Below are 60937 nucleotides of genomic sequence, written 5' to 3' on the forward strand. Positions count from 1 at the left end.
ACTGGACTCCAGAGGAAAACCAGATCTTTCCACATCATCCCTGGATCTTCAGAGGAAAACTGCACCCTTCTACAAGACCACTGCTTCAGCTGAACCACATCTGCCACTGCAGGAGGACTGTAGCCACCATTTAATTGGACTGCTACCAACACCCTGACTGACAGGGTGTCAGGTTGTATTCTGAGTCTGTCAGGGTTGGGATTGTTCTTTGTAATACTGTATTTCTATTTTAATTTTCCTAGTAAAGAACTGTTATTCCTAATTCCCATATCTTTGCCTGAGAGCCCGTTAATTGCAAAATTATAATAATAATTTGGAGGAAGGGGATTTACATTCTCCATTTCAAAGAGAAGCTTCTGCCTTTATTGGCAGACAGCTGTCCTTCAAACTAGGACACTAAGTAACGTTAAGTTCTAGTTAAATTAGTTTTAAGTTCTTTTAAAATATGCTGTTTGAATTATAAGATGCAATTCTTTTGATATAGAGATGAGTAATGTGAAGTTTGCATGGAACTGACTTATTTTAAAATCTGTTCATTTAATCTGCAAGATAGTTATTTTATTGTAGGCATAAGAGAGAACCAATTAGTTAAGCTATTTAGTGCTTATTTTTGCTTTTTTTTTGCTTTAATGTCATATATGCATAAATGTCTAAGAAAATATTACCTCAATTTCTTAAGACAGTTACTACTGATATATTAATAATCCTGATTATATTGTTAGTTTTATGATGTGAATTCACTTTTTTATAACAACCATTATGCATAAGATAATATTAATTTACGTATCTGTTATTTGTCTATGGTACCATTGACTGTTTAACTGAAGATAAATGACAAAGCCAGCTGCATCACAAACTTTAATATATCCTTGTATAGCTATCTACAAGACGTATCATTTTAAGAAATCTTCCTAACTACTATTACTGAGAGGTTTTTAGAATATATTAGGGAGAAATGAAGCGCGGAAAATAAACTTCACAACCTGTAAAGTTGTGGAGTAGGTACGTATTTTATTCAGCGCTGGACGCAGGGGGAGAGCATCCTCCCAAATCCTGCGTACCGTACATGCTTCTAACCTTCTATTTATCTAGGAAGTCCATGCATATTCTAAATCGCCTATACATATTGATTATCTGCCCCGCCTGTTCCCCCGCTTCATATGGAGATTAGTTGCATATTCATTGCGGCTGCGTAGTTAATTGAGTCGGTGGTCTTCAAATGAGTCTGTGGGCGGAAAATGATGAAGTAACAGTCTTCCTCACTAGTTGAACTTTTCACCTTGTCTTTCCACGCATGCGCTTTTAGCCTCTTGGTTGTGATATTTTGCAGACTTTGCACTTTTACAAAAAGGGGCCCCTTTCCTTATACATCAGGGGTCTTCTTATCGTGCATTCCTTTTCCTTATAAGCACACAGTAACTGAAAACATATGTTCTACTCCTCATTCTATTTAACCCTTAAATCCCCTGTTTCAGTCCCCCCTTTTCTAGAAAATTAGTAAATTCTTTTACTTAATACAAGATTTCTTTTTCTACATCCTTACGATATGTATCTCTTAATGCCTTCCCATGTACTCTCGACAATGAAGTTAGTATTGCCATCCGTTGTAGCATCTTCCAATTCCAAATAAGTAGTACAAAAGACAGCAGTAAGCTTAGGCTAACTAAAACCAATAACACAATTACTGGATGACATAATGTATTTAAAATTCCAGTTGCAGTTGGGGACCACCCGAAAAGGGCATCCCACCAATTGTAGCTTGCATCCTTCTTAACCCTTTCTAAGACTCTATTTATTTCTTGGATATCATGGTGAACAGTGACTAAAGTCTTTTGCCCACTCTCTTTGATTTCTTCCAAAATTTTTGCTAAGTCATGATGTTTTACCAATTGCTTTACCAATGTGAGGTTCATTCCAATGGGTGTAGGTGACAGTTTGTGGTATGTCGTGTAGTTAGACCTTATCAGCTGGTGGGATGTAACTGGTGACGAATATGAAAAATCACATCCCATAATTTTAACGAAATTACAAATACAGACGTTAGAGTTATTCTTAACAGGCAGGGTTACATTCTCGTTGTCTATGTTTACAAAAACACAAGTGGTTCTTAAACATACACATCCTTGACCAGTATATATAAGTATAGTCTTTTGATCAGCATCTGGATGAATTTCAAAGTGGCATACACCCTGCTCGGTGTCAAGGCATACGTCTTGAGCATCAATTGTATTGCTTTCACAGATAAACCCTTGTTGTTCTCGAGTAACACAAGATTCTACATTCACAGTTTGCCATTTCCCATTTACTGACCGGGCCCACGCCCTATGCTCTGAGGGGTACAACACCGTCCCCTCATGATTGAGTCCCAATGCAATGATGGGGTGAATAGCATAAACTGTAGCATTACGTATGGTAAGCACGAAGGTAGTGGCCATATTAGTAACAGGATCATAGGTGAAATTTACTAGAGTCCACCAGGATTGGAATTTTCTTTCAAAATCATTAGCGTTGTCCCAAACAACTTTTCGGACCTCAATTGGAAAAGTGCCTTCATTCCCTTCTCTTATAGCCAAGGCAGCTGCGGATTGAATCCATAACTGTGCTTGTACACAACTGAAAGCTAAAGACACATTATCTTGAACCGTGCTAAGTGCGTCTATTATTAACTTATGGTCCTGGTCCTCAGCCTTTTCCCAGTTCGGTAACACCTTTGAAACCTGCCACTGGCTATTTCCTAATGCCAATAAGGATGATTGTAGAGATTGCCTCAGTTTTGTCAAATCATCTGTTGCAGTTGTTAACTTATTTGCTAGTATTTCAGAGTCAATTCCATTCAATATTCCTAACCCTGTTCCAAACATTCCCGTTAGATCTCTTCGCATCCTATTCCTAAGGTATACTTGCTTCTGTAACCATGTTGTCCACCCTTCTAGGGATGGTTTTAGGAAGGGGGAACAGGCTGGTTGAATCTCTGAAATATTGGTTTGTATTAGCAATTCAACACGCTTGAGAGACCATTCTGGATTGAATAATAATTGCTGTTGTCCTGTATTTCTCACTATATATGGGCCTACCTCATAAATCATAAGTTTAAGTTCAAGTGGTGTACTCTGAGTCTGAACCTGAACAGGTTCAGTTATGGTATTTATTCTAAATTTAAATGAGAGCCCAAGATCTCTATAAGCCCAAAGGCATACCACCTCAACAGTCCTATCTAATGTAAAATTATACCAACAATGTGGCCCACTGTGTTGTTTACAAATCTCATTATGTCCGCCTGCAGGGGGAGATGAGACACTGATTTGAGTTGGTTTCTCATGGTTAGTTCCATTAATCATTCGACATCCTACTCTGATGGTCTCTCCCACAGTCCCTTGAAGTGACCACAACCCTTGTTTCTGCCACTCGTGCTTTTCATATACCTGGTTTTCATGCATGACTACAGTTGACAGGTTCAAATTTTGTACCTTCCCCATATATCCGGTAGACTGGACAAAAGCCTGGGACCAAGGCCATTCAACATCACTCTGGCTAAAGGTACTTTCCAATTCTTGGAATATAATTATATTTACAAACAAAACAATTAAATTTCTACATCCTGAATCACCAAACACCCTTAACTGTAATATGCTCATTTTGTTCGTGTAAACTTGAGCTTTAGTCTGTTATCACCAGATATTACTTTTCAAGGAGCTTCTGGAGCTTTCTTCACCCGAGAATGGTGGATCCAAGCGCTCTGTTCCTTGATCTTAATTGTAGTGAAGGTAGTAAGTAGCACCTGGAATGGTCCTTCCCACTGTGGTTCAAGGGTTTTTTCTGTAAAAGACTTAACATATACATAATCTCCAGGCTGTATATTATGCACTGGTCCATCCAGACCTCTGCCCCGAGTTCCAGCCACATGTTTTTCAATTTTTCTGAGCTGTTTGCTCAAAGCCACCATATAGGTGGCCAATGTCTCCTCTCCGACTTGGGTAGAATTTCCCTTTTGCACTCCATATGGCCTCCCGTAAAGCATTTCAAAGGGACTTAACTTTTCTTTAGTCCTTGGCTTAGTTCGAATTCGCATCAATGCCAATGGGAGTGATTGGGGCCAGGGCAAATTAACTTCTTGTCCTAACCTCACAATTTGCTGTTTAATTAAATGATTCATTTTTTTCTACTTGGCCACTTGACTGAGGATGATAAGGGGTGTGAAGTTCCCAATCTATGTACAAGTGGCGACTAATTTGTTGCACTATTTTTGAAATAAAGTGTGGTCCTCTGTCTGAGGATATAGTGGCTGGAACTCCAAAGCGTGGTATTATTTCTTGTAACAGCACTCTAGTTACCTCCCGGGCTTTGGCAGTTCTAGTTGGGAAGGCTTCTGGCCACCCTGAAAAGGTATCTGTCATCACCAATAAGTATCTATACCCCCCTTTTCTTGGAAGTTCTGAAAAATCAATTTGCCACTGCTGCCCAGGCCCCTGGCCTCTTCCAATTTGACCAAGTTTTGGTTTAGGGGTATTCTTAGGATTAGTCTGGAGGCAAAGGTCACACTGCCGAGTAACCTGGGTAACAATAGCATATAAATTTCTGGCAGTAATCTTTTCAATTAGATGGGTATATAGAGCATCTGCTCCCCAGTGTGTTTTCTGATGTTCCTTTTTAACTAGGGACCATAGTATGTGGGAGGGGACAACCAGCCTCCCTTCTGTAGTGACAGCCCATCCTTCCTCATTATATGTTCCTTTCTGATCCTCAATTAATTCCTTATCCTTTTTATCATATATCGGCTTACCTTCAAGGGATATCTGTCCATCTGGAATTAAGGTTGCCTCAATTATTATCTCACCCTTTGCTGCCTCTTTTGCCTCTCTGTCCGCCAGCTCATTTCCTTCTTCCAATTCTGAGCTCACCTTCTGGTGTGCTCTAATGTGCATAATTGCTACCTTCTCAGGCATCTGGACTGCTTCCAATAATCGCATTATTTCTTGTGCATGTTTTATGTTCTTTCCTTGTGAATTTAACAGTCCTCTCTCTTTCCAGATAGCTCCATGTGCGTGGACAACCCCAAATGCATATCTTGAGTCTGTATATATATTTATTCTTTTCCCTTTTGCCATTTCCAAGGCACGAATCAGGGCAACTATCTCAGCCTTCTGTGCAGAGGTATCTACTGGCAAAGGTCCAGATTCCAGTACCTCTTTACTGGTGGTAACTGCATACCCAGCATATCGCTTCCCACTGATGACGTAGCTGCTTCCATCAGTAAACCAGGTTTCTGCATCGTCAAAAGGGGTGTCTTTCAAGTCTGGTCGGCTGGAGTAGGTGGCTTCGATAGTCTCCAGACAATCGTGATGTACTGGTTCTCCTTGATTTCCACTGAGAAAAGAAGCTGGGTTGACAATATTAGTCACCACTATTTCCACATCATCTTGTTCCACCATAATAGCTTGGTATTTCAAGAACCTTTGTGGGGAAAGCCAGTGCCCCCCTTTTACCTCTAATACTGCAGATACTGTGTGAGATACTAATACAGTCATTTTCTGGCCCAGGGTGAATTTGCGTGCCTCTTGAATATTCATCACAACAGCTGCCACCGCTCTGAGGCACCCTGGCCATCCTTTGGCCGTTGCATCCAGCTGTTTAGAGAAGTAAGCAACTGCCCTTCGGTATGGCCCTAGGTTCTGTGCTAGTATTCCCAGGGCAATCCCCTGTTTCTCATGGGAGAACAAAAAGGATGGTTTACTTACATCAGGAAGTCCTAGGGCTGGGGCTGACATAAGAGCATCCTTTAATCGACGAAAGGCTTGGGTGGCTTCTTTAGTCCACTTGAGATCTCTGCTGCCATTTGCCATAAGCATGTACAAAGGTTTAACAAGCAACCCATAGTTGTAGATCCACAACCTACACCACCCTGTCATCCCTAAAAAGGTTCGCAGTTCCTTTATTGTCTGGGGTTGTGGAGTTTGGCATATTGTTTCTTTACGATTTTGCCCCAAGGTCCGTTGTCCAGCACTAACTTCGTACCCCAGGTAGATAACCTTCTGCTTCACCACCTGAGCCTTTTTCTTTGATACTCTATACCCCTGGAGTCCCAAAAAGTTTAAGAGACTCACCGTCCAGGCCACACATGCTTCTTCCGTCTTAGTGGCTATTAAAAGATCATCTACGTACTGCAGCAGCCTTCCTTCTTCTGGGGGGGGCCTCCCAAGCCTCTAAGTCCTTGGCAAGCTGCTCTCCAAACAAAGTAGGAGAATTTTTAAACCCTTGGGGAAGTACTGTCCATGTGAGTTGAGTTCTCCGTCCAGTTTTAGGATTTTCCCATTCAAATGCAAAAATTTTCTGACTGGCTTCATGGAGAGGGAGGCAAAAGAAGGCATCTTTTAGGTCTAAAACAGTAAACCAAGTAAACTCTGGTGTTAAGCATGTTAATAAAGTATATGGGTTTGCCACTACTGGATAAAGATCTTCAGTTATCTTATTAACAGCTCGCAAATCTTGCACCACCCTGTATGACCCATCAGGTTTCCGAACGGGTAAAATAGGAGTATTAAAATCAGATTGGCATTCTTTTAGTAATCCTAGTTGTAAAAAGTTCTCAATCACTGGCCTAATTCCTTCCCTGTCTTCTTTTCTCAAAGGATACTGCTTGATCCTAACTGGTTGTTTCCCTTCTTTAAGTTTAATTATTATAGGAGGTGCGTTTTTCGCTCTCCCTGGCACATTGGAAGCCCATACTCCGGGGAACACCTGACTAATTATTTCTTCTCTAATTTCTTCTTCAATTTCAATGATTGTCAATATTAAACTCAATACTTCTATATATTGTTCATCATTTACCTCCAAAGTAATCTCCCCATTCTTAAATACAATGGTCGCTTGTAATTGTTCCAATAAGTCTCTTCCCAGGAGCGCCTTTGGGGAATTTGGCATGTATAAAAACTTATGAGTGCCCCATTGTTTCCCAAATTTATATTTTAGAGGTCTACAAAAATAAGCCTTTTCAGACTGGCCAGTGGCTCCTTGTACCGTAACATAATCTTTTCCCACAGGCACCAGGGCCTTATTCAATACTGAATATGTTGCTCCTGTATCAATTACAAACTCTACTTCCTTTCCCTCCTCCCCCAGCTCCACTGTTATAACCAGGGGATCTGCTGGGGGTCGATCTCCCGGTCCCCTTCAGTTTCCTTTTGCATATGCAATCACGTCTTTTTCCTTGTCTCTCCTCCGTTTAGGGCATTCATTCTTCCAATGCCCAAACTCTTTACAAAACGCACATTGATCTTTACCCAACCGAGGTGGGCCCCCTTGTCCCCCTCGTCGACCTTGCCCACGACTTTGTCCTCCTCTCTCTTCTCTCACCACTGCCACCAATTTCCTCACATTCTGCTTATATCCCTCTTCTCTAATGCTAAATACTCTCCACGCCTCATCTAGTAAATTCTCTAGATTTCTTGCCTCGGGCCCTCTTATTTTTGAATCTTACGCCTAATATCCCCCGTAGATTGACCCAAAAATAAATTCACTAGTTGTTGAATCCCCACCTCTGCTTCAGGGTCCAGAGATGTATTGCGGCGCATTGCATCCCTTAATCGATCCAAAAATTCAGATGGTGTTTCAGAGGGACCTTGTTTAACAGCATATAGTGCTGACCAATTTATAGTTTTAGGTATTGCCCGTTCCATCCCTTTTGCTATCCATTCTTGGTAGCTTTCTAACTTCTGCATTTCTGCTGTCCTGTTTGGATCCCACTGTGGATTCTGGACGGGAAAATAGTCCTTTGTATCCAATTGCTGGGCTTTATAATAATCCTCTGCTAGATCTCCTGCTGTTTTCAGGATTAATTGCTTTTCTGTTTCAGTTAATGCATCCAGCAATAATTGCATATCAGACCAATCTGGATTATGTTGTTTTATAATATACCGCAAACGCTTTGCTGTAGTTATTGGGTCACTACGGTAGTTTTTAGCAACTTTTTCCCATGCTTCTATATCAATAGTAGAAAAGGGTATTTTTACTAGAACCCTCCCTCCTTCTGGTCCCACAGCTTCTCTCAAAGGGAATTGTAGCACCTTATTTCTCGTCCTAGAAGACACAGGGCTTCTGGGAGGAGAATGGGCTAGACCAGGTAGTTCTTCTGAATCATCCTCTCCCTCTCTCCGAGCTCGAGGAGGAGATTTGAATAGGTCACTCATACCCTGTTCCTGCATATCCAAATTGTGCATTTTGTCTAATCTGGTACACCGCTCACCTATATCACATGCTGAACAACACCTTTCACGTTTCCCTTTATTTGCTTTCCTTTCCTTCTCAAGGGCTAGAACTAAAGGGTCAGAGGGTGCCTTAATCCCACAGTCTCTCTGCCATTCAGGGTGGTTTCGGAGAGAGAAGAACATGTCACAATAGGAAACCTCACTCCATTTGCCCTCTCTTCTTAAAAACAACATTAGTTGCAACAGAGTATCATAATCTAAAGTCCCGGTAGGTGGCCACCTTAGTCCGTGGTCTAGTCTGTACAGTGGCCACCACTGGCTACAATATTTAATTAGGGTGGATTTATTTTCAGTGCCGCCAGTTCCTGCAACTTCTTTCCAATGTGTTATAATACACCCTAAAGGGCTGGCTTTAGGGACTTCTGTGCTCTGTGTAGATCCCATTCTTCTCTTTTCGTCCCCTGCCCACTTTACACCTAAGCTACACCTTACTGAACTTTAAAATTTCTTTCCAATCCCCTTCCCACACACAATACCAACTGCTAGATCAGTCAATTTGTTTCCTCTCTCTATCTGGCAGTCTATTAGGTTCACAAACTCCCAAGGATCACGCCCAAACCATTGAAAAGCGGACCCCCTTTTTCACTCTTCTCAGTACGCAAATGAAGCACACAATGCACCAACACGGCACGCTCACTCTTGTACAAACACAGCACACTTATTATTCATACTTTCTACCAACAATCATTATATTCTCAGCACAGCTACAGTCCCGCTCGCATCACGCCGCACATTGCACAACAATTCTGCCTTTCTGAAAAGAATACCCCACACTTACTCCCCTCCTGGGTACGTCTCACTCAGTCACTCACCTCACTCGCAATGTCCGGACTCCAACACACACACCACCTGGGAACAGGAATCCACTCGACCCGCGTTCTAGGGTCGCTCCGCGGCTGCTCTATCAGTCAGCAAATTCCTTCACCGGCCCCCCTCCTCCCTTCTCGACCTGGAGGTTAAGGGAATGGAGTGGCCCTACCGGTGTCCCTCTGCCGGTAACTCCACCGGCCCGCTGCTTGCAAGCCTGACCTCCACAGGGACTTTGTTGTACGCAGGACGTCTCCTGCGATTTATCAACAGCCCTCCAATCACGCGTGCATATGTCTTACAAACCCCCCAGAATTAATACGTACCGTTTCATCCGCCAGCCAGTGGTCCTTTCTGTCGCTGCAGTAAGCGAGCCGGGGTCGGCGTCTCCTCCAGGAAATCCCGGGGCGTGCCGTGGAGTCGTCCAGCCCTCAGCTCGATCCCGCAGGCAGACAGGAAGGTCCCATCTGGGGTGCCAAATGAAGCGCGGAAAATAAACTTCACAACCTGTAAAGTTGTGGAGTAGGTACGTATTTTATTCAGCGCTGGACGCAGGGGGAGAGCATCCTCCCAAATCCTGCGTACCGTACATGCTTCTAACCTTCTATTTATCTAGGAAGTCCATGCATATTCTAAATCGCCTATACATATTGATTATCTGCCCCGCCTGTTTCCCGCTTCATATGGAGATTAGTTGCATATTCATTGCGGCTGCGTAGTTAATTGAGTCGGTGGTCTTCAAATGAGTCTGTGGGCGGAAAATGATGAAGTAACAGTCTTCCTCACTAGTTGAACTTTTCACCTTGTCTTTCCACGCATGCGCTTTTAGCCTCTTGGTCGTGATATTTTGCAGACTTTGCACTTTTACAAAGAGGGGCCCCTTTCCTTATACATCAGGGGTCTTCTTATCGTGCATTCCTTTTCCTTATAAGCACACAGTAACTGAAAACATATGTTCTACTCCTCATTCTATTTAACCCTTAAATCCCCTGTTTCAGAATCTTCCAGTTAAGGCCTGGACCCTGGCCAAGTCCTAGCCTTACCTGGTCAGGAGGTATGCCAACAACCAAGGTGTTTTCTGCTCCAAAATTATACTCAAGTCATAAGTAATTTTGACTTGCTGAATTTGTACCTATAATAGCTGGAACTCTTTTTGGATTGAACTTGGAGTCTTACCCGGGAATGGTTCTCCAAGCCCTCACTCTAGAATGAGGCTTGCCAGTTGAAATAGAGGAATTAAGAATTAAGAATCAAGCAACAAGAAATGCTTTGACTAAAAGGGGGAGTGACAAAACTGTATTGTTTGCTATAATTTACAGTGCTGTGCTGGTTTCACATGGGGGGGGGGGGGGGGGGGGGGGGGGGAAGGGCAGGGAGCCACCTGAGGGAAGGGCACAGGGCCCGGAAACAGGAGGGCTGTCCCCTCTCTGGGAGTTTCCCCTGTGGGCTGCGGAGACTAATCAGAGGGCTGATTTAGTGGTTGACATCCCAAGTAACCAATGAAAAAGTTATTTTGTTTTCATAAATCACATTGGTGAAGTGAGACCGCCCTCTTTTGGCTTCTGGCTCCACAGAGGTGGGGTGGGCTCGGGCTGTGGCCCCGGCCTTGGGTTGGTTTGGCTCTGGCTCAGCTCTGGCTTGGCTCGGCTCCGGCTCCGGCTCCAGCTCGGCTCAGTCTTGGCTTAGCCCTGGCTCGGCCCTCGCTTGGCTCGTCTCGGCCCCGCTCTGCTCAGCTCTGGGCTTGGCTTGGCTCAACCCAGCCCGGCCCCTCAAGGGATAGGGGAGCCACCGAAGCCCTCTCCCTTCCCCCCTGTTCTGAGAGGAGAGGCCCCCAGCTGACCATGCGGCAGAAAGAAATCCAGCCTTTTCCACATGGTTCCTTGTGGCCACGTTTTCCCCAGCATGGTTTGGCCCAGCTCCTTCACATTCTGGATGCAAGTTTAACCCTTTTAATGCCTGGATGAGACTTTAGATCTCCTGAGCTCCCAGGAATGAAAAGAATAAAGTAAGGAGTCTACTGAAGTCAGTGAAATGAAAGCTAAGTTTTCCAGATGGGAAGAGATTGAAGAGATGCCACTGATAAGTAGCTGAAAACCTTTTTTTTTGGGGGGGGGGGGGGGCTATAAGGGGGCTGTGACTACACTAAAATTCCTTTAAACTGGAAAATATACTTGGGGAGGTTAAAGTGCTTGAAAAGAGGACCTTTTGCCTCGAGGAAATGGGGCTCTCTGTTTTGGAACTGGAAATATGGACAGAGACATTTAATAGAAAAAGAAATGAAGAGAATTTTGTCTTTCACCAGCCTGCCTTTAAAAGTAGTACCCCAAGTGTGCAGCATAACCCATAACACAGCTCTGGAGGGACTGTGGGAATGGAAGGAAATTCATGGTTTGCAAATCTGGGCGGATGTAGATTGTGAAGGTGAAGACACCCCCCTAAGCCTAAACCAAAAAAAAAAGGATCTTTTCTCTCTAGAGTGAACTGAAATGATTATTTAAGTAGATAACTGACTGAAGTGTTCTCTGTATGTTGCTGTTAAGAAATGTGCAAGATGAGAGAAGGGGGAGGAGGGAATAATCTGGAAATCTTATTCTGAATTCCTTTTTTTTCGTGTTATTAATAAATTTCTTCTTATACCCTTTTAAGCCTGTCTTGTTTTTGCTCCTAAATCCTATCTCTAAAAGAAATTAAATATATTAAAATTGGCAAACCCAAGTCAAACCCTTGACAAGTGCTTATAAGAACAGGAGGAGAGCAAGGCTACAAGGTGGGGTCAAGGGCTATCCTGCGCAAATAGGATGCAAGGACAAAGACACTACAGGATAAGGGGGTCCTCAGACCCCTGAGACGGGGAAAACTGATATCAAAGTTCAGAAAATGACCAAAGGACTAAAGAGAGAGCATGCACAAGGAGGCAAAGTGAAAAGTTCAACTGAGAGGAAGACTATTTACTTCATCCCAAAGACTCCCTGATGACCTTTTAGGAACAACCTAAAAGGAGCAATGCGCAATCACAAATAGGTGTGAAACTAATTTCCATATGAAGCAGGGAGTGGCAATGTGTCCCAGTCTGGGGTTCCTCCTCTGCCCCGAGATCACCCCAGAGGGACACGAAGGTGGTTCAAAACCTGGTTTTCCCCGAAGCCGCCGAAGAGAGACTGCCGGAGACAGTTTTCTCTTTTTCCAAGGACAGTTTATTGTTTCTTATCTCTGGGACATTTTGCCTGGCCAGCAGTGGTCTGCTCAGCCTGGCATCCATGGTGGAATCTGCCTGGTCAAGGCAGGGCTTATCTTATATAGTTAGTACTACGTATTACATGTTTACAAAATTTTACCAATACAATACAATTTTATTAAATGGTCCAGCCCTGACCCCAACCAATCTAAGAGGCCAACGTGTCACCCAACATGGATGACATGGAGAAGAAGGAGGAAAAGGTGTCCACCCCCCAAATTCTCCATCTTGGCCACGTGTCCCTTATCATAAACATCCAAGAAAACCTATTTATCTACGTTCTAACATTCTAATTTACACTCTACTCATCATTATGTTCTGTGTCTCTTCTCTCAATGTGGGCAGATTCTCCCAAGGAGCCAAATCCAGCCCCTGCAGCTCCTGGGCAGCACTCAGGGGTCTCTGAGGGGTCTGCCAGGGGGGTTTTTGCACCCCCAAAGGAGCCAGGGAAAAACCCTGGACTCCCACATCTCCCCCCTCTGTTTGCACCAAAAAGACCTCCTTCACGGTTTTGTCCAGAGCCCTTTTCACAGCTTTGTTCAAGGTGTGCCGAGTGCATGGGATGATGCATGGCAAAGCAATGAGAATAGTAACAAGCTCCACTAATATATAAAACCTACTTTCAAAATTTCTTTTTACAAAGGTAAAAGATCAAAAAGGTCAAACAGACCATCCAGGCACAATAACTGTGCTAGAACTCGGAAGGATGGTTTGTTTGAGACTACAATATAATTGCTATATACATTCTAATTCGGAGTAACATCCATTGTTTGGTTCTTTTTCACCCCTAAAACATCACATACAATTCCAAAATCCATTGTTGAACCAAAAATTTCTAATTCTTTTGGTTTGAAAACAGCCACAGGGAGAAATTGAACCCACACATGCCATCCATTCACAGGAGTTGTCACAATTCACATCACCCATGAAGGGATGCCCTCTGGAATGGACCATTCTTTCACTGTCAATCCCACCAGACATGTTGAAAATGGCTTTTTTTTGCCTGGAATGCCTCAAACAAATTGTTTCCAACCCCACTGTCCATGCTAAATTTTCCCAAACACTCTCCCTTGGCTGCATCACTGGTAAATCCTCTATTTCACCTAATGCAGTTGACAAAAAATAAGATACAACAGCATATAAACAATCATTTTTCACTGTCAGTCCTTAAGTCTTTTAAATCTTGTTTGAAGAGAAGTTCACATCCTTTTTCCTTGATGTCTGCCAACACTCCCCTTGGAATCTTGGCGGCTTGTTGTACTGGATCATTGTGAGGAGGGTCTCCTGCTAATTCTGCCACGGTGAGGTTAGCATGAGCACCACCTTGATATTTCTTTCACAGCTCCTCCAAAGCTCTTCTCCATCTGCGCTCCCATATAAGTCCTTGTGTGTCAGTAAGTATCAATGACACAAGAGATTTCATGTCACATGAAGTCAAGTCATATTCATTGAGAATACCTTTTAAAAATGGTTTAAAATATGAAGATCCCAGTCCATAATCTCTAATTGCCTTAATAAAATTTTTAACTAAATCATGATTTAATTCTTGCCATCTTTGGTTTTGTCCTTGTGGGTCATAATTCACTGGCATGGCTATTTCACCAGTCCCAATTGCAGGACATTTTCTGCTTCTTGTCAAGTCCATTCGAATATTTGTCCAATCAACTAAAGTATCTTGAGCTGCTGTTGCAGGTCTGTGTGTCTCTATAGGAATTTGTCTGCTCAAAGGTGTTACTTGTTGAGATTGAGGCCAAGCTGTTGCCTCATCCATTTTTTGATTCATTGGTATTGTAGAAATCTGTGGTCCTTGCCGCATTGTTCATTGAAAAGTCCTTGCCCATTATTGTCATCAACCTTGTTCTTCCCTTTATTATCACTTGTACTGTCATTTCTGAATCTGTAAGAATTGTCCTTGGAGATCTGTAAGATAGGAAAACCCATTCTATAATTAAAAGAGGGTCTTTTTGTATTCGTCCCACTGAAATTGGAGGCATACAGAACTTCCTCCAATGCCTTTGATTTGGTCCAAAGGTACAATCAAGTTCCATTCTTGAGGTCAGAAAATATATGAAATCACTGTCACATCCGGTGTTCACCATCCCTGTGATGGTTGTTTTCCTGTTATGGTATATCAAGTCCCAAGTAATAGTTGGCTGTTCACGGGTTATGTACTTCAACCATAACGTGTGTACTTCGACATGGTCATTGTAGTGTGGATGCCCTTCGCCCATCGCCAGCATTGCTTGATGCTCCAATGGATGCAATGGCAGAGCTATCGCTTTTGCCAGTTGAGTATTTTGTGAAATTGTCAATGGGGGTCAAAGAGCCCTTGCTAAAATTGTCATCTCTTCGAAGCAGTCTGCTGAAACAACAGTAGGATACATTGTCAGTCCAAAATTGCTGCACCGGTCTCTGCCTATTATCAAAAAATCTTGTCTCTTTCGGCACGGTGCTTTCAGTCCTGTACGTATAGATGCAGATTCTTCATTCAAAAAAAACAAGCCACTTTTGAAGCTGACAGGATGTACTGCGTTCCTGGGCAGCAAATCCCTGTCACAGGGGATGTCCCCTAACACCCTGCTGAGGGAGTCAGATTGACGCTCCCCGACAACTGTATTGTCTGTGCTGGTGTTGTTGCTGTTCCTTGTTGCACTGCCATCATTTCTGTCGTAGCACAAGATGGTCCTGCACTTTGTGTTTTTTGGCAGTGGCAATGGTTTTCTGTCCACATCCGTCAGAGAATAACATTCACTTGCCAGATGTCTTCCTCTGCGACATCTAGGGTAAAGTTCTGGTGGCTTGGAAGTCTTTGTGGATTGAGGACAATTTTTCCCAAAATGTCCAAAACCTCACAGTCGTAGCATTGTCCTTTAGATGGATTCTTTTTCTTCTTGAAATTTGCAAGAACCTTTTCATGTTGTTCTTGAAGAACTTCCGTCATTTGCTCCTTGACAACTGAAGCTATATGTTGTGGTATTTCAATCTTGCTGCAGGCTTCAACCATCTCCGTCCTCTCTCTGTGGAGACACAAACAGAACCCTTCCCCCAAATGCTTACTTTGTAAGCTTTTCAACTTTCTCTGTCTCTATATTTTTGATCAAAACTGGAAAATTTTCCCTTGTACTATTATTTCAAGTATTATCTAACAAAGAAAACAAACCCAAAGTTTACAATCTTCTGCAAGTAAACATAATACAATAATTAACAATACTTTAAATAACAGGCATACATTTACAAGATTAGATAATTACCAATTTAAAAAAAAAAAAACCAAACTGTGTCATCACCTCAGGGTCTGCAGACAGCTGACAAACCTTGATTCAATGAGGAATTAGATGGTCATCTCTGGAAAAGGAACACCAAATTCACTTCAAAGTCAGCTTCAGCTGTTATATTGATAAGTCAAATTGTCAATCCAAACGATTGGAATATTATTTTGATGCAGAAAACACCTGGGTTTACACAATTTCTCTTTCAGTAAGAATAAAGGCTTGGCCAGAGCCTAAACTCTAATTGGAAGAGAACTCCCTGACATCTTCTTATTAAAGAAATAAACCCACAACTCTAAACAACAAAGTTACAATTAAACATTTCAAAAAGAAATCAAACTCCTCTAGCAACTCATTTTCTCTAAAATTCATCTTTAGAGTAAGATACTTTAAACATGGCAAGACACTGCAGTGCTTCTATGATAACAACTCAGGAAAACCATAACATTAAATTTTTTTTTCTGAGAATGAAGCTCAAATAATTTTCTGGAATTCTGCAAAATATTCAAAACCATAAGATATCAAAGTGTCAGGTCACAAAAGACCTGCCAAAATAAAAGAGAGAATTAATAAAAGGAAAATAAAGAAACATTAAGTTCACAACTTAGCTGATTATCTTCATACATTTGATTCAAGGACATATCTGGAGGCTTTCCAAAACTTACTTAAAGTATTGAAAGATTTCAAATTAAACAATGAAACAGAAAACAAAATCATTCTGTAATATAGAATTCATACAATCTTATTACAGTGTTTTTAAAATTAAATACAGAAACTAAATTTAAATTTTAAAATCCAACTCAAAATCTATTGATTTATATTGACAATATTGCAAATACTTATAAACTGGCTTCTCTAAAACAATTAACTATAGGAAAATTAAAACTCAATGTTGACATTTAAATAAATGTCCACTCATACCTGACCAATAACAAATCACTAAATATAGGTGATATATATTCAAATAAAATACAAAATACCTTATTATACCTTCAATTATTAAAATACCTAATACTATTAAAATACCTTTACCATTCTTAAAGTTTCAGCTATTTTTTTTTTCTTTTACAACAATGCAAAACAAACACCTTTAGTTTAACATACAAGAACTGAAAATAAAACTGACTCTCTTGTCCTGTTCCCTTGTTCTGTTTGTTCTCCACAGTATAGATAAAAAGCAGCTCTTGGCCTCTCTCCATCCCCCATTCCCCTCCCGTCTGCAGCACTGGGTCTGTGCAGGCACAGGGGGAGCAGCGGGGGTGCTGCTGGAGCCTCTGGAGCAGGGTGGCTGTGCCTCCCCCCCCTCTCTCGGTGAGCCTGGGCTGTGACCTCACGCTGCTGTGCCTGGGTTTGCTCTGTCCGGCTCTGTCCGGGCAGCTGCCTGCAATTGCTTCAAAGTTGTTAATTTTTTCATCTTTGAATTAAAAAGCATAAATTTCTCTCCCCATTAGAATCTGCCAGTTCTAATGTGGACAACTCAGGTTTCCCTGAAACAGGGCATTCATCTCCTCCCCCAGCATTTCTGACAGCTGGAGACAGGTCTCTCTGTGTCTTTTCACAATTCTCGCTTTCCTGCGTCCCGGTCACTGCCGCAGGTTGCCCCTCCCTGGACATCCCTTGCAGCTAAATGCACCGAATCCGCGCTTTTTTCCTGTTTTTGTCCTGGTCAGTGTGAAGGCTGCCGCTCCCTTCCCCCTTTGGGCTGAGAGCCGCCCGCATGGTCCTGTCCTTCTGCGTCCCAGTCCCCGCAGGTTGCCTCTCCCTGGACATCCCTGCGGCACCGAGCCCGCATTTTTTCGTGGTCCCGTCCCCCTCCCCTCTGTCCCCCACGGCCCGGGGAGTCGCCTGCAGCGCCCTCCCGCCTTCTGGGGTCAGGGTTTCTGAAGGGGTGAAATAGCAAAAATGTATGTCCTGCAACTCACTTGGAAATATTTCTAACTTAATTTTTTCCCTGGCCTTGCTGCTGGCAAGGCCCTTGCTGAACCACCTGCTGCTGGCAAGGCAGTCATAAACTTCCCTCCCCCAGCCCATAGCTAGGTGAGAATCCTTCCCCAGTCTCTGAGGAACTTTAATTGTTTTCTCCGCCTGCTGATAGCAAGGCAGCCGTAAACCTCCCACCCCCTGCTCATGGCTAGGTGGGAATCCTATGATGTGTCTGATTCTGAACCATCTTACCCAAAAGCAATCCGTCCAAAATCGATTCGGAGGTTCCTGAAACCGACCAGCAGTGCACAGGAGCGAGGCTTCCCGGGACACCTCCTCTCCGACTCGCGTCTGGAACTCGGCTTTTCTTGGCAGAGGGCCATAAATCTCCTCCAAAGTCTTTTTCAACAGCGTGCCTCTTCTGAAGTTCTGTCTTTTGGGGGTCTGTACCTGCCTTTGCAGGCTACAAGGATCCACCAGGGTCCGTGCCAAATGTCTCTGCCTGGGGGGGTTTCCTCCATCTCTGTGCGTCTTCTTGAGCTTGCCCTTCTGGGGGTCCGCACCCACCTTTGTGGGCTGTGGTGCATCCAGAGACGTCAGATGTCACTGCCCAGCCAGGGGGATGCCAGATGTCAATGCCCACCCAGGGACGCCAGGTGTCCCAGTCTGGGGTTCCTCCTCTGCCCCGAGATCACCCCAGAGGGACACGAAGGTGGTTCAAAACCTGGTTTTTCCCCCGAAGCCGCCGAAGAGAGACTGCTGGAGACAGTTTTCTCTTTTTCCAAGGACAGTTTATTGTTTCTTATCTCTGGGACATTTTGCCTGGCCAGCAGCGGTCTGCTCAGCCTGGCATCCATGGTGGAATCTGCCTGGTCAAGGCAGGGCTTATCTTATATAGTTAGTACTACGTATTACATGTTTACAAAATTTTACCAATACAATACAATTTTATTAAATGGTCCAGCCCTGACCCCAACCAATCTAAGAGGCCAACGTGTCACCCAACATGGATGACATGGAGAAGAAGGAGGAAAAGGTGTCCACCCCCCAAATTCTCCATCTTGGCCACGTGTCCCTTATCATAAACATCCAAGAAAACCTATTTATCTACGTTCTAACATTCTAATTTACACTCTACTCATCATTATGTTCTGTGTCTCTTCTCTCAATGTGGGCAGATTCTCCCAAGGAGCCAAATCCAGCCCCTGCAGCTCCTGGGCAGCACTCAGGGGTCTCTGAGGGGTCTGCCAGGGGGGTTTTTGCACCCCCAAAGGAGCCAGGGAAAAACCCTGGACTCCCACAGCAATGAATATGCATTAGGTGAATTGTGTATTCCTAGTTTGTAGAGAATAAAAGGAGAGGTGAAGGTTGCCAAAGGTGTACATGTTTTTGGAGGAGCTATCTCCCATGCACCTCAGCGCTGAATAAATACATACCTACTCTTATAACTTATTTTTGTGGGTTATAGAGTGTTTTTCTGCGTTTCAAGTTACTGCAGACTCTGGGTGATGGTACAGTATTTAGGGAATTGATAATGCATTTTTTTAAATCACCATTCTATCTTTCATGTATTACTAATCACCTGTATTATCTAATTTATTTTGCTTGGTGTGAGTTTATTGTTTTGCCACATTTTTTTGCTTTTTATGTTGCCTTCATGTTCAATAACGAGAGACACACATGTTATTAAAAACAAAAGAAGGGGGAATATGGCCCCTCAAGAATGTTTAAGTATTGCAATATTTGTACCAAAATTTTTGAAATTAAATCAAATCAAATTTAATCCCTGGCAGAGCAATACTGCCTTGAAGATTTACATGCACAGAGACAATTTCTAAAAGTTTCTACATAGAGGCTTTTAATTGAGTGTACAGTAATGAGGCCTAGCTGATTTACTAACCTAGGAAGAAGGTATGCATGTGTTTTATCACCAACAGGTCCAAAGTAGTTGCCTGCTTGTCTGAGCAAACATTGATTGCCTTCAAAAGGAATGAGGCCAAGAAAAAAAGAAAAGTTAATTAACTACCATCCAGCCCTGACATTGATCTCAGTTATAAATTACTCACCAAAATCAGGTAGGTCAATCAATAAGGCAATTTATTCGTTTGTTGATAAGGAACAGGCAGTGCAGCGCTGGGGATGTGGGGAGTCTGCACTCCACTAACACGTCCGTCTCACCTTTGGTCACTGCCTCTTTTATAGGCAGTTTCTTGGTGGGCTGTGACATGCTCAGTGTGCTGGGGTACAAGTCTCAGCAAGCCCAAACATGTTAGCTAGCACTCAAGCAGCAGTGGCTACAAGCCCCACCAGGTCTGAACAAGGCTTGAACGTGTTATTAGGTTACACTCCTAGCAAGCAACAGCAGGGACAAGCCTGCTCATGTCCAAACAAGCTCGCATTTTCCTTATACATAAAAGTAGATGCAGTTCATTATTAAAGTGACAAAATAATAAAAATACATAAAAACAAAGAAATCAACAATTTACAACAAATTGATTTAAACAAATATAATGAAATTATTAGAGTTTTCCTGTGTCTCATGTCTATGCTTTACTTTGGATTCAGTATTTTTGTTTATATTGATCCCTTGGTGTATTTTCATAATGACATGAATTACTATGTAACATTTCACACCTCTGAAGATTTGTGATTTCACCCTCTGTGGATGCCTGTGAGAAGAACCTCATCAGCACCTGTTTGACCTCTAACAGACTTATGGACTTAGTAGATGGATAAGAAATTTAGCTAAAATAGGCTTCTATGTATTAGGCATTATATTATGTATTGTAATAATTATTCCTTGTATTCTACAGTGTGTGAAAAAGTTAATAGACAAGTCACTTAAGACTATATTTTTAGTTGAAAGAAATGAGAGAGATGTGGGAGCTGAGACAGAGAGTACTGTGGATTTTATTAGCATAAGCAGTTTGATAACCAAGATGTCTTGGCAAGAAAAACAGAGCTTTGAAGACTGGATTAAGACTGGCAACAGGAAAGAAGATTGAACCAAGTAGAAATGTTGCAAAATGTATGTTTGTTTGTGTGATGTTTAACCCAATCAATGTAGTAAAAATTTACTAGCCTTCTGAAAATGGTATATAAGCATGTGTAGCTCACAGTAAATTCAGATTCTGATCACCAGTCAGTAGTCCCCATCTCTCTCACAAGTTTTCTCTCTCAAGCTTTCGGAGGGTGCAGCCTCCTTTTATCCTAACTCCCGGCCATATGTTGTCCTTTTCCTTTCTCCATTGGCTGAGGTACTAGGAAGGTACAGCCTTCTTGAACTGCCTACCACATATCCCCCCTTGAACCTGTCATTTTACCCCAAAGTTCAGAATTTCAGGCTTGTGCAGACCCACTTGTCTATTTCAGGAGCCAAGTTGTCTGGGCTCTGTAACAAACCTGCAGCTTGAAGTTGGTAGAGACATTAAGACCTATCTCAAAGCTGTTAACACCCATACCCTCACCCATGGAATTGTTTGTAAAGATATTAGCACACATCTTCCCTATCAATCTCCCCTCTTCTTATTTCTCAATTTATCTTTACAAACTCTAGTTATTATTAACTCTTTTTTAAACTGCTTGGCATGGTATAAAGATTAACATTTGAAACACCCCCTCCCAACTTTTTCATGTCTGGCTCCTGCACCAAGTGTGGCAAGTAAATACAGAGAAACAACTTAGCATAAAGTAGACAATGACAGTTCATATTAGGCCATTAATCACTAGAGGTCCTTGTAGATGATCTGTGGCTACTGAGAGCCGAAGTTTTCCATCCTTTTCCTCCTGCTGAGAAGCCCAAATCTCTGGGGTTTTAGAGACATTGACTTGAGTATGATGGGTCCACTTGTGTTCAGCTGTCCTGACTGCTGTATCTGCGGGCCTGGCTGGATGTTATGAACAGCAAAATCCAAAGGCAGCGTCTGTGCTAACTGGGCTTTCTGTCAGAGATTTCACAAGACAGTATCCTGGCTACACACTGGTTTAAATATACATCTTCACCTCCCTACCACATTGAAAATCAACAGGGTAAGAATCCCTCTGCAACAAACCTGCTGCCCAAAGTTAGTAGAGACATTAAGATCCATTTCAAAGACGTTTGCACCCATACCTTCATCCATAAATTTGTAAAGACACATCTTCCCTATCACCACCAAACAAGATCCATGCTACACCTGTGCCCGAGTATCTTGAGGTGAACTCACCCACAGGCCAGCAGGACAGATTGTTGGGATCCAGGCAGTAGTGAGATGGTGGATCAAATGAGTTAGCTAAGTCCCAGTTAGGTTGCCAAACTGTCACAAACATTTCATAGCAGTCCCATGTCAAGTGAGAAGACAGGATAGGACACAAAGTATAGAATTGTAAGAGTAATTCTTTATTCCCGTGCATAAGGTATCCCATTCAAATCAGGGCACAACAAATGTGGTTTTACATGATTCTTATACCTTTCAAACATCCAGGTACAACATGATTTGGCCAATCATTACTTAACACACACACACAAACCTAGTTTTTGTTATCACCATCCATCTGCTGCTTTCTTGATCTAGGCATCCCTGGAGTTGATCTTGCTAGTTACTTGTCTATGATGCCAGATAATTTGAGGGTTTCACAGAGGTGTTTGGAGGGGCTAGGATACTGGCATTATCTCAGTAGTCCAGGGATATCCTTTCTTGTTTGTGGATGGTGTTAAGATTTTGAGAAACAAAAGCTTCTTATCTTCAATATGGGGGCTTTCCTTCTTGTAGTGAGCTGGGGCCCTTTAGTTATGCTGACTTAACAATTTTTACACAATGTAAAATATATATCTCTTTAAAAGCTAATACAATTTCATACTATAAAGACTAATTGGTACAATTTTTAGGGAATACAATTTTCCTAACAAATCTCTCCTGTTGCTCTTGACATTGCTTGCAAATCTCAACACCGATTGAGCTTTAACTTTCCTGATACCATCCCTATATGCCTGGGCAATGTTTCTTAGTTCCTCCTCTGTAGCCTGTCTCTACTTTCATCTTCTGCATGCTGCTTTTATGTGTTGGAGGCTCATTATTAGTGCCCTATACTTTTGCAGAGCTTGCTGCCCTTCAGCACAATATAATTACATTTACCTGAAAGTTTCATCTCTGATAGAAGTTTTTGGGTCTCAGGAGCCATCCCTCTGACAAACAAGGAAAGAGATCAGCTCTAGAAGACATGTCAGACAAAAAGGTTTTTTTTCTAATGATTTCAGTGGCATTCTTCCTGTAAAACCACATCTTCTAATTCTAGCTGGATTTTTTTTTCAATTAAATGGTTTAAAGAGGTCCAGAAATATATGCCCAAATATATTATATTGTAGCCTCAGAAAATCAATAGAATATGGTAGAAAGTGCATTTAAGCAAAGTTGAATTATCTAGACCATTTATCTAAAGCAGCTTTGAATCTTACGCATCTTCTATTCCTAAAATACATGCAATTATGTAAGCATGGTATGTTTGTCTTCCATTTCCTAGAAATACTGCCTTACAAATATTTTAATTACCTGTAATGTATTATGACAAATTAATCACTTTCCTATACCTACTGACAATGGTTTGAAACTATAAGCTACCCTGTGCTCCTCCAACAGTGAAGAACAAGTCTGAAATAACAAGCTTTACTCTTTCCTTTGATTTCTTTTTCCTCCTTACATACTCTCCAGGCTTGCAAACCCTTCTAACTCCCTCTCTCCACAGTGATGTAACCTTTCTATCACTCTTACCTGCCTAGGTTAATGTTACATCCTCTGAACACGTAATTTTATCAACATCTAATAGACACAAATTCTGATCTAAAGTTTGGACATGCAAAAATATAAGACTTCTTAATTGTGAGGTTCAGTGACCCACAAATTTGAAAATCTGAATTCAGGTCAAGCTTTGGATTCCAAGTTTACCCTATGTTTATAGGTGCTCACAACCAATAAAGTCTGTGAGAAAAACAACAAACCTTCAGGTAGACCATAGAACAAAGAGATTTTATCCCATATACAACAAAACCCTTTCTTTCTCAATTGCATGGAAAATATGTTTTAATATATCTTTATATACTATAGAGATTTCTTTGCTTTTAGCAAATACTGTTTATAAACATTCAAATTTTTAGAATTTTAAATCGATAAAAATCACAAGAAATAGAAATTCTTTATACTATAATCACACCCCAAAAAAATCCACCATTAAGCACAGAATTATCCCATTTCTTTTAAAACTGAGTTATCACTGCAGACAATTCATTATCAGATAACCTATTAAAAAGAAAAGTAGGCAACTAGTGCCTAATAGTTATTTAGGTAAAAAAGTGTAAGTAGCCAATAGCCAATGAATCAAAAAGTTAGATAAGATAGGAGTACAAGGTTAAAAAAACTAATGGCTGCTTGTGATGGATACACCTGCTATGAGTGAATGAACAGTACTTTGGCTCAGGCATCATCAACAAGGCCTGACTGAAATCATCCTTGATGTGTAGACCTTGAAAATTCTGCTAGGCCATATCTTCTCAGGAACTAAGGAGTCTGTCAGGAGCTAACAACAGTAACCTGAACTGGAACTAGACAAAACTAAAACTGCTACAACTGCACTCCTGCACATACACCAAAGGGGGGTTTGACTACAAGTTAATCACTTTATGTTATAAATATCTGTAGCCCCCTTAAACCCATTGAGCTCTCCTATATGACAACAGGCTACACAGCAGTGATCGCCCCCTTGAGCAGAGGGATGCCTCTTAAGATTACTCCTTGCAGGTGAAACCCCTTATCCAGCATCTGATATCTATAATGAGGTAAGCAACATCTCGAATTAGGCCTAAAAGTATATTTTATGCTAGCAACATTTATATATCTAGCTAGAGCTTACTTATTAAAAGTGTAGTAAGTAGTGTAGTGTTTGCTATCAAAATCACTGTCTAAATTGTTAAATCATTTAAATATTTGTCAAATCATTCTCAAATTACCATTCAATTATTGCTTAATCATAATTTGTCATTTACTTTTCATTCAGTCATCAATAACTATCATTTAATCATCATTTAATGATTAATAGAACCCCTTTAGTTAGCCCCACAACGATGACTTGTTTTAATAATTCACTTGTGACACCACTGCACAGCAAGTTTAAATGGAAATGTTAACTAGGGGTGGAGGCGTCTGTTATTAAGGCTAGTGGATGGGGAAAGGCTTTGTTTCCTCTGCGCGCAGCTCCATGCAAGCCAGTTGTCACTGCTCTGGACACCGCTCCTTCCGTTTCCCCACCCCCTGGAGAGGTGACGGCATTCTCTGATAGCGCGCGGAGACTCTGTCCATTCCTGTATAGTCCCTAGTCTCGAGGAGGGGGAGGTTGGTTGACTCCGCAGGCAAAGGAGATGGTACTGGGAACCGCCTCACGTGTGTTTCGTGGTCTCTTTCCCCTGGTGTACGACCGCGCTGGCGTGTAGGCCTCAGCAACCGCCAGAAGGAGGCGGAGCTGACGCGAGCGGACCAGCTGGTTCAGATCCCTCCTTCTTCCTCAATTCCTTCTATTTTTTGCATCTTCTTTTCGTCTTTCTCCTGTGCGTTGCGCGTCTCACTCCGTGCTGCTGGACAGAAGGGAAGTGGTGGTGACATCGCCATCTTCGTACCCCCACACCATCTTGCCCTTCGCTCTCCCAGAAACAATCGGAAGCTATCTGCAGCGCCTCCGACATCGGCTGTGGGGTTTCTCGCTCCGCCCCCTTACTGTAGCAGGTACGCGGGTGCTGAAGGGTACCTGCGGGAGGATGCGAACTCGATTTCTGAGAGCTGTTAGCGCAGTGGCGTTGTGCGCAGAGGAGCGCCCCGGGGGGTGCTTGGACCTCCCCAGGGCGCTTTTGCCGCCTTCCGCGAGGCGAGGGCTGGCAGGGCGTCTATCGTTTTCCCCGGCGGACTCTCACTCTGACGCGACGGGTACTGCGGCGGGAGGCCGTGGGCCAGGATGGCACACACACTACTACTCCCTCCTTAGTTGGGGCAGACAGGGAGCGAGACAATGAGGCTTCCTCAGTCCTCGCTGGGAGAGGAGCTGGTTTTTTTTGTTTTTCTCCTTAAACCGGTAGCCTCTATGTCTTTTGTGTTTGGTGTCGGGAGGGGGTGGGGCGAGGCGAGGCGGGTGTGTGGAGGCGATGGCCACTAAAACATACCACGCTTTGAGCATTTGGCGGTGCCGCCCTTTTTGTCTGGATTATGGAGCTGCATTTAATTGTCATTGGGAAATGCCTGGGTTTGATTCGTGTTCTTCCCATATACTTTGTCTTTTTTCTTCAGCTAGATCACTGTTAGAGAGGTGTATACCTGAAATATCCTTACTGGAGTTTTTTCTTTTGAGTTTGGTTTTTTTTATGGTCCATTTTCTAGCTGAGCATATTCAGGCAAATAAGTATTTATTTAACCAGTCAATTTAGGTTTTATTATTGATTTAAAGTTAGTTAGTATTTGTATTCCCTTTATTATATTAAGTAATTAAGTTCATCCAGTAACTAAAGGGGCCTAAAATAAATTAGCAGAGGGATTTTTTACAAGGGCATGTAGTGATAAGAAAAGAGGGAATGGCTTTTAACTAAAAGAGGGAGATTAGATATTAGGAAGAAATTCTTTGCTATAAGGGTGGTGTGACACAGGAACAGGTTGCCTGGAGAAGTTGTGGAGTCCCAATCCCTGGAAGTGTTCAAGGCCAGGCTGGATGGGGCCCTGAGCAACCTGATCTAATGAAAGATTCCCTGCCTGTGGCAGGGAGTTGGAACTAGATGATTTTTAAGGTCCTTTATAACCCAAACCATTCTAGGAGTCTGTGAAGTATTAGGGTAACTTGAAATGCTTTTATTATGTATTTCACATAGTTCATAAATTGTAGTTTCTTGGAAGTGCACTTGCTGTGCACAAAAGCTTAATTATATTTGCCACTCAAATAATCTAAATATCTGCTGTTATTAAAGTTGACTATGCCTCAGTTTAGTTGTAATTTGGAATTAAAAGATGTCTTAGTTAAGAGACTATTAACTTTAATAATAACAAAGTATTTATGTTCCACTTTTAGTTTGGCTGGGTAAATTTGCCAGTACCTGTAAAGATCAGTGGTGTAAATTACTGTTTGAGTTAACACACTGAATAAAATGCTTCCTTTTTTATTGGGAGTTCAGGGTTAAACAGGGACATCTGTTAAGACTCTTTTTGGAGGTAAGAGAGATCATTATATTTTTTGTAAAGGTTTGGTTGCAACCAGTCAACCAAAAGACTGGCAAATGTAAGGTCGTGAGATTGTAATATGTTAGGTCTCTGATCATAGCCAGTTTTTTGTTCTTGCTGTGAAATAGAAATGAAAATGTCTGAGATGATTGTCTCATGATGCTGCATTTTCTTGATTAAAGTATCTGCACTCTCTTTTCCTCTAGAAAAGAAGCTGTAGTCATGTTAATTGAATTTCATGTTTTCCTCTTATAGTGGGTGTATGCTTGGCTGCTTCAGTTCTGTGGGTTGTAGGGGTTGGCAGCTTTCAGAGATATAAATAGAAGCTGATTTCAGAGGCCCCTGTTGACAAGGTTTTGTGTCTGAGCCTTTAGATTAGTCTGTCACTGCAGCCTTGTGACAGGCAGAAGCTAATGTGCTCAACTATGTGACTTAAGTGTTATGATCCAATTATTAAAATTTTTAGAGGTGCCTCTGCCCAAATTAAGGTGAAAACAAGAATTTAATAGTATGGATTTTATTTAATAGTAAATGCGAGAGAGAGAGAGAGAGAAATATAAAAAGAGGTAGGGGAGAGAGAAAGAGAGTGACAGATTAAGTAGAAAACCTCAGCACTCTGGATCCTGATGGTGTCCTGTTGATCCTCTTCTTGTCTTCTCAGTGATTAGGGTCCAGCAAAACAGAGTTCAACGGATTAATATACATTTGGCCCAAGTATGAATGACTAGGTGCCTCCCCTGGGGAGGGCAAGTTTGACACTCTTGCAACAGACTGGATCTGTTGCATCACTTTGCATCATGTGCAGTCGTCTGTTGTAAGGCCTCAGGAATGAATCTGGGGGGCACTTCAGGGGAATTTGATGGTTTATGACACCTTCTTAGCTGCCTGTCACGTGAATGTCCCGTGTGTATGTGGCCTTCCCAGGGTGGGAGGGGTTTACAACTGAGCCAGTTTGTGTAAAGGAGGATGGATGTTAACACCCTCTGACTGAAGGTTACACCACACACCCAAAAAACTCTCCTCCTCTGGTGGTTGGGGGGGAGTGTGTGCAAACCTGGCCTCAGCAGATGAGCCTGTGGGCTATGGCCTCACCTACCCCAAACACAGCCAGAGCTGATTTTTCAGAACAGCTGCTGGGTTTGGCTTTCTTTTGAATACATTCTTCTCTCTCAGCCTTGTTTACTTCTCCCTAGACCTGAGATAATTGGACAGTAGTGTCACCTTTATCTTATCTCAGGTTCTGTTAGGTGGCCTAATTCACAGTCCAAGGTTCCAGTCAGGAGGCATATTCAGAGAGGGTTGGGCTTTGGTGGTCACAGCTTTTTCATACAGTTTTGCCATAATGGGCAAAAAGTCTTTCATAAAAATATTTAAGCCATTAACCATAACATTTCAGTCTCTCACAGCAAGTTTCTGAGAAAAGTTCAGGAAAGCAGATGCATAATGGTATTCACTTGTTTTTCAGGGTAAGATAACTGAATTTGTAAGGCCTTAGGTACTTACTGATCTTAGAAAAGTTAGTAAGGAAGAATTGCAGAAGTCTGCAATCTGTCTTTTCTGAAAACTTTATTTTTGCTGTTGGCTCAAAATATTAAATTGCATGTTTTAGTGTTCTGATTATTAGATTAAACTCTGGAAAGTGTATTATAACCTAGTCAGGGTATACCTAGAGCTTTAAGAGTGAAAAAGTAAAATTTCTTAAGCATTGGATAACAACTTGATATTTTTTTTTAATAAGCAGCATATATTTCAGGTGGTGAAGGGCTGTGCTAAAAAAGAGCTATAAAAACTCATTTTTTATATGTTAATATCATCATTAATACCTAAAGCTAAATTTACTAAGTGCTGAAAGATTCTAATTTGAGAGTGGAGCAAGTCAAATAAGATTGATGATGATAGTGTGTGTTAGCACTTTTGATAGTGCTTTGAGTGTATCTGCGTATAAGGCCAGAAGTACAGTTTTTATTTGTGTTATAATAACATAGAGCTACAATAAAGATGAGAATATTTTTTTTAAGGTTTTAGATTTTCTGTTGTGTCCACTCATTTGGTGTATGGCTGTAAAACTGCAAATTCTTAAGTGGTATGTCAGAACAGGTACAATTTTGCTTTGTAGTACTGAAACAAAGGTATAAATTGTTAAAATCCCGTGACTACCAGCAGGCAGATTGATTTTACTCTTTTCTCCTGCTGTTGATTTACTTTGATCCCAGAAGTTTAGATTAACTAGACAAATACTGCTGTCAATCGCAGCTGCAGTTGTCATACTGTTGAGATATATGGTTACAGCTTGTAGTATGGCTTTTTAAAGTTATAAAAAGTATTTCTTTATACACTAGAGTTAATTAATGTTTGGTATGCTTGAGTTTTCATGAGCATCAGCAGACAAATATCCTGTTTTGTGGCTGCCCTTAAAGAGGAAAGCAGTAGTCTGGAGTTTTCACTAAAATGTTTAGGTGCTATAGGCAGTACTTTCACTAAATCTAAATTTTTGGAGGACAAGTGTGTCCTCAATTTGTAGTAGATTGCTTGATTATATTCTTAGTTCCCAATGGCAATAAAACTAGGATTTGGTTCCTATATCAGTTTTTCTATTAGCCTTGTTTTGCAGAGGTCAACTGCCAGTGAAGTATTTTTATTCCTAACTTTTCTGTTGATGGCAGAGATAAGGGTTAGAATTATCTTCCTTTGAAAGATGCAGAAGTCTGCCTATATTTTAGACAAAATATTTAACTGACTCTTTGGAAATGCATATAGTGTGCAAATGAATGTATTCAACAATCAAAAATAGTTTTATTTTTCTTGGAAGAGCAAAATTTGCTTTAAGCATATTTCAGTAATGCTTTTGGATCATCTGTTTTGAGGGCCTACTGTATGCATGTTGTTGCTAGTTAATATTCAGTATTGGGCTTTGTATGCAATTTAAGCAAAGTTAAAGGTCTTGTTATAGAAAAGTCCCTTAAAGATATAAAATACAGTTTTAAAATGGCCGTTGCCCATCTTTCATTGATTTTGTTCTGTTTAACAAATGTGTTGTGAAAGTACAAACTGCTAACAATGTTATTAGCATCAGAATAATACAAGATCACCATTACTGAAAAAGTGGAGCAGTTATTCTGGAGTCTAAAAAAAATAAACTGTGCTAATTACCAAAACTGTTTAGTAGACCCAAACTTGGTCTTGCTTGTTTTACTCATCTAGCTCTGGTTTGTTTGGGTTTTTTTCTACCCTGTAAGTGCTCAGAGGTTAATAAATTTTTGTTGGCCAATTAATTAAAGTTGATCATAACTTGCACACATAGTTTGGTTTCTGATAAGTATATTGCTTCTCTGTATTACTGTGTGTTGGGTTTTTGTGGAGGGTTTTGGGGGCCACAGGGTGACATCTGTGAGAAGCTGACAGAAGCTTCTGCTATGTCAGATAGTCAGTGCCAGCTGGGTTTAAGATGGACCTGCTGCTGGCCAATCAGAAATGATGATGGCACCTCTGTGATAACATATTTAAGGAGGGGAAAACTGCTGCACAACAGCAGCTGGAAGAGAGGAGTGAGAATGTGTGAGAGAAACAACTCTGCAGGCTTCAAGATCAGTGGAGGAGGTGTTTCAGGTGATGGAGAGGGGGCTGTGACCCTGAGGGAAGCCCATGCTGGAGCAGATTTGCTGGTAGGACTTGTGACCCTGTGAAGGACCCATGCTGGAGCAGTCTGTTCCGGAAGGACTGCACCTCATGGAAAGAAAAAGTGGAAGGGACCCACACTGAAGCAGTTTGTGAAGAACTGCAGCATGTGGGAAGGACCACATCAGAGACATTCATAGAAGACTGTTCCCTGTGGGAGGGACCCCACATTGGAGCAGGGGAAGAATGTGAGGAGGAAGGAACAGCAGAGACATGTAATGAACTGACTGCTACCCCCATTCCTTGTGATGCTGGGGGATGGAGAGATGAGGGAATAGAAAAATTGTGAGTAAAGTTTAGCCCAGGAAGAAGGGAGGGGTGGGGGGAAGGTGTTTTAAGATTTGATTTTTTTTTCTCATTATCCCACTCAGATTTAATTGATAATAAATTAGTTTTTCCCAAGTTGAATCTCTTTTGTTTGGGATGGTAACTGATGAATGATCTCCCCTCTCCTTATATCAACTCATGAGCCTTTCACTGTCTTTTTCTCAGCTTGTCCAGTTAAGGAGGGGGAGTGATAGGGCAGCTTGGTGCACACCTGGCATTCAGCCAAGGTCAACCCACTAAACTATAATAATGTTTTTTACCTCTCTTAGATGTTCCTGACAATGTTACTTATCAATACAATTGAAGTATTGAATTATATATTAACATCCATATAGCCATCTTTAAAAATGCTGATATCACTTTTTGTGGGCAAGGTAAGCAGACCTACTTTAATTCTATAACCCTGTAATCGATTTTGGTGAAATGCCAGTTCTTAATGCAGTTGTTGGTTTTATTTACAGCATTGAAATGGCTCAGGAGACAAACCAGACCCCAGGGCCCATGCTGTGTAGTACAGGATGTGGATTTTATGGAAATCCTAGAACAAATGGCATGTGTTCTGTTTGCTACAAAGAACATCTTCAGCGACAGCAGAATAGTGGTAGAATCAGCCCAATGGGTAAAGGTTTGAGATGTGGTTTTTTTGTGTGTGTCTTGAAAACATAATGTATAGGTGATGAGATGTATTCAGGAGATCTTCTGATAGCTGCATATTAAAACTATTAATATCAAAGGGGATAATACTTTAAATCACAATAAAAATGCTTTTTTGTGTAATGTATTCTGGCCCACTTGGTATTGAACCTTAAGTTGGATTTTTACTCTGCTACAGTTGAGTTCTTATACAATCCTTGTGTTTTGGCAATTAACAATATAGTCTATATTAAGAAGATGCAATAGAATGAGGAATGATTGGAAATGGTTCATAACTGTATTAAAACCTGCTTGACTAACTTGTATTCTATATTTTGCTTATAATTAACTTCTCATATTTCTGTTATATAGGGACAGCTAGTGGTTCAAACAGTCCTACCTCAGACTCTCCATCTGTACAGAGAGCAGATGCTATCTTAAACAACTGTGAAGGTACTGCTAGTAGGACATCTGGAAAATCAAGGTAAGATGACAGAATCATTTAAGTTGGAAAAGACTTCAGAGATCATCGAGTCCAACCATTAACCTAACACTGCCCAGTCCACCACTAAACCATGTCCTTAAGTGCTACATCCACACGGCTTTTAAATACCTCCAGGGATGGGGACTCAACCACTTCCCTGGGCAGCCTCTTCCAATGCTTGATCACCCTTTCAGTGAAGAAATTTTTTCTAATTTCCAATCTAAACCTCCCCTGGCACAACTTGAGGCCATTTCCTCTTGTCCTATCCCTTGTTACTTGAGAGAAGAGACTGATTCTCACCTCGCTACATCCCCTTTTCAGGTAGTTGTAGAGAGCAATAAGATCTCACTTAGTCTCCTTTTCTCCAGGCCAAACACCCCCAGCCCCCTCAGCCACTCCTCATAAGACTTGATTTCTACACAAGGTATTATTTTGAGGTTTGAATGAACTGTGAGTATATAACTACTTAAAGTAACATTGCCCTATTACAGAGAGTTTCTGCAGAGGAAAAAGTGACAGTGCACTTTACAGTGCTTTATGAATCTATAAATTAGGACTAATTCGTGTTTTTGGTGTTAGACTACTACATTTACAAGGACATTTCTAGTTTATCTGGGGAAACATTTGCTACAGTTTGCCTAGTTTCTTCTAGGGAAGAGAGACAGAAGTACAGGTCAGGAACCTGTATCAATAATAACTAATCGGGTAGTCTGATGGATTTTGACAGTTTAAGCTCTTATGTACTCTAAACTAATGTAATCACCCATTTCACTGTATGTAAACAGAAATGTGCCTGTTGCTGCTTTGCCTGTAATGCAGCAAATGACAGAAATGAGCATTTCAAGAGAGGAGAAAGTATCACCAAAAACAGACATCGAGCCAGGTATGTTTTTAGAGTAACACTGGATACAGCTGTTAATTATGAATGCTTCTTGAGTATTAATACTCTCAGAATCAAGAAGACTTACTAGTGCCAGAACATAGTTTTCAGATGTGTTCAATTTTAGTACATAACTTTTGACATTTGAGCAACATTTTGGCTAACAAACCTTCATTTTTAAAAATAGGACACTTAAATTGTATCTGGGTGCAAGATGTTCAATTTTGTAGTCAGTGTTGATTTCTTTATAAAGCCTAGCAGTACAGTTTCTGCTGACTTGTGGCAATCAAAATGGTTTGTTGCATTTGAAGAACAGGGTTCTTAATTCTATTCTACAGAAGGATGAGAATGGAGCAGAAGGGAATACTTGATTTAAAATACTAACAAAGACTGCTAAAGGGCCTTGGACTAAGTGAGTAATCAGTAGATATAACTGAAATGCTGTTGTGTGGATATAGAGTACTTACGGCATTAATTGCTTAGTAAAAATGTTCAATTTTAAAAAGCAAGTGAATTAATGTTTATTATATAGCAGTTTATTCAAATGGATATCTTAATGTACTTGTTTGATATCTTGTATATTGATACTTGTTAATTTTAATAGTTCTGAAAGTCTTAAAACATTGAAAGCTGATTTTTAATAGGAAAATGTGTTTGCTACAACTGAAGATAAAATTACTTTTGTGTTGAAAATTCCAGAATGTACCACTCAGCACTATATAAATGCATCTTTGTTTAGGACTGCTGTTACAGCTGCTAGTTGATTGCTTGGGTTTTGTACAGAGGTTTTTACTATTTTAGTTAAGTTAAAATTGTGACATGAAATAAATTACAGTTGCTTTTACTATATTCTTTTTTGGTTATGTACAGATGGAGGAGATTTTTACACGTTTCAGCTTCTTCTAACTTGTGTTATCTGAAGAGACTTACTGTATGTAACACAGAGATTTATACTTTGTTACAATATTTATAAACCCATATTGACTTGTTATGTATTAGTACCTGAAAAGTGATAGGCAGGAAAGAAAAATATAAATTGGTAGCAGTGGTCAAGCAATATATTAATTTTGTCTTATTAAAACTGCCAATAGGGATTTGTCATTTTGCTAACTATAAAGGTCAGTCTTCTATTTGTGCTGACTCAATATTCATTTTCTTATAACAAGGCAACTAAGTGGTAGTGTCACACTGCACTCTGATTAGGAGGAAGAAAAAAGAAATTCCTAAAAGCAACTCTAGATAATAATCTTGCATCTTGAAAGTCGGAGTTGAAACCAGTCAAAGCTCTGTTAAAACTTGCATAGAGACCATTGGGAAAATTACTATGGAGTTCAAAAGTTTGGAAAACAAACTTCTATAACAAAATTGTCTTCCTTAGTACATATCCTTAAATTCATGAAACAGTCTTCAGCTGATCTAAAAGTTAAAGTTCATCAAGTTGGGAGCGGATTTTAGCACAGAATAATGCCTTTATCTGCTGGTTTTAGATTACAAAGGGTTTACCACATATTTAAGATACAGCAAGTATTTGCTGTATTTACTAGTACATTGATCCTGTGTCTTGCAGTGAAAAAAAGCTAGTCTCAACTTATTATAAATCCGTATTGTGTTTGGGTTAGTTTCTTTTTTTTTCATTTCTCTTTTTCTACAGCATCCATTATGTGTTGGTCTGTCTTGAGGAGGAGCTGAAACAATAGTAGATAATTAATGTCACCTCATAAAACAGCTAATATTTTCTATGAGATGTAATTCTCTAAGATAATGCCTGTCATGATGTTGCTAATGAAAATAGTTTTATCTGTAGTCTCACCTTGGCAACTGAGTTTCATAACTGTCTATTAGATGGTAGGTCTGGAACAACGTAGCCTTCAAGCAAAATAGGTTTGGGTTGTTTTTTTTTCTTAAGCATTATGAAGATGTATTCTCCAAGTCAAAGTTCTAAATAGTTATGTCTGCACAATTGTCTTTAAGTCTGTGGGCTAAAAGAATACTCTCTTGCTGTTTGGATTTTAAGCATCTGATTCCAGAGGGTTCTGAAGTTGAAAAAAATTAATCTTAACAGGCTTGTAATTTCTTTTGTTTTTCTCAGGTTGAGGTTGTAATCTGGATTCTCATTCAGAACAAATCAGGTCTGAAGGCAATGAATCATATCTTAGCATTTGAAGAAAGAAAGCCATAAGAGATATAACTGGCCTAGTTGGTTATAATTTAGATGTCTAACATACTATATTTTAACTTGTGATGTCTTAGTTTAACTTTGTTGCTTGTTGTAGTTTTGTAATTGAATTGTGGCATGTGTTCAGTTGCTTATCTGATGAACTGTGTAGAAGTCAATGAAATATAAATACCTATCTATCAAAACTCCAATTCATAATTGGACATTATTTATATAATGCATTTTATAGGCTTTTGATCTGCTTCTGCACTTCTTAACTAAGGATTTAATTTTTATTCAGTCTTGACCACAGTCAGAATATACCCAAAATATTCTAGAGATATTGTTCATATTTGTGGGGTTTTTTTCATGCTAACTTACAGGAATTAAATGCCAAAATGCCCTTGTATAACTAATTTGCTTTCCTTGTGTTGATTATTGCATCAGAGCAATACCTTCACTAAGTTGGTGAGACATAATAGAGGCCTTGAAGAAACCCGTTTTGTTTAAGCAGATTTTTAAGTGTCAATAAAAGATTCATACAAGAGAGCTGACTTGCATATTGAGCACTAAAACTCAACTGTTGTGAAAACAAGTATGTTTAAATAATCATATTGTAGCAAGTCATAGCATATTTCTAGCATTTTTGTGGGTCACTGCCTTTCTGAATAAATCTCCTCTCAGAGCTGTTAGTCTTTCCAGACCTAATTAGTCTAGTGTGCGTATCAACAACCTTATTTTTCTGTAATAGCTTTGTTTTACAGAGCAGTGTGGTGAGATATCACTCTGAAGCCACAGCTGTGCAATAGTGCTGCCTATGAAGAAGGTGAACTGGAACTTGAAATTCATATGATCTTGTGTAAAATAACTTAAAAATTCTTCCGCAAACATTGTTAACTTACAGTCCTATTCCATCCATGTTGTAGGCTACTCTTCCCATTCCTGAATATTGTCATATAACAAAATTAAGGAGATGATGGCTAGCTCATTTTTTCTTTTGGCTCCATACCAAGCCAATATGATGAGCTATTTTAATGTTCAACACCACAGCTTTCTTACATGCAAGACCTTATTAAGGGATGTCCTCACTCATGTTACAGATAAAACAGTAGCTATGAAATTTACTGTGTTACAGAGAATATTCTGAGTAATATGCTGAATATCTTATGAGCTATTGAATGTTCAAGATGATGGATAATATTGCTTACTTCTTGTTTTAATATCTGATTCTGATTTGTTTTCAAACATGGCTATAGTATTTAAATGTAGCTGCTATCTGTAGACAGTTCCTTTGTGGCTGTCAATAAAATCATCAGATATATCAACTTTGTCTTGTGTTCAAAATTACCCTCCCATTTCCCATGTCTGCTGTAGCTCAAGTAGATGCCCTGAATTGAAACAAATCTGAAATGGAACTAATAATCTCCTTGAAGTCTTGAAGCTGTCTGTCTTGAAGACTGGAGACCAAACTGCTGGTCCTGTGCTTATTGCAAATAATGTGCTATAGTATCTTTTTGAGAGATGTGCAAAAGGCATCAAGTCTTGATGGCAGCCAATCTAAACCATATTTCAGTGTGATACTCAAACAGGGGTATCTGTTGTATTAATGCAAGAGTAAAAATATTCAGTGTGCCTGTTGAGCATGTGAAAGAGTAGTTTATCCCAGTTCTTTGGCATCAAATTGAATATACAGTTTATTCTTTAGCATTTTATCAGGGACAGGTAGTTCAGCATTGCAGTTTCAGTTTCTAAATAATAAAATATTTGTTCTCAAGCTTGATAAAACATAATAAATTTTGTCCATCTTATTTTTATTGACTCAAACTTTATATACAAGTCAGTTGTGTTAATGTGCAGCACAAGAATTATGTAATTTGTAGCATAGTTTTCAGTTCTGGTGCTGTGGAAGTGCTGTATGTTTTTCTGATGACTTTTGGGTGCTCTTTGTCTATTACCTTTGTCTTTTCTTCTGTTTTATTTTTTCTGGCCCTTCTGTGGTAGGAGTTGGGGTTTACCTTCATGTAAAAGTAATTAGAATGCTTAAAACTTTTTTTTTTTTTTTCTTTTTAATGCTCTCAGGCATTTCACTCTTCACTGGCATGCTTACTGCTTCCTATTACTGTGGAAGTGAATGCATTTTTTTAACTGATAGGTTTCTATTTTGGTAAATTTTTTGAGTATACAGGAAGCTTCTAAAACCTTGCTGTTACTTTAGTAGTTCTTTCTGGATTAATTTAATTTATTGCTAATTTTAAAAATAGATCATGATAGTAAGAAACAAAGAAAACTAAAAATGCCTTCCCTTCACCACTTTCTTCCTAGACCCATCTTTACTTCCAGACTCTTCTACCTTCTCTCCCTATATTCTGAGTAATGCAGGAGGAATGGAGGGTTGCAGTCAGTTCATAACTGTTCTCTGCCATTCCTTCCTTCTTGCACATTTTACCTGCTCCAGCATGAGTCCCTCACATGGGATACAGTCCTTTATGAACTGCTCCAGCTGTATTGGTTTGTGTAAGGAAAACCACTGTCAGTTCTGACAATCTAGTTACAGAACCACAGAACAGGTCAGGTTGGAAGGGACCAGTGGGCCATCTGGTCTGACCTCCCTTCTCAAGCAGGGTCATCCTAGAGCACTTGGCACAGGATTGTGTCCAGGCAGTTCCTGAATATCTCCAGTGAGGGAGACTACAACCTCTCTGGGCAATCTATCCCTGTGCTCAGTCACCCTCACAGTGAAGTTCTTCCTCATGTTTAGGTGAATCTTCCTGTGTTCCAGTTTCTGCCCATTGCCTCTTTTCCTATTGGTTGGCACCACCAAGAAGAGCCTGGCTCCATCCTCTTGACACCCTCCCTTCAGATACTTATAGACAATGATGAGGTCCCCTCTCAGTCATTCCTTCTTGAGGCTGAACAGGTCCAGCTCCCTCAGTCTTTCTTCATAAGAGAGGAGCTCCATGTCTCTTGTACTGAGGAGCCCAGAATTAGACACAGCACTCCAGATGCAGCCTCACCAGGACTAAGTAGAGGAGCAGGATCACCTCCCTCGACCTGCTGGCAATGCTCTTCCTAATGCATCCCAGGATTCTGTTGGCCTTCTTGGTGTTAAGGGCACTTCTGGCTCAAGGACTGAATCCTCCTTGACCAAGGGGAAGTTTTCCTTCTAACATACCTTTACCTTGGTCTCCTGGGTCAGAGATCCCTGAGCACTGGTCTTGTCAGTGCAAACTGATACAAAGAAGGAATTCAGTAACTGCCTTCTCTGCATCCTGTATCACAAGGGTCCCCCCTACATTTAGAAATGGTCCCATATTATCCTTAGTTTTCCTTTTATCACTGATGTATTTGAAGAAGTCCTTCTTGTTGTCCTTGACATCTTTGGCCATGTTTAATTCTTGATGGACCTTGGTCTTCCTCATCTCATTTCTACTTACTCTTAGAACCTCTCTATATTAATTCCAAGTGGCATGACCCTGCTTCCACCTCTTGTGTGTTTCCTACTTGTGTTTGAGTAATGACAGTAGATTTTTATTCATCCATGCAGGTTTCTTGTTCCCTTTGCCTGATTCCTTGCTCATTGGGATGCAATGAAGATGCATCTTACTTTTCGACTGAATTAAGTAAATGTTCCCAAATACACAGTGCAACAGTTGTATTTGTGGGGGTTTTGTTTGTCTTTATTTTTCAGGCACTTTTTGTACTAGGATTAGGTTGGTTCCTTATCCTAGCAGATTTATGTTAATAGAATAGTAGAATTGTTTGGGTTGAAAGGGACCTTAAAGATCATCTAGTTCCAACCCCCCTGCTATGGGCAGGGAACCTTCCACTATCCCAGGTTGTTAAAAGCCCCATTCAACCTTCCCTTGGACACTTTCAGGGATGGGGCAGCCACAGCTTCTCTGGGCACTCTGTGCCAGGGCCTCCCCAGCCTCATAGTAAAGAATTTCTTCCTAATATCTAATCTAAACCTACCCTCTTTCAGTTTAAAGCCATTCCCCCTTGTTTTATCACTACATGCCCTTGGTAAAAAGTCCTGCTCCAGCCTACCTGTAGGCCCTCTACGTACTGTAAGTCTGCTCTAAGGTCTTCCCTGAGCCTTCTCTTCTCCAGGCTAAACAGCCCCAACTCTTTCAGCCTGTCTTCATGGGAGAAGTGCTCCAGCCCTCCCTCCTGAAGCCATTCAGTGGCCCTTCTCTGGACTTATATGACCAGGTCCATGCCAGTGTGCACTGGTCTCTGCTTGGACATTGAGCTGTTGACCGCAACTCTTTGAGTGCAACCATCCAGCCAATTTCCTATCTACCAAGTGATCCATCTGTCAACTCTTCATCTTTCCACTTTAGGGACAAGGATGTTGTGTGGGGCAATACCAAATGCTTTGCATGAGCCCAAGTAGATTTTTTTTTTTTCACTTTTCCCATATTTGTCAGTCCTGTAACCCTTTCATAAAGGCCTCCATGATTTGCCCTTAGTGAAGCCATGTTGATTGTCACCAATCCCCTCCTTATTTCCCATGTACCTTAACATAGTCTCCAGGAGGACCTGCTCTGTGATTTTGCCAGGCACTGAGGTGACTGACTGGCTTGTAATTTCCTGGGTCTTCCTTATTTCTGTTTATAAAAATGGGGGTAATATTTCCCCTTTTCCAGTCAATGGTAACATCACTGGACTGCCGTGACTTCTAAATATGATGGATAGTGACTTAGCCACTTCATCCACTAGTTCTCTCAGGACCTGCAGATGCATCTCATCAGGTTCCATGGACTTGTGTACCTTCAGGTTCCTTAGATGTTTTCAAACCTGATCTTCTCCTACAGCGGGTGCTTATTTGTTCTCCCAGTCCCTGCCTTTGCCATCCAGGTTTTCATCCACAAGTACCCCTAAGTCCTCTTATACAGGGACAATCTCAATCCCTGCATCCCCCAGTCTGTATTGATATTGGGGGTTGTCCTAACCCAAATGCAGGACTGCACTTTGCCTTGTTCAACCTCAGGAGATTCACATGGGCCTACTTCTTGAGCTTGTCCTGGTCCCTCTGAATGGCATCCTCTGTGCCTGTTTTGTTGTTCCTGATGGCACTGCCTTTTACACTGCCTGTGGTTAACTTATTGTTGTATTACTTAATAAAATTTAAAAATCATGTCCATTTCTGGAAACTTCTTTTTCTACCAAGTTCTTCAACCTTGTAGCAGGAGATCTGGTCTCTTAAAATTGAAGTGAAACAAATCTCATCTGGTAACCTGAGATGGTGGTTGGCAAGAGAAATAACCATGGTGGTGAAGAGAGCTACATGCCAACAGGACCTCTGTTAAGGCAATAAAACATGTTCTGGTGAACAAAAAGGTTTTGCTCCATATGACTAGGGTTATTGGTACTGAGGAGGTGGGTCTGTAGGTGACAGTAACAACCATTTTCCTACCATCATTTCAGTTTTTGTCTAGGGATTTATTCCATGGTAATCACTTTGAGTACTTTGCCTGATGATTAACACAGCATGACTTTTGGCATAAAATTAGTTTATTGTATACTAGAGGGAGATTTTTGTGACAAGCAGGATTTCAATTCAGGATAGTATCTGATGAATGTGGGTACTAACATCATGTCAGAAGGACTAAAACATATTTCATTTGGGATATAGTTTGATGAAAAAATAGGGGATTGTTTTTATGTGTAAGCTTTAGTTAAAAGGCTTGTCCCTGTTCTAGCTGCTACGCCAAGCTACTTTGAGGACTTTGTTTTTAAAACCCATTACTAGATCTAACTGCTGGCATAAAAGTGGGTGAATGCCTACTTTTTGCAGGTGTTATCTGTATTGAGCAATTATGATTTAGGGCAACCTGTGAAATCTTGTGTTGGGACCTTTTAATTGCCCATTTCTGCATGTTACCTGCTTTTCATTTTTGAAATATGTTTTAGTTGTGGAGGAAGGATCCTGTTTGACAGCTCTTTTCGGAAATGGGCCTTTGTACTTTGGATTATCATTATTACTTCCTAGTTTCCAGGTTGCTGGTTGTAGCAGTGAACACCTGTCAGTTTCACAGAATATTATGAGTTGGAAGGAACCCACAAGGATTTCAAGTCCAGCTCTTAAGTGAATGGGCCACACAGGGATCAAAGCTGTCACCTTGGTGTTACTAGCACCATGTTCTAACCAACTAAGCTAATCTCAGGTGCAATATATTTATGTAGAGGAGGAAGTAAGTATATTTGTATAGTTTGTTACATTTTCCCTTAGATTGAATTGTTTTTAATCTTTGTTTTGTGACACAAAATTATCTAATACACCACCTCTTTGTCTTGATGGATCAGTGAGCACAGATCTGGTCACTGCTGCACTTGCATTGCTTCTTGTGAAATTTGTCCTCCATTGGTTCGGGTTGTTCCTGGTATAATACATCCTATAACATGTAACTCCAATACCAGATTATAACAATTTAAAGGCATATCCATTACAGTCTCTACCCTTGATCTCTTTGTACCAGGCCATAGGGTTTAACATTGCAATGAACTCCTCCCCTTGCCCGTGGTCTGACTTGGATTTATTCATGGACTGCAGTCCCCTAGGAGTGTGCCTGCTCCAAGTGGAACTTTATCTACAAGCCACAGTCTCTTTAGGGTATACCTTCTGCTGCACAGACTTCTCCATAGCCACAGTTGCCTTTAGGTGCACCTGTTACAGCATGGCCTTTTTCATGGGTCACAGTCTTTTCAAAGATGTACCTGCTCCAGTGTGGCTTTACCCACAGCAACAGTCCCTTCAGGAGTCTACCTGCTATGTTACAGACTTATTCACTGCCACAGATGCTTCAAGGTATACCTTCTCCAGTGTGGACTTGTTGAGCCACAATCCCTTTAGAGGTGTACCTGCTCTGGCACAGATGTAACCATGGCCACAGATGCTTCAGGGTGTCCTGTTCCCATGGGGACTCATCCACAGGTCACAGTCCCTTTGACTTGAGTTCACACAGAGTTCCAGCCTGTCCAGCACAGCAGCAGTGCACTGACCATTTGCCAGCCCATGTGCATACATGGTTAGTGCTGTTATAAAAATGTTCCCAGGCACAGCAGAGTAAGAAGTGATGAAAGCAAAAAGAAACCACTAATGAGCACTAGAGTTTAATTTGCAGTCAGGCAAGCAAGCCCAGGAGCCTGCTGATTACTTGTTAAACAGCACTAACAACTATAAATTTGACCTAGCACATCCCAGTCAAGTCTGTTGTTATCGCAAACCCTTCAAGCCCTTTGTTGGGTGCCAAAAAGGTCTGTTGTGGTAGGCAGCTAAGCACACACAGCTGCTCACTCCACCAGAGAACTGGAAGGTTCCCTTTTTCCATCTGCCATAGCTCATAACTAGCATTTCATTTTAAACAGACTGGTAATATAACAAATCAAAAAAGAGCTTGATCATGCTGCTTGATTTGGGAGATGTTTAGTCCATTTCTTAATTCCTGTCAGCTAAGGTGTGTGGTATCAAACAGGCTTACACTGTGGTGTCAGTATTGTTAACCTGATTTTTTTTTGGTCATAGGCTTTCAACTAGATTATCTGATACTGAAAACTACTTTCCTTGGGGTTTAAAGACGAGTTCAAAAGGTTATATCTCTTAATTTTGAATATATTAATTGTCAAGACAAAGGAATTGCTTAGTTTAAAAAAAAACAAACAGCTGTCAAAATTACTCTGAAAAGTATTAGTAGCAGTCATGATTGTAGTGCTATACCTTTGCTTTTTGTTAATAGCATGCTTAAGTATGGAAAAAACATTATATATCCAAGACTGGATAGTATTGTTGTGCTCAGAATCAGCAAAATAGTGCTGATGCGGAACTCTTCACACTTTCTAGAAGAATCTATAGAATATTCAAAAATAAAATCAGTAAAGAGCTTGAGTTGTTCCCTAGGACTTACAGGTATAATACCATATAAAGAAATACTGATTTCCTGTATAAGACTTTTTGGGTATGAGCACTGAAAATTCCTTGTGGCCTCTAGAAGTTTGTCACTACTGAATCTTGTTTACAATCTGAAATATGAACTGACTGGAGGCTCTCATTGTTCAATTCTACAGTGAATTGTGAAATGGGGCTTGGATCTGTGAGGCTTTGTGTTAGTAGTAATAGGCATATGAACATAATACAAATAAAATCTTATAAGAGCAGGTATTAATAGTAAGGATAACAAAATATGAACTATAAGGGGATCATAATGTCAAAAAAAATACACTTTCAGAATGTCATGCTTACTGATCCAAAAGGATCTCAACTAAGAAATCATATTTGTGCGCACAAAGTTGGTTAAAAGTATTAATTAATCATTAAGCAATCATTAATTATAGACTGTATTTTATGGTTTGCTAATTATTTTTTAAAACAATAGATGTAATCATACAACTGAGTCTCTGTCGCGATCCGCCCAAACCGAGCAGAGTCGTGACTGGTTCTTTTATGGATCTCAGAGCTCAAAAGACACAGCAGGGGACAAAACCAGTTTACTTTTAAAGAAATGCACTTTATTTAGTGCCAACCAAAATGCGATAGTGGGACAGAGAGAGAGAAAGGTGGGTTGGGATTATAGCTACCAAGACGGGCAGACGAATCCTCGTGGAGCCAGCCAATAGATGTCTGTTGCTGTCTGGGGAGATCTCGGGGGTCTCCTCTGAGAAAGTCACTTTTATAGTCCTTTCCCAAAGCGAGTGACTTCTGGCCAAAAGGTGGGAGGATTTATGGACTATTGTATGTGGAGCTCGTTACGCTGAGGAACAGGTGGAAACAGGACGCTTCAAGGAACACCAAACCATCTTTGTTGTTATGAACACACGCAGGGCAGCCCATACTGACCAGTCCATTGTTCTTCCATCTGTGGGAGCTTGTTGAGTAAACGCCCTGTGACTAGTTGTCATGAGAAACCAGTCCTGGTAGGCATCACCTGCAGAACAGTCACTTGGTGTTCCTCCCATTGCTGGGCAGCACAGGCCTCAGGCGAGGGTCGTTGGGCAGAAACAGATGAGAGGCTCAGACAGACTCTCACAGCCTCTATTGCAATTATGTCGAGATGGACATGAGTGGCACCAACACCATTCTTTTAAGTAAAACTTTTCATGCTTTCTCTCAGGCAACTGACTCCTTTTCATACAGGTAGCTTCACACAGCACTGACTCCTCTCTGCAAATTTCCTTCTTCCTTTTGCATGACTGGCTAAACCCCAACCTGTCCCTTACCCAGTCACCTAACCCTGTCTGTCCCTCACAAAACATCTTCGTACCTTGTCTGACCCTCGCACAAACGCACATCCCTTACCTCCTCACAGCACAGCTAGCAGATTCCGTCCTAAACTACAGCAGACTCTGGACCCCCAACTGCAACTATAACATGGGGCCAGCTAGCCCACTCTTTTATAACACCCAACCTCATTGGGCAGGCAAGGCTGTTTCCATTCCTCAGTAATCAGTACAGCTTTAATTCATTGGGAAAGATTGCCTTCTGCACTATCCTTTCAACCTATCTTCCCACAGTAATCCAGGAAAACTGAACAGGGACAGACTGTCTGGGTTGTATGCATTAAAGTTTGTATACAAACATATCCCCCTTGTGTTTCCTCTGCACTAATTTGGGTATTTAAAGGATTTTTTAAAAAACTGATAAAAAACTTATTTTTCAAATAAAACTAACAGATCCACAGAAGTTCACAGAAGGACCCATTTTTATCCTGCATAGAACTTGGGTAAAAAGTGAGAAATATAACCAAAAGTGTTCATTACAAAAACAATTGAAAAATAAGCCATTTTGACTCAAACTGCTTGATCATTAAGGTTGAATATAGTACAAGGATACTGATATCCAATATAAATATGTAGTTTTTTCTTTAAATTACTGTAAAAAGTGTCTGAAACAAGGTCTTTTTTGAGCTGTGTGGATTGTAGTAATATGCTTGGTGTATTACAAATCAGTGGTTTGAAGCTCAAGAATGTTAGGTGTTGTACTGTTTGAGATTTTAGATCATCTGACTTTGCAAGTATAATGGCAGAGTAATGGTACTATGACAAAAAACCATTACTGTAATTTTCATTTGTTTCTAAAATATGGTCCTATTGACTATTTTCCACAAGTATCCCCTCTATTCAACGACTTTGACAGTGTTATTGTTTTAGATTACTATAAATTGGATCATATTACTTTTAATATTGTGTGTACAGGACCTATATGGGTGTATACGAGTGATAACACTAGGTATGCTGTATTTTCTAGATGATGGAACTGTGGGGAAAACTTGATAATTTTTTGTAGAGATAAAAGGGAAGTTAATAGATTACCTAGTCTACTTAGCACTTCAGACAATAAACTCCAATGTCTTAGTAGAGGGGAAATTGCTGTTAATAAATACAAATATGCTAGTGAAGTTAAGAAAAGGAAGAAAAAAATTTTTTTTGCTTGCTTTAACAGTTGTTACTCAACCAAGCCCATCAGTTTCTCAACCTAGTTCTTCACAGAGTGAAGAGAAAGCTTCTGAACTGCCTAAACCAAAGAACAGATGTTTCACATGCAGAAAGAAGGTTGGCCTTACAGGTATGATAGTACTTTGTCAATATTGAATAGATTTATATTATTAGTTGCCTCTTACTAGATTAAATTTGTTGAAATCTGTAGGCATTAAACTTTTGCTCGCTGTTACAAAATTCATAATGTTAGATCCCTTAACAGAGCTGATATTTGAAAATATTCATTCCACTTAATCTGTTTGATACAGATGCACATACCCCCCTTTGAACTGGTGTAGTGGTTTTGGTTTGCCAATTTAAAATTTCCCTGATCTGAGATAGGATTAGGAGGAAGGCAAAACAGGCTCAGCTTTAAATGGTACAAAACCAAACTTTATTACTAGAAACTATAAGAAAAAAGAATAAAACTCAGAACAAAACTTTTATAACACTCCTCCTCCCCTCCCCTCCCCACACTTCTTTTCTTTCACACTGACAACATACAGAAAACCAATTAGTTTACCATCTTTTTTAAAAAAGTCTTTCACCCATTTACTTGTGAGAGGAGACTTCTCTCTTCAGTCTATGGAGATTTCTCCACAAGAAACAGTTTTCTTGTGGCCTCGAAGTCACAGTGATCAGCCACCTGGGAGAATGGAATTCTGATCACTATGTAAAAGTCCCTTCCTCGACTAACAGTTTTCCCACAACCATTATTGAGGACCATATCTACTTATGGGGCACACTTTAAGAATTATAACAGTTCAAACAAAAATTCTCCTTATCTTTGAAAACGGAGGTCTTTCTTCTTCTTCTTCCCTGAAAGGCAGCAGGGATCTTCATCTCTTCTCTATTCAAACTTATGGGCTCACAGCCATTTTAACATCAGCTTACTCTAGCACCAATGCCTCTGCTCATATCTATAGTTAAAACATTTATCCACCTCATAATATATCTTTATGTGCTATAGGGAAACAAGAGTCTCTTCTCCATAGCTAAAAACGAGGAATTTCAGTCCACGACTCTCCTCCTTCCCTCATCTGGGACCCGACTCTTCTTTTTGACTCACCTCGGTGTTTTCATGCTCTTTCTGTGCATATCATCATCTTGGTCCTTTTCTTTCACTCAGGAGAGAGAGAGCAAAGCGTCTGCAAGTCTCATTCTGGGCAGTGAAAGAGTTAATATCTTGCCTGGGCAGCAGATGGTCATGTGATCTCTTCCGTGGCTGGGAGCTATTTTACGATAGAGTCTTTTCAGCATCCATGCTGGGCTGGGCTAGGGTCTTAGCAGGGGCCCAGCCAGAAACGTGGTGTGTTGCTTGGCTGCATTCCATTCGAGGGGGGGAAACTCAGCTCAGCCCCCCCCCCCTCCCCCGACCCCCGCCCGGAGCTGCTCCTGGTGTGTTAGCAGCGGCAGCATTTCTGCCACGCTGGGGGGGAGGGAGAAGCAGCCAGGATCTCAGCGGCCCAAGGGCCTCCCCTCCCAGGCCCGGGCCTGGCCAGGCCAGGCCTGCAGGTCGTGTTGGGCTTGGCCCCAGCCAGGCTAGTTACCTTCTGAGAGGCTGGAAATGAAAGAGCTTTCCCAGGGTTCCTGCAGTAAACTGTAACACCTTCCTAGCTATTTACTGTGTTATACTCTAAGAAGGAGTTAGGCACTGCATAGAATAAACAAAGGTTCAAAAGAGGCTCCTTGCCTTTCTCAATTTTCGTAGTTTATTTCATGGTGGTCCCAGGGCAAAAGAGGAAGAGCATCTCAGATAACGGTCTTTTCTAGGAAAGGGTCAGGGAGGGGAATTTGGCTTTCTGACAATAGGATAGGGACAGGAGGGAAGGGTTAAAGTATTCCTTATACTTCTGGTATTGGATTACAACAGGTTCCTTCTTTACATGTGTGTTTCACAGACACATAAACTTTCTCATTGGTGTAACAATGTGTCAGTCTTAAAAATCAAACACTGATTGGTCTTTGTCAGGTTCAAAGGAGGCTGCTCGGGTCTGGGCAGGGAAAAATTTCAGGAAATTTTTACAAACCACCACAACTGGCTAAGCCCTTAATTTATAGCTTTCTTAAGTCTGAAGCTTCCTAGTGATGTTGCTTTTCCTTTTCTTTATACAGGGTTTGATTGCCGATGTGGAAACTTATTTTGTGGACTTCACCGTTATTCTGACAAGCATAACTGTCCGTATGATTACAAAGCAGAAGCTGCAGCAAAAATCAGGAAAGAGAATCCAGTTGTGGTGGCTGAAAAAATCCAGAGAATATAAACTAGTCTATTTGTGAAAAGACTGACTTGTATTTGTTTTAATATCCCCTATGAAAGCATTAAAGAGCAGATGCATGACCATTTTCATTTGTTCTCCAAAGTTTTAATTTTAGCTTTGGCTGTCTTAATTGTTTTTTACAATGTTTGGGTGTTTGTTACAGGCGGAATTGGATAGATACAGTCCTTAAAAATATATATGCTCTCCTCAGAATATTATTGGATGGCTAGAACCTGCACAGGAATACACATGCTCAGAAGACAAAGTCTAGTTCACATGTGCTAAACAGATGCTTACTTTATGTTTGCAGCAGATCTTCCTTTTGAGATGTTCAAGGTGTTTATGACTAGCCAAAGACTGTGCCTGTTTGGGAGAAGGATATGTCAGAAAGGCTCATGGTCTACTTCTATCCATTTAAAATCTTATTCTACTTTTAGTTTCCATGCTCCATTGTATTCCAGCAGAATATGACATGTAGAGAGCTCTACCATCCAGTAAGATGAGTGTTGGTGCCACATTTAATAAAAAGTCATTTAGCAATTGCAATGAGAAAAATGGAAAAAAATCAGATATGTATGAGAAGAAAACTATTTTACAACAGATAACATTAACTTTAGAATAATGAAAATTATAATAATTTCCCAAAGGAAATGTCCTGTTAGAAACTTAAAAACTGTCCTGCAACAGTTGTCTGCTTTTCCTTGCATAGCTAATAAAGTTGTGTAGCACAATATTGTGCTAAGATTGACTTAGAAAACAAAAGCTATGGGTGGGATTTTTAGATATACCACAGCAACTCTATCAAGTGACACATGCATCTGTGTAAGTTGCAGAAGTATTTGAGCAGTTTATTATTCATGTGCTTAAATTCAGCACATTCTGGGTTCAAAAGACTATTAGGAGCTTTTTTCAGTTAAAAGTTTTAAATGTAACAATTGTTGTGTATGGGAATCATACCCAACATGACTCCTGTAGACTTAAGTGGGAGCTGAAACCACTCTTTGAAGACTGCTTTATCATTTTTAATTGTATTTGGGTGCAGGATTGTAGTGTTCTTGGGTGTATTGCATGGGCTCTGTTATCTACAGCTTTGTATAATAACTAGAAAGGACAGTATAGTTCACTGATGCTTGTCTGGTAATATCATTTCTGTGTTATGATGGAAGGGGGCTTTGTGGTGTATGAAACTTGCAGTGGTTTTTTATATAATTGAGTATAGTGTAGACTAGTGTAATGCCTCCTCATGTGTATGTACACAAGATGCTACTTATGATTTTTATTGCAGTCTTCAATCTTAGTTTTTTAGTTCACTATTAAAAATCAAGCTTTTGCTTTAAATTTGTTCTTTCAATTTAGTTATCAGATATGCAAGCATGTACAGATAGTTCATACTTAGGTTTTGCACATAATCACACTATCCAGCATCTATGCTCTTCTTTATTATGTAAATAATAAAAATCATGTACAGAAGGAAATACTTTTTGTGGTAGTTCATTGGTTTTAGTTATTGCTGTAACTTAAAAGTGCCCCCGTGGCAGTTGGGATACAAAACTAATACTATAGATTTTTTTTTTTTCTTAAACCATTCTAACCTCCTTATTTCTTATTTTGACATGCTGACTTTAAGATGACTTGTTGAGGTCAGAAAAGCATGAACAGCTGAAATACAGATAACTACTTAATGACCAGATAAAGATTTCAGCAAACAACAACGTGCTTAAAAGGGAATGAAGGAAATAGTAGTGAAGATTTTGTTCTGTTGTGGGGTTTGGGTTGTTTTTTTCTCCCTTTGGCTACAGAAGTTATTTCTGGTGGATCTAATACAGCCAGTGTACCGACTGTACTGTTTTGTTAAAATCTTCATCAGAAGACCTGGGCAGAGTTGTCAGGGTCTGTATGCAAATATGCATGCCATATATGCCATACGTAGCCTTCCCAAGGAAAAACAAAAGTACAGAGCACACAGCACATGTTGACTTGAAAAAAGCTATCTTTGCTGGTGAATAATACATAATGATTACTGCTGCCACTATATATGCTTCTGATAAGATCCATGTTCTGGGCCTTCATGTGCCAGGATGAATTTTTTATTTTTTTTTAATTGTGGAGCTGTTTTAAATCATCAAAGTTATATTTTTTCTACCTTTTTCTATTAAAGTCAAATCAACTCAACTGCATCATAAAAAGTTTGTTCAGTTTGGGGATGGGTTTTTTTGTTTGCTTGTTTTGTGAATGCATCTTGGAACTGGATATTTGGGGATATGTATCCAGATTTGTGATATTGTCAGGGTGAGAGTATTTTAGGAAGGATAACCATACTGATACTAGTACTTAGTGATTCTGGTGGCCCCTCTTGCATTCATTCGCTTTTTTAATCTGCATAAAGGCTTGTTTAATTTAACTCAATAGATCTGAGGAGGAAAGTATGGAACAAGGAATCTCTCATTGTTCTACCAAACATTAACTGTATCATGTGTAAATTGTTGACAGGTGGGATAGGAGCCTGTATTCAAAATTAAGCTTCAATCTGTTAATAATTCATATAGTCTCTATAATCATTCAGGAGCACTAATTCCATTGAGGCTCATTGAATTTTCAAATAGGGGGAAGGCTGGTAAGTAAGAGTGGGTACTGAAAAGTCTGATAAATTGATCTTTAAATTTTAGTGCAAACAGTGTGGCACATATCCCTTGGCAAAAAGAATATGAATATTGGTGCAGAACACTTTGGATTTTAGTTGTTTGCTCCTTCAATCTAAAGTGATAAATGGTTATGACAAGGTTATCCACCCAGTTGATCAAGGGAAGCCAGTTTATAAGAAAAATTATACATTACCACGTTCTATGACAAAACAACCTTGGAAAGAGACCCCCAAGGACCAAATAAGGACTTCTGATAGGGATGGGACTATGCAAAACAGGACAATGGATATACATCAAGCAAGCAAGGATACTTGAAGAATATGTAAACAATATGTTTAATAAAAAGCCTTACTTGTCTGTCTCGGGTTACACGAGATTAGAGGAAAAATTCCTCCTCATGTCCAGCACACTGCAATAAAGAATGCCTGCTTTCTAATACTCAAAACTGTGTTAGTTTCTATGTGGCCCATTTTGGTATCAGAATTGGCACCCCAGATGGGACACATTGACTGATTTCCCCTGGATCCTGGGATCTCTGGATCTTCTTGCCAGCACCGGACTTTCCTGAAGGAGACCACCGATCCCCGGTCCAGCCTGGGACGCAGGTAAGATCCCACCTGTTAATAAGGCATTCTTTCTGGGAACCCTGCCCACATGAGATGTGGATTTTCCAGTGCTGTGGGTGGGTTATTTGGTATTCCAGAATTTGGTATTTGATTTTGTTATTATTGATTGAAAATTGCTTTGTATTTGTGTAACTGTTTTGTATTGTATTGTAACATTTTCTGGTCCCCTGTTCAGCGATGGGCAGTGGACAATCTAAAGGTCCCCGCTTGGTTGTATTTTGAGACACTGGGAGAAAAAATGGTAAGCCTCCTGGGGGAACAGCTACCAGGGAGAATTTGAAGAAGTATTGTCATCAGTAGTGTCATGCAGAAACCCCCTTTAAAAAAAAAGCAAAACAAAAAAAACCCAACAACGAAAAAACCCTATAATCCCCCCCCCCCCCCCAAAAAAAAAAAAAAAAACCCTCCACAAACAGATGAGAACTGTTAAACATAATCCAAGAGAAATGGACTATGGAGAACTGCCTTGGCTTCGGGAATTCAGAGAGATGTCTTGCAAGCGGAGTGGGGGGTGGGGGGGGAGGAAGTGGCAGATTTAAACCCAAACCTTCTACAGAGAGAAAAAAAACAGGCTTCCAATTCCTTTACAGCACAACAGGAAAAAAAAACGAACGTTAAGTGCTGGTGGAACTTTGGAGCCCAGCTGGTGCATTCCTGCATAATGGTTTCCTGATAAGAATAGCCCCTCTGTCTGTAGGAGCAGAAAGACAATCTTTGAAATTGGTTGAAACCTCTTTAATTACTCCCACGGAAGTTGAAAAACTAAGCTAAGTTTTTAAAATAACAATTGAAATAGTTTAACTGGCTTTTATGAAAAAGTATTATCTGTTGCACTGCTAAAATCCGTTTTGGTGTAATTAAAAATTTAGAGCAAAAGGCATTGTATTTAAGATGCATTCTGCTTACAATTCTGTTTGGCTAGTAAAAAAACCGAAAACAGACAGTAGCTGACGTTTAACAATTGATTATCAAAGGCTTAATGCCTACACGGGACATTTCACTGCAGCTGTCGCAAATATTGCAAACCTCACTGCTATACTGCAGGCATCTAAAAACTAATGGATGGCAGATTGGGATAGAAAAGACATGTTACTATTACAACAACCATATAAACCTTGTCCTATACTCCCCCACCCCCATTCTCCTGTGTTCGAGTCAGGGTCAGAAAAAACTTCTTTTGTTTGTGTTGTTATTGTATACGAAGGTAGATAAACTGTGCAGATTGCTTTTAAAACATCAAAATGGGTGCGCAGCTTTCTGCTCAGCAAAAGTGAATATTTTCCAAGCTTAGGGAAATTTTAAGTGCTGGAGATGTTATAGTCTCTAAGAAACAATTAAAACATTTTGTCTGCTGGCTGTCTCTTGAAATTCCAGATTTTAATTTGCAAAATATACATTTCATTTTATTTTGGGATAAAATAAGAGAATTATTGACATTAAAAGTGGAAAATGGAGATGAAACAGTCCCTCTGTTTCTCCCAATCTTTTTACAAATTCTCAAACAATTGCTTCAGACAGAGAACAACAGACAGCCACAGAAAAATCCACCAACTTCCCCTCTCCTTCCTCCAAATCCCTCTGCCCCTGAACAGGAGGGGACACGCGGGCCATCCCGGGAGACACAGAGCACCCAAAGTTCCGGTAACTGTTCTAGACCCCTGAGTCCCCCCTGGTACCCTGGCTCTAATAATTTTTCTCAGGTTGTCAGAGAATCTTCCCTGTACCCTTCTATCCCACCTGTTTTCCCTCAAGAACACTGTTCTGACAGCTCTAAAAGTGACTTTCCTTCCCCTCAGAGCACCGGCCGCATGGCAGACTACGTAGTGGGAGGGGTTCAATATGACAGTGGTCACATGTTGGCTTCTTCATCCCATAATCCCTTTTACCCTTCTGTCCCCACCCCCAAACCCTTTCCTTCCTACAACCCATTCCTGTTCTGGGCTGCCCCACCCCCTTTCTCCTCTAAGTGCCCGCACCACATGACGTCACTCTCTAACCCCGTCCCCTCCCCGGCTCCGGTTTCACAGGCCTGCCCCCAGGGTTGCCAAGGAAACGGGCAAGGGAAGAGGGGCTGTCCAAGTTTGGGACAAATTTTAGGAAAAAGACCTCCAAAGGGTCCCCTCCCCCCCTTACAATTCCTTCCTTCACCAAGCTCGGAAAGAATTTTCTTCAGGGGAAAGTGGAAAAAACTTTTTATTAACAAAATACAAAAGAAACACTTCCCAGCACAGGCCCAGATTGAGATGAACTCGGCTGATCTTCGCCGGGAAGGGCAGCAGAGCTTCTTTGGCAGACTTCCAGAGGTGGTCTCCGAAGTTCAGATCCGTGTCCTCTGGAGCCGGTGCAAATCTTAGGGATGGGGGGGGAAAGGGAGAGGGGCAGTTTAGGCAGCCGGAGGGGGGGGGGGGGGGGGGGGGCAGGCAGCTGAAGCAGCGAAGGGGAGGGGGGCAGGGGGGCAGCAGAAGCAGCGGCAAGCAGCAGCCAAAAAGCCCCAAAAGCCGAAAAACACCCGGCTAGATAAAACAGCCCGGGGGAGGGGCCGGCAGCTCCATGGTGGGGGGTAGGGAGAGAAGCTAGTCAAAACATAACCCATAACAGGGGCCCGCCCTCCGAGCTGCCGCAAGAGCAGGGAGGAAGGTGGGCCTCCTGAAGCCTCCAGTGCTGGTGGGAGTGGGGATAGGGGAGGACCACCTCATGGCCCCTGTGAGGAAGATAGTATCCCTGGGGCGGGGCAGGGTGAGCAGCCTATCTCGGTGCCTCAAAGGAGGGAGGGGGGTCAGCCCCTTCCCAGAGCCCAAGGGGTGGGGGATGGAATGCCTCCAAGCTCCCAGGGGAATGGAATAAGAGGGGAAATTTCCTGAAAGTCAGAACCATGAAGAGGAAAATATACCCTTAGCTGCTCCTGTAATTAATCTTGGTAGGAGAAATGGCAAAAGAAGTTATCAGCCTTTGTCCTATAAAGATAAAAAGGAAATTTATAAAGTACAACGGGAACTTGGCAAAGGCAGTGAAATTTATAAAGGCATGATGAGAACCACTTTTACTTCAAATGAGATGGTACCCAATAATATAAAAGACCTTTTCCAGTGTCTGTTGACCCCCTCAGAGTATTATTTATGGCAAAACATGTAGACAAAGTCTCTAAGGGTGCTTTTACAGGAGCTCCAGCAAAGCTCTAATGATGCACAAGATAGTGATGGAAATGACATTACACATGAACATTTATGTGGTAAAGGGAATTGGCACTGCCCTGAAAAACAAACCCGAGTGTTACCCAAATCTGTTTTGGATAAAATCTGCAATGTTGCAGAAAAGGCTTTTAACCAGTTACCAACGGTTGAAATCAAGGGCAGTTACGTTAACATAAAACATTTTGCCTCAGAGAATTTTTTGCAGTTTGTGGACTGCCTCTGGACACAGGTGGAGAGGAAAGTGCACGACCCAGCGGTACAGGCAAAATTAATTAAAGAGATGGCTCAGAGGAATGCTAATGAAACCTGTCACAGAGTTATTCTTAGCCTTCCCCTCAAACCACCACCTAGTCTCACACAAATGATAGAAGCCTGCACCAAAAAAGCAGAATTGTTCGGTGCACGAGAGGAATTTGGGACAGGCACACCCAAAGACTACTGCAACTGTAACACCAGGAGCAAGGAGGCAACCAATGTCACCACAGCAGCTCCAACAGGTTATCTATTTACAGTGCAAAAAGCCAGGACACTTCGCCAGAGACTGTCCACAAAGCCAGAAACAGAAGAATATCAATAAGCAAAAAAACTGAGTCTAGAGCGCGTGCCCGCCATTACCACAATCATGCGCAAAGAAAAAAATACAGCAGACTCCACACTGGCTAAAGTCTCTCTCAATATAAAAGGGGGAAGAAGGGATACAGGGTGTGGGGATGCAGGAAAACAAAAATATAAAATGTTTAATTGACAAGATTTGGCAGCCCTGTGACCGTTTTAGGCTCATGACTACCAAAGGTTTTTCATTTCAGGTCTACTGACTGGACAATCATTATAGTGGACCTGTCAAACAGCTTACTGGACATGATGATATACCACATGGAACTGGACAGTGAGTATTTTGTTACTGGGGACACAGCACACACACCCTTAGAGATTGAGGTGGCTCCCATGACTATCAAGGGAAAACCAACCTGCCTCATTCTCTTGGCACGCTGCCCTCAACCACCATTCTACCTGGGTGAGTGGCAAATCTTCGCCCAGGCCATTCCCATTCCAACAGAGGTCACAGTAGATGGAAAATCACCTGAAGTCTACTGGGCAGAAACAGTGGGTGAGGAACAACTCTCTCTGGCATGCAACCTAACCCACGGATCAGACCATCTCCATGTGGAAAGGTGTGCTTGACACACGGGTATATGTGACGATCATACCCGAAAGGATGTGGCCATCACATTGGGAAATGCAACCCATGGCTGGCAAAATCCAAGGTATAGGAGGGATCAAATTGGCAAAGATATTGAAAAGCATCGTGCAAATTGAAGGGCGGGATGGAAAACTGGCTAGTGTCTGTCCGTTTGTTACAGAATATAAGTGCCCCCTATAGGGAAGAGACACCATGTCCCAGTGGGGAGTCAGAATGATTATCCAGGATGACTCTCCAGGATTTTTAGAGATGGCCACTGTGGAGCGCTCTACCCACAAGTTAGCATGGCTGGATGACCCCCCTAAATGGGTAGCACAGTGGCCATTAAGGAAAGAGAAGCTTAAGGCGCTCGAGGAGCTTGTGGAGGAGCAATTGGCAAAAAAAAAACACATAGAAGAGACAACAAGCCCTTGGAATTCCCCGATCTTTGTAATAAAGAAAGCAGGGAAGGACAAGTGGATGCTGCTACATGACCTCCGAGAAATAAACAAAGTGATCCAGTACATGGGATCACCCCAACCTGAGATGCCTTCCCCAAAGATGCTTCCCCAAAATTGGCAATTGGCTGTCCTGAACATTAAAGTTTTTTCCAAATTCCCCTACACCCTGAGGATGCCCCAAGGTTTGCCTTCTCAGTTCCTTAGATAAATCGAGAAGCCCCAAGGAAGCGGTAACACTGGAAAGTACTCCGGCAGGGAATGAAGTGCAGTCCTTCCATCTGCCAGTGGTATGTAGCCTCATTGCTGTCCCCTGTGAGCACGTGTTGGGGGTTGAGTGTTTTTCTATTCCTGTGTCAATTGAAAGAATTTTTCCCATTATCATGACAATGGAGCTGGCCAGGTTACACCCAGGATCTCTGATGACTCCAGATAAAAGGTGTGAATTGCAGTGGCTCCCAGAGGGGCCTCTGAGGTTTCCGGGAGGGGACTCGTGTTTCCGGGGAGCTCGGAGGAGGACGCCCGGATCTTCAGCCCACACGGCCGGAGCACAGGAGAGCCAGACCCTCTGTGATCACCTGCCCTGCATCTGCCCCGTTCCAGCCTCCTGCCTCTGCAGACACAGCTGATCACCTGGACACAAACGGTGAGCGAGGAGCCGCCCGCTCCAGCCCGTTCCCACCCGAGACCGGCGTGGCCGCTGGCGCCCCCCCCACCCCTGCGCTCCCGCCTGCCCTCGGCAGCTTCGGGCTGGGACTAAGCACAGAGACAGCGTGCTTGCATCTAAAGGGACTGACACCGAGTTATCTATTCTGTTCTGTTAGCAATTTTAACAACTGTTGTTGTTTTCTGCTTGTACAGTTAGATATATTAGTAAAAGAGCTGTTATTCCCACCCCCTTATCTCTGCCTCAGAGTCCTTGATTCAAACAATTATAATACTTGGGGGGAGTGGAACCAAAGTCTCTGATTCAAAAAGAAACTTTTGCCCTTACTGGCAGACACCTGTCCTTTCAAACCAGGACAGATTTTGCCGCCCAGACGTGGGAAAGAGGGCACTGAGTTGAGAGTTAAGAGAGGATTAACAGCTCTCTTAAGTGGCAATATGTTGTGTGGTTTAATCTGGTTTGTGTTCCATGTGGTCACAGCCATCTCCCTCCCATTTGCAAGCCCTTATTTGAATTTGGGCCCCCTCACCAAAGTTACTGTAGCTATTATCCGATTCGTTTGGTGGATTGATTATGTCAGGAATTCATGAGTTTCTAATTTTTTCTGGGAAGCGGTTGCATGGATCCAGAGCTATTGTACTCTGCGTGTTTCTGGGGTTATTTCAGTAATGGTGCTTACTGTGAGATAACGAGTGCAAGGGAAATTTTCTCCCAATTCATCACCCAGTTTTTTGAGGCTACCCCACCAGTTCTCAAGGATTTCAGATCTGTTTTAATTGCCACTGTTATTATACAGTGGCTGGTGTTGCTGGTAGGCTTGTTCTACTTAGCATTCAGAAACAAGGAAATATTGGCTTGGACAACAACTCTGATACCTGCCCCAGGGACTAGGGATGTTGCCCCAGAACCTGCCTCTGCCCCAGGGACTAGGAATGTTGTCCCAAAACCTGCCTCTGCCCCAGGGACTAGGGATGCTGCCCCAGAGCCTGCCCATGGGACTAGGGATGTTGCCCCAGAACCTGCCTCTGCCCCAGGGATTAGGAATGCTGCCCCAGAGCCTAACCCTGCCCCACAGGCCACTACAGAAACGAACCACCGAGAGTGGGTGGGGGCTCTAGTGAAGGATATAGGCCAGATGTTGAAAGAACATAGCTAGATGATGAAGGAGCATAGCCAGATGATGAAGGAGCATTTTTCTCCAGCTGGTGAGAAACCCTCCCCCTGCCGTAAAGAGGGAGAGTCAGATGGTGCTGCAGTGGAACCCGTAGATGTTGTATCTGTCCAGGTTCCAGCTGGATCACAGGAGCAGCCACAGCCAGCAGCAGTTGCTCCTGTGGAAACTCAGAAATCTAAGATTAAAACGAGGCACTTAGATAATGGGGATCAGCAAGGAGGGTCCTTACAACCAGCAAGGGAGCCAGAGGTTGAGATTGTCACGGAGTCCCTCTCATACGATAGTCTCCGTAACCTGCGTAAAGACATTGCTCGGCGGGGCCGTGAGCCTTTTACAACTTGGTTGCTCCGGGTCTGGGACCTTACGGGAACAGGTGTACAACTGGATGGAACTGAGGCCAGGAATTTGGGATTTTTGGCCCAGGATTCAGGTGTGGACCAGATATTCGTAAGGGAGCAAGGCCTCCTTTCCTTCTGGGACCAGCTTTTAAAGAGTGTGAAAGAGAAGTTTGTACACAGAGAGAGAATGCAGGAGCACCACCGTAAGACGCGCTGGAAGACCCTTGAAGAAGGGATCCAGCAGCTGAGAGAGACAGCAGTATTAGAGGTACTCTTTGGGAGGGATGGACAGCATGACAATGACCCTGACAAGGTCAAGTGCACAGGACAGATGTTATGGAATTTGGCAACCTTGGGTCCATCTCAATATACCACCTACATAGCAATGATTAATGCTGATAACCACCCAGAGACAGTGTGTTCTGTTGCCAACAAACTCAGAAATTTTGAGAGCATGATGAATGGCCCAATGCAGGCCAATGTCTCTGCCGTGGCCAGGGACATCCAACAGGTTGAAGATAGGATGAGGGATATGAGGGACGAGATGATGGAGAGAATTGAGGAGGTGAGGAAGATCAGCGTAGCACCAGTACGAGTCACAGGCCCCCAAGTCAGAGCTTCATGTCCCTCCAGCTAGGGAGAGAGGGTACACATCACGAGCTGACCTGTGGTTTTTCCTGTGAGACCATGGGGAAGACATGGGAAAATGGGATGGGAAACCCACTTCTGTCCTGGCAGCACGGGTGCGTCAGCTCAGGGAGGGAAATGCTAACCGAGGGAACCGCCCTAAAATGAAGGTAGCCTCAACCTCCCACAACCAAGGTGCAGGGTATTACAGCAAGGAGGATGTTCTGTCAGATCCCCAGGAATGAACCTCCACTATGTATGCCCTAGAAAGAAATAATAACCAGGGCTAGAGGGGCCCTGCCTCTAGCCAGGGAGAGGCATGGGATGACAGAATCTATTGGATAGTGTGGGTGCGATGGCCTGGCACATCAAAGCCACAGAAACATAAAGTGCTAGTTGATACTGGTTCACAATGCACCCTGATACCATCAGAACATGTGGGGAAGGTACCTGTTTCCATTGTTGAGGTGACGGGGGGATCACAGGAATTCACTTTGCTGGAAGCTGAGATTAGCCTGACAGGGAAGGGGTGGCAGAAACATCCAATTGTAACTGGCCCAGGGGCACCGTGCATTCTAGGCATAGACTTCCTCAGGAACGGCTACTACAAAGACCCAAAGGGGTTCAAGTGGGCTTTTGGAATAGCTGCTGTAGAGACAGAGAGCATTAAGCAGTTGAACACCTTGCCTGGACTGTCAGAAAACCCCTCTGCAGTAGGACTCCTGAAAGTGACTGAACAACAGGTGCCAATTGCCACCATGACCGTGCACCGCCGGCAGTACTGGACAAATCGAGATGCTGTGATCCCCATCCACAAAATGATCCGTGATCTAGAGAGCCAAGGGGTGGTCAGCAAGAGCCACTCACCCTTCAACAGTCCTATCTGGCCTGTGCAGAAATCTGATGGAGAATGGAGACTGACTGTGGACTATCGGGCATTGAATGAAGTGACTCCACCGCTGAGCGCTGCCGTGCCGGACATGCTGGAACTCCAGTACGAGCTGGAGTCCAAGGCAGCAAGGTGGTATGCCACCACTGACATTGCAAATGCATTCTTCTCCATTCCTTTGGCAGCAGAGTGCAGGCCTCAGTTTGCTTTCACCTGGAGGGGCGTGCAGTACACCTGGAACCGACTGCCCCAGGGGTGGAAGCACAGCCCCACCATCTGCCACGGACTGATCCAGGCTGCACTGGAGGAGGGTGAGGCTCCAGAACATTTGCAGTACATTGATGACATCATTGTGTGGGAAAACACAGCAATGGAGGTATTTGAGAAAGGAGAGAAGATCATCCAGATTTTGCTGGGAGCCGGTTTCGCCATTAAAAAGAGCAAAGTCAAAGGACCTGCCCGAGAGATCCAGTTCCTGGGAGTGAAGTGGCAGGATGGACGGCGCCAGATCCCCACTGAAGTCATCAATAAGATCACTGCAATGTCCTCACCAACAAGCAAGAAGGAGACACAAGCTTTTCTAGGTGCTATCGGCTTTTGGAGAATGCACGTCCCTGAGTACAGCCAGATTGTGAGCCCTCTCTACCAGATCACTCGCAAGAAGAACAATTTCCATTGAGGGCCCTGAACAACAGCAAGCTTTTGCCCAGATCAAACAGGAAATCGCTCATGCAGTGGCCTTTGGCCCAGTCAGGACAGGACCAGAGGTAAAGAATGTGCTCTACTCTGCAGCTGGGAACCATGGTCTGTCCTGGAGCATTTGGCAGAAGGTGCCTGGTGAGACCCGAGGCCGATCCCTGGGATTCTGGAGCAGAAGCTACAAAGGATCTGAAGCCAACTACACTCCCACAGAGAAGGAAATCTTGGCTGCCTATGAGGGAGTTCAAGCTGCCTCAGAGGTAATTGGCACAGAAGCACAGCTTCTCCTGGCACCCCGACTGCCAGTGCTGGGGTGGATGTTTAAAGGAAAGGTTCCCTCTACTCACCACGCCAATGACGCCACATGGAGCAAGTGGATTGCCCTTATCACGCAGCGCGCCCGTATTGGTAACCCAAATCGCCCTGGGATTTTGGAGATAATTACGAACTGGCCAGAAGGTGAAGATTTTGGTCTCATTGATGAAGAGGAGCAGAAGCAAGTGACCCGGGCTGAAGAAGCTCGACCGTACAACCAGCTGCCAGCAGATGAAACACGCTACGCCCTTTTCACCGACGGTTCCTGCCGCATTGTGGGGATGAACTGGAAGTGGAAAGCTGCCGTATGAGCCCCCACATGACAGGTTGCACAAGCTATCGAAGGGAGAAGGTGGATCGAGTCAATTTGCTGAACTCAAAGCTGTTCAGCTGGCCTTGGACATTGCTGAGAGAGAGAAATGGCCAAAGCTCTACCCTTTACACTGATTCGGTGGATGGTAGCCAATGCTCTGTGGGTTGGCTGGAAAGGTGGAAAAAGGCTGACTGGCAAAGTAGAGGAAAACCAA

The 60937-nt window shown here is 41.9% G+C and overlaps 1 protein-coding gene across 5 annotated transcripts; it reads left to right on the forward strand.

The window, feature by feature from the left end:
• Window positions 1-24070: 24070 nt before the first annotated feature.
• On the forward strand, window positions 24071-49081 carry LOC306816425 (AN1-type zinc finger protein 5-like). 5 transcript variants are annotated; one of them, XM_079332862.1, is made up of 7 exons: window positions 24071-25243; window positions 30988-31092; window positions 31180-31343; window positions 31724-31835; window positions 32621-32718; window positions 45309-45431; window positions 47459-49081. In XM_079332862.1, the coding sequence occupies exons 3-7, from the start codon at window positions 31187-31189 to the stop codon at window positions 47605-47607; spliced, it is 639 nt and encodes a 212-aa protein (XP_079188988.1). In that variant the 5' UTR covers window positions 24071-25243; window positions 30988-31092; window positions 31180-31186; the 3' UTR covers window positions 47608-49081. The 5 variants fall into 5 exon arrangements, with proteins under 5 accessions (XP_079188988.1, XP_079188991.1, XP_079188992.1 ...); XM_079332863.1 differs by having other exon boundaries at window positions 25143-25243; window positions 31180-31337; XM_079332864.1 differs by having other exon boundaries at window positions 25239-25441.
• The last annotated feature ends 11856 nt before the right edge of the window (window positions 49082-60937 follow it).

This window comes from Erithacus rubecula, assembly GCF_903797595.1.
Source record: "Erithacus rubecula genome assembly, contig: scaffold_578_arrow_ctg1, whole genome shotgun sequence".
NCBI classification, from domain to species: Eukaryota; Metazoa; Chordata; class Aves; order Passeriformes; family Muscicapidae; genus Erithacus; species Erithacus rubecula.

Coding starts and splice junctions, on each gene's coding strand:
- LOC306816425 (XM_079332862.1), top strand. CDS start 31,187: ATGGCTCAGGAGACAAACCAGACCCCAGGGCCCATGCTGTGTAGTACA. Junction 31,344..31,723: donor AATCAGCCCAATGGGTAAAG/GTTTGAGATGTG, acceptor TCTGTTATATAG/GGACAGCTAGTGGTTCAAAC. Junction 32,719..45,308: donor AAAAACAGACATCGAGCCAG/GTATGTTTTTAG, acceptor TTGCTTTAACAG/TTGTTACTCAACCAAGCCCA.